The sequence below is a fragment of the Sorex araneus genome, chromosome 2, assembly GCF_027595985.1.
Source record: "Sorex araneus isolate mSorAra2 chromosome 2, mSorAra2.pri, whole genome shotgun sequence".
Classification (NCBI taxonomy): Eukaryota; Metazoa; Chordata; class Mammalia; order Eulipotyphla; family Soricidae; genus Sorex; species Sorex araneus.
Genome location: NC_073303.1, coordinates 224,937,110 through 224,998,057, shown reverse-complemented (window position 1 = coordinate 224,998,057; position 60,948 = coordinate 224,937,110). Strand labels below are relative to the sequence as shown.

General features: G+C 57.8%; 3 protein-coding genes across 4 annotated transcripts; all 3 read right to left on the bottom strand.

The window, feature by feature from the left end:
* Positions 1-5,327: 5,327 nt before the first annotated feature.
* On the bottom strand, positions 5,328-13,087 carry LOC101544649 (keratin, type II cytoskeletal 71). Its single transcript, XM_004601502.2, has 9 exons — positions 12,647-13,087; positions 10,299-10,513; positions 9,608-9,668; positions 9,126-9,221; positions 8,704-8,868; positions 8,453-8,578; positions 6,817-7,037; positions 6,193-6,227; positions 5,328-5,539 (listed from the first exon to the last, which is right to left on the bottom strand). The coding sequence occupies exons 1-9, from the start codon at positions 13,085-13,087 to the stop codon at positions 5,328-5,330; spliced, it is 1,572 nt and encodes a 523-aa protein (XP_004601559.2).
* Positions 13,088-25,164: 12,077 nt separating this feature from the next.
* On the bottom strand, positions 25,165-32,218 carry KRT74 (keratin 74). Of its 2 annotated transcripts, XM_004601503.2 has the most exons (9): positions 31,754-32,218; positions 31,128-31,342; positions 30,703-30,763; positions 29,999-30,094; positions 29,418-29,582; positions 27,525-27,650; positions 26,221-26,441; positions 25,793-25,827; positions 25,165-25,361 (listed from the first exon to the last, which is right to left on the bottom strand). In XM_004601503.2, exons 1-9 carry the CDS (start codon positions 32,216-32,218, stop codon positions 25,165-25,167), a joined length of 1,581 nt encoding a protein of 526 aa, XP_004601560.2. The 2 variants fall into 2 exon arrangements, with proteins under 2 accessions (XP_004601560.2, XP_054983202.1); XM_055127227.1 differs by lacking the exon at positions 27,525-27,650.
* Positions 32,219-42,353: 10,135 nt separating this feature from the next.
* On the bottom strand, positions 42,354-53,518 carry LOC101545185 (keratin, type II cytoskeletal 72). The gene is made up of 9 exons (XM_004601504.2): positions 53,054-53,518; positions 50,962-51,176; positions 46,668-46,728; positions 46,241-46,336; positions 45,752-45,916; positions 44,976-45,101; positions 44,114-44,334; positions 43,498-43,532; positions 42,354-42,877 (listed from the first exon to the last, which is right to left on the bottom strand). The coding sequence occupies exons 1-9, from the start codon at positions 53,516-53,518 to the stop codon at positions 42,681-42,683; spliced, it is 1,581 nt and encodes a 526-aa protein (XP_004601561.1). The 3' UTR covers positions 42,354-42,680.
* Positions 53,519-60,948: the final 7,430 nt, after the last annotated feature.

The window sequence follows — 60,948 nt, the reverse complement described above, 5'->3', positions numbered from 1 at the left end:
CCCACTCACTCCCCCAGGTGGGAAACTGGGTTTCAAGGGGAACAGAGGTGACGCTCGGTCTCGGTGCTGCCTGTGACTCCCTGCCATCGAGGAGACCCGCCTCTGTGGGAGCCGAGATGCTGACGCGGCAGCCAGGAGGGGACAAAGGAGCCTGGCACAGTGCCCAGGACCCAGAGACACCGAGCGTTGGAAGGAGGCTGCGAGCAGTTCCCACAAGAAATGGGCAGGGAGCCCGCGGGACACCGGGGCAGCGTGGGGACGGCCCTGCTGGGTGGGCAGAGGCTGCTCCCATGCCTGGCTGATGGGCGGCAACGTGGAAAGAGTGTGAGCTTGGGAGAGACAGGCCGCCCAGGACCTTGGCTCCAACCACTGGCGTGGTGACCCGGGAGTGAGCTTGTCTCTGAGAGGTGACAGGGTGAGATTTTGCAGGGGGAGAAAGGACGGGAGCAGAGGTCAAGGTCAGCAGACGCATGAGTGAAGTCCAACAAAACCCAGGTAATGCGGAACTTTGGGACCTTGGACTCTGGGCTCAACGGGACTGGGAGCGGAGATCCTCTGCCCGTTTCCCCCCAGACTCCGGAGACCCAGGGGTCATGCCCATAAGCCACCTCCTGCCGGTGCCAGATGATCTCCACATGGGCCACCACCCAGATCATCATTTTTCTCCCAGAAGGGAGCAACATGACGCCTGCCATAGCCATGCCACCAGACTCCGTGCCAGGCTGCTTTACTCGGGGCGCCCCAGGGAGGGGCCTGAGAGCTTCCCCGCCCCAAGGGACTTAGCCCCGGCAGCCAAAAACCTCCAGAACCCAACCGCTGCCATGCTCAAGGCTGTTCCCCACATGCTCGGCCCGAGCCTCTCATACAAATGAATGTATCCCTGGATTGTGCGGCCGCATTTGCAGCCACGTGACACATCATGAGGTGTTTTTCCATAACTGACAATGCAAAATATATTATTTCGGTTGTGCTTTGGGGCAGGGATTGGGGCTTGGGATGGAATCATCCCAAGTTTGGTGGTGGGAAAGTATAATGGTGGTGGAATTGGTGTTTGAATATTAACTGAAATAAAATACTGTGAACCACCTTCTAAAATAAAAATGTTAAAAACAAATAAAGGTCAGCAGACTGTGGTCTCCTCCGTGAGACTGCCAGGGGCCTGGTTGGGCCCCTTTTACTCCTGCCCTGAAGTATCCTGAATGTCCCCAGTTCCACGTCTCTGGCCTGTCCACTGTCCTGCAAGTCTGAGGACAGTGAGCCATGTCCTCGCTACACTGAGCCATGCTGTGGCTGGCGGGCTTGCTCTGGGCAGGGGCCCACCGGCTGGGGGTCTCAAGGTGAGAAGCCCCCATGGCAGCCTGGAGGCTGAGCCCAATAGGGTAGAGGGCCAGGTGGGATGACAACCCACTAGTGGGTGTGGGCAGATGTGGGCCACAAAGGTCCATCCCTGGACCTTGGGGTGGGCAGTGATGGGAGCAGGGAGTGGGCTGAGACACAGTGAAGGGGCCTCAGATTGTGCGGGGCACTGGCGAAGTTTCCCCACCCTCAGTACCAGCACTCGTGTGAAGGAAGCTATCACGGTCCTCCTCTTTTCCCACAGTCAAGTTCAACTAGGACCCCCTGGGCCTGGCGTGCCCTACTTGGCCCTCTGTCCCCACCAGGCTCTATCTGGCACAAGCTTTTCCGTCCAGCGGATGCTGCTAGGTCATCCCTGTCCCAGCATCTCCCAGGCCGCAGACACGTCCCCTCCTCTTTGAGGTCTGAGCAACTGTCAGGATGGTGTCAAGAGGGCCCCAAGTAGCACCCCCCATCTCACTGCAAAGCCCACTGAAGGTATGGGGACCCTGGCACTGGCCCTTTAGTCACAGTGGGACCAGCTCTCTGCCCGTTGGATTTGGTGCATCCCGTATTTATTCGTTTGCACTAGTTTGTCCTCTACCCGCACCTTCCTGAGTGCCTCCTCTCCTCTCCCTGCCACTACACTGCAGAGCGCCCCTTAGCTGCAGGCCCAGGAGCGTGCCCAGTGGGGCAGGCAGCGAGGCAAATTTGCACCTTATCTTAACGCTCCTGCACTCGGCCACCGGCTCCCTCTCCTGCTCCCCAGATCCCTCTCCTCCCACCCTGGCGTGCCTTTCCTTTGGCACCACAGCACCAGGTGACCCAGGTGACGAGGCACGAGCTCTCTCAGGACCCTCCCCTGGGTCTCTTCCAGAGCGCATTCTGCCATCTGTGAGCTTTAGGTTCTCCTCCCTTATTCTAAGACCTTGCTGCATTTGCTCCCGTTTTCAGCCTCTTTCTCCACTGGCGATGCTCCCAGAGACATGGGAATACACTCAATGCACATGGCTCCTGGGGGACTTTCCGCAGTCAGGGTGTTTGCAGGAGGTGGGGCTTTGGGCCTCAGCTGTTTGTTTGCTTGTTTCATCTGTGAAATAGGAAGAGCAACATGCTCTCACTCCAGTACTTTTCACACTGGGGAAAATACTGGATAAAGATCCCTGGGTATCCTGGAAAGCCACCCATAGGCACAGTGAGGGCAGATCAGCTCTGGGTCTGAATCAACTACAACATTTAGGATTACGCTCTAGGCAAGTGGTACTCAGCCCTGGTTACTTGCTGAAGTCCTTCTGCTCACTACAGCGGGTGCCGGTGATTACTGAGGCCCTACCCCTTCCCTTGCCCCCTCTAACTCTCTTTAATTAGTTTGGGGTAGAGTCTTCACCAGGAGAATTTTTAAAACTTCAGTTATTTTTCAGTCTATGCAGAGAACCACTGCCTCTGGCAACCTCAATAAATGACCCTGTCAGTGCCTTGCATAGTGCCAGCCAAGCTAGTAATCACCGCTATCACTGCCTCTTCACAGAGCCACCTCTTACTGTCAAAGTTGTCCATCCATTCCAGCCTGGTCTGTAATTCACGCCCAGCTGAGGACTGTCACTCGGAAACCTGCCACCAGACAGCTGAGGACTGTACCTGGGGCTGGACGTTCGCACAGCCTCAAGTAGGGCCCTTGCTTCCACCCCCTGCCCCATCCCCCACCTTCTGGACACCTTCACTCTCTCTGGCACCTTGAGCTGCTGCTTTAGAGACAGGATCATTCCTCCCCGCCGGAGACTCCACAGTCTTTGGACATGGAGGAAGTAGGAGAGTTTGTCACAGCCATCCCCAAGCCAGGAGACGGCCAGCTACGACCTCGACTCCCAACCTGAGAGTCTGGCCGTTCCCTCTAACCCGCCCCAGTGGAGAGTCCTTTCTGCTGCCCCCTTCCACCTTTGCCACTGCAGAGGGAGAGGAGGCAGGGACACCAGGTGTGCGCGAATTTTAGCAGGGAAAAGGGTGATGTCTCCAGCTGTTGTGAAAACATACAGACACACATGCACACAGGCACATGCACGTATTGCATACAAACATGCACCCGTGAAAGCACATACAGATTCACAATACAGTCACACTCACACACATGCAACATGGTCACCCATACAATTGCACATGCATGTACCTGCATACACAAGGCACACCTATGGACACACAAGGCACACCCATGCATATATGCAGGCAGGCACACAACACACACAGACTCACATACACATGTGCTTTGTCTTACTGTCCTGAAAGCAAATTGCTGCTGTGTCGACTCCCTTTCTTTCACTCACACGGGGCAAACAGACCAGAACAGCCAAGAAGCTGAGTTGAGGGTTGGGGGCTCGAGTCCAGCTCTGGGAGCTTGCCCTGAGCTCCCGCCCCACTCTGGGCATTCTCTCCTCCAGTCCGGCCATGCACCCCTCCCCCTGGCCTTGAACCTCCATCCTCAGGAGACCCAGAAGACTCTTGGCTGAGGTCAGCCTGCTCGCTCTAGTCCCTGGTGAATCTTTCTGTCCTCCTCACGCATGCTCGCCACAGAGCAGAACTGGCCCCACCGTGGTGGTCTCAGAGGGGACAGGTGCACAGGGAGTACAGCCTTGGGGTTTCCTGCTTCACCTCAGGTTCCGGAATCATCCCTTGCCATAGCTTCTCAGCAGAGAGGCCCAGGGTGCAGGGCAGCCCAGTCTCTCTCGGCTGGGGAGACACCCCCGCCCTCCACTGGGCAGAGAGGAAAGAATGAGGAGGAAAAGGGTTAGAGCCTCACTTGCCAGTGGGGAGGCGCCAGTGCTCAGGAAGGGCTGGGGCTCCCCACAGGCTGCACATGCTCCTCTGCCTCCTCTCTTCCTCCCTCCTCTACTTGGCACGTGCTCCACCAGCTGTGCTCCCCTAAGTATTCTGGAACTGCCTCCCTATCCTGAGAACACAGGCTCACAGCACCTGCTGTGCTCCCGAGTCTGTGGTGCCTGCTGTGCTCCCAAGTCTGTGGTGCTTGCTGTGCTCCCTGAGTCTGTGTGGTGCCTGCTGTTCCCCCTGAGTCTGTGGTGCCTGCTGTGCCCCCTGAGTCTGTGGTGCCTGCTGTGCTCCCGAGTCTGTGGTGCCTGCTGTGCTCCCTGAGTCTGTGTGGTGCCTGCTGTGCTCCCTGTGTCTGTGTGGTGCCTGCTGTGCTCCCCGAGTCTGTGGTGCCTGCTGTGCTCCCTGAGTCTGTGGTGCCTGCTGTGCTCCCTGTGTCTGTGTGGTGCCTGCTGTGCTCCCCGAGTCTGTGGTGCCTGCTGTGCTCCCCGAGTCTGTGGTGCCTGCTGTGCTCCCCGAGTCTGTGGTGCCTGCTGTGCTTCCAAGTCTGTGGTGTCTGCTGTGTTCCCTGAGACTCCGGTTCGTCGCGAGCCCCTGACCCCTCAGAGACCAGCCAGGAGAGTTTGCTGTTTGGTGCTGTTTATTGGTGATGCAGCAGGGCGGGACTCTGAGGAGGGGGTGGGTGAGGGTGGGCTGCCTCCTCCTCGCCTGCCTCTGCGTGTAGGAGGGTGAGAGAGGCCTGAGCAGAACTTGTCCGGCTCAGCACGGGGCGAGGTGGGCCAGGCCGAGCAGTGACGGGGTGCTCTGGCAGTTTGCCCTTCAGTCCTTCCCTAGAACCCAGAGCCAGCTCTAAGCACGGGCAGACGGCCCTGAGTGCCAGGCGCCCCCAGTCAGAGGGCCGGGGGCCGGGTGGAGCAGTGAGGACTGGGCAGAGCTGGGGAGGCAGGAACTGGGGGCGGGGCTGAGCGGGGCGGGGAGGAACTGCAGCGGGCGTGGAGGCGCCCTCCTGTCCAGGCTCAGGCGGACAGGCGAGGGGGCAGCGGGTTGCCCGGGCAGTGCCTGAGGTTCAGAGCGGGCCTGGCAGGGTAGGGTAGGGGTGGGGTGGGCAGTGGGCAGGGGGGAGCACGGGGGAGGCAGAGTGGGCCGTGGGGGGGGGGTGGAGGGCGCAGGCCTCTCTACCGACTGGCCTTCTTGGGGGTGGCGCTCAGGCTGGCGCCCTTGCCCAGGGCCTCCTTGTAGTCGCTGGCGCCGGCCCTGCCCCGGCCCTCGGCACCGCGGACGCTGCACACGCCCGAGATGCAGCTGGTGCTGTTGGCCACGTAGCCGCCGCTGACCGTGCTGGGCCGGAAGCCGTAGCTGCCGCTGCCGCTGGTGCTGCTGATGATGGCTGTGGAGGGCAGGGGCGCCTCAGGCAGGGCGGGGGGCACCCGTCTCCACCACGTGGGCTCCTCTAAGAGCAGTGAGTTGGACGGAGCCCCTCAGGGACAGCTGCCCCTCACGGCCCCCCCCTCGCCCTGCCTCCCTCACCGCTTTTGCCCAACCTGGCCGGCTCCTAACGAGCCCCCGGGGCCCATCTGTGGGGACCAGGCACCCAGACGCCCACCTGTTGTTCTGGATGCCCCCCCCCCACTGGACCTTTCAGTGCCTTTGTGCTGGACTTCTGGTCTCTGACCCTCCTCCCGGCTAACTGTCCCCAGCTCAGCCCTGCTGAGAACCCAAAGCCCCGGGCCTCCCGTCCCTCCAGCTCCTGCACGCCCAGCTCATTCTCAGAGGCCCTGGTTCGACCCTTCCACCACCCCCTCTCCACCCATGTCCCTAGCCCAGATCTGACGGAAACTTGCAAACCTGCACGGTCCCTCTCCCCCTCCCCACCTCAACCAGGTTTGTTTTCTCAGCCCAGAATTAAGCCTCAGCCCCCTGGCTGTGTGACCTCAGGCAGAGCTCGTCTCTCTCTGGTTTCTCATTGCTCATCTACTGCACATAGGAGGTGGCCCACACCCCTGGGTCTATGATTTGGGGCCCAAACATAGGGATACTTACAGATGCTGACAGGGGAGGGGAATTCTCCTGACATCCTGTGAGGGAAAGGAATGAAAAAGAAGCAACCGTCACCCACTCCTCCAACCTCCCCGCCTCACAGCCAGCCCCCTCCTGCCCGGGAGGGCACCCGCTGGGAATACTGGAGTTCCTTTAGCACGAACAGAGACTGATGCTCTCGGGGGTCACCAGGCAACAGCCCGAGTCACTCAGCAGTTGGCATGAGGCGTACATTGGGGGCGGGGGGGCACGCCCACTTTCCAAGGGCCAGGCTGGAGCACGGAGCTTTAACACTGGGGGCACTAGAGCATGGGCCTGGGGCCCATCTCATGCCCTGACAGGCCGGGAGATGCAATCAGAAGGCGCGAGGTCTGGGGCCTTGGAGGGGCCGTGTCGGAATGTGGCCAGCTACAGCGAAAAGAATTGAGAGGGCTAGAGGAGTTTGTCCACACAGCAGGGCCCGGTGCCAGGAAAGAGCCGGGGCCAGGTGGGCATCACTGATGGCTGTCACTCATCCTCTCATCACCACCTCTGCACACTCCGGACCTCCCCTTCCATAGGCTGGGGGTGTGGCGTGCTCCTCGGGTGCTCCCCACACGCCCAGAGGCAGCCCTCGCCCCCCCTCACCGGCACTCCTCGCCCTCCAGCAGCTTCCGGTAGGTGGCGATCTCCATGTCCAGCGCCAGCTTGGTGCTCATCAGCTCCTGGTACTCCCGCAGCATGCGGGCCAGCTCATCCTTGGCCTGGTGCAGGGCACCCTCCAGCTCGTCCAGCTTGGCCCGGGCGTCCTTGAGGGCGTTGTCACCCCGCTGCTCTGCATCGGCGATGGCCGTCTCCAGGTTGGAAGCCTAAACCGGGGATTGGAGAGGAGGGAGAAAGCGGAGTGGGTCACAGGAGCCTTCCACATGCAGCTTGTCCTTGGAGACGCGGAGTAGAGATGGGTGCTTGCCTCCCCTGTCTCCTGGCTCACGGCCCCTCCCGGAGCCCACAGGCCTTTCCTTAGCTCCGTCTCCATTCCCCTGTGTTTATTTATTTATTTATTTATTTTTAGATAGAGTTTATTTATTTATTTATTTATTTTTACATTTTGGGCCATACCCTGCATGCACAGGGGTTACTTACTCCTGGCTCTGCACTCAGGAATTACTCCTGGCGGTGCTCAGGGGACCCTAAGGGATGCTGGGATTCGAACCCGGGTCGACCGCGTGCAAGGCAAACGCCCTCCCCGCTGTGCTATGGCTCCAGCCCCTCCCCTGTGTTTAGACACTGGCGATGAGGAAAAAGAAGGTGGTCTGGCCTCCCGAGATGCAAACCGATCCTGCAGTGTCTCTTTCGCACCGTGCAAAGGCACTTACTTAGCCGCCCTGTGCTAGCATGTAAGGTGGGCGGCTGCTCTAGCTGCCCGACATCTGTGGGAGAGAGCACTGGAATATGGAGCGACAGGTGTGCCGGTGGCTGCCCAGCCACAGGGTCCCACAGGCAAGGGTGCAGGGAGGAGGGTCCCTGGCACTGTCCTCCAGTTCCCAGCTCTTGCCACTGCCACACACGTGCTCCCACACATGTCTGTAGCAACTGTGTGTCTCTGGCCTGTCCGGCATCCCAAGCAGTGGGGACCAGGCAGCTCCCTAATGTCCACAGCTTCTAGGGGCTGTGGGTCACTGGCCCCGACCCCAGCTCTGCCAACGCCCAGCCCCCGGCCTCCGTTTCCTCATCTGTAGCGTTGGGTAATGTTCCTGCCTCAGGTTCCATGTAAGGGTTCGGGGCACAATGCTGTGGAGACTGCAGCCATTGTTATTCCGCATGCCCCTTGGGGCCCACCTTCGGGGCCGAGACTGCACCCCACTCCTGCAAGCAGCTCTGGTGACCATCTGCAGGAGGGCCCTAAGACGGTCGCCTTCCCCCCATCACTGCCTCAATCACTCTGCACTCGGGTACGGACCAAGCACCTGGGCACTGAGCAAGTCCTCAGGCCCTCCCGCCTCCCAGCTGGCGGGACAGGCAGGGCACACAGAACCCAGGAGAGCCCGCTGACCAGGCCAGGGGACACCAGGGCTGTGGTCCCAGTGCAGACGGGGATGGGGGAAGGCTTCCTGGGGAGGGGGCTTCGGAGCAGGTGTCTTGGGGTTAAGCAGGAGAGGGGTTGTCTGGGGTGTCTCTCTGAGGCTTGTTCTTGGGACCCCCCTTTCCCCTCGCACCCGCAGCCCCAGCCCCCAGCCTCGCCACCGCTCTTCTGTCACCTGCCCACCGGTGCCCGACCCCTCACCTGCTTCTTCACGTTCTCGATCTCGGAGCGGATTCTCTGGATGAGCCGGGTCAACTCTGAGATCTCACTCTTGGTGTTTTTGAGGTCGTCGCCGTGCCTGCCGGCCGCCAGCTGCAGCTCCTGGAACTGGGGGGACCCCAGACAGAGCACAGGGCCTTCGCGTGAGCTCAGAGTGTGTGGCGGGAGGACGGCTCTCCGCTCGGGAAGGCCGCAGCCCTGCTCCAGTGCCTGCCCTCGGCCCTGCTGCTCACCTTGGTCTGGTAGAGCGCCTCGGCCTCGGCCTTGCTCTTCAGGGCGATGTCCTCGTACTGGGCGCGCACCTCGTTGATGATGCTGTCCAGGTCCAGGTCCCGGTTGTTGTCCATGGACAGGATGACGGACATGTCGCTGATGTGGGACTGGATCTGCGCGATTTCCTGTGGGGGCGCACAGGGGTGGCCGGGAGCGTGACTGCGGGGGGCGGGACATGCCCCTCGGCCAGGCGGCCAGGCCCCGGGCGGGTGCTCCCTGACCAAGGGGGCTGCCTGGGGGTCCCCTGGAGCCGCACAATGAGAGGGCGCAGAGGGAGTAGCGCCTGGGGGCTGAGACAGGAGATGGGGGGAGGTGGGGGGGTCTGCTCTTCTCCCAGTGCCTCTCGCTGCCCTCAGGGAGCCCCACGGGAAGACTGACTCACGGCTTCAAAGAGACACTTCAGGAACTTGATCTCGTGGTCCATGGAGTCCACCTTGGCCTGTAGCTCCACTTTATTGGCATACGCTGCATCCACATCCTGCAAGACGGCCCTCAGCCCTCAGTGCCAGGCCGCCCGCCCACCCAGCCCCCCGCCCAGGGAAGAGCAGCCCTTCCTCTCCGGGGGACTCAGAGAAGGAGGGAGGGCAAGCAGCCAGGCTTGGCCTGCCTGAGAATCTGCTTCCGGGGCAGAGGGTGACCGAGGGGTGCCCCTCCGAGGAGGGGCCCGGCCCGGTGACCCCCTTAGCTCAGAGACAGGCCCCACCCACAGAAACGTGCAGAACCCCCAGAATAGTGACGCCTCGCTTTGGGGGCGCCTTTCCCAGTGCCCTCCCCAGCCATCCCCTGGCTGTTTCGGAGCCAGAGCCCCTCCTCTGAGGGCACAGCCCACAGGCCAGCTCCCCGGCTCCCGCCGCCAGCTCACACCTTCTTAAGCAGCACGAACTCGTTTTCAGCAGCTGTCCGCCTGTTGATCTCCTCCTCATACCTGTGGAACACACCGGGTCGCCATCAGTAACACGTCTCCCTGAGAGCCCCAAGAGAGCAGCCTGCCCGCCATCAGGCCGAGGCCGTGAGAGGCTGGGTGGGCCTCCAAAACTAGCTGGCCAGGAAGGCTTCCTGGAGGAGGGGGCATGGTTGGTTGGAAGAAAATGATTGAAAATCTAGCTTCAAACATGGAAAAGGAGGTTGTGGATGTCTCCTGGGCCGTCACCGAGGGAGCGGGCAGTGAGCCTCCTCCCTGAAGGCCAACAACGCTCCAGCCACGACTGGGAGCAAGTTCTCCATTTCTTCTTGCTGTGGCTCTGGGGAGCTGATGGATCTAGCCCCCTTTGACCACACACGATGCAAGAGCTCTGACAGAACCCAGGGTTCCCCCGAGACGTCCCTCAGCCAGGGCCAGAGAACCCTCTGGCTGGTGTCAGAGCCCACCCAAGGCTAGAGAAGCAGGGGCATGTCCAGCCTCGCAGGGGCAGACCGACTTGGCACCACTCAGGTCACTACCACCCACTGCCCCAGACTCTAAGTGGGGGAGGTTCGGGGGCCTGGAGGGTCCTGCCCCCTCCTGGATGAGGTCAGGAGGAGAAGGGCCTTGGCCAGCCAGCGGGGAGCCGCTCACCTCTTCTTGTAGTCCTCCACCACGTCCCGCACGTTCCTGAGCTCCGAGTCCAGCCTGACCCTGTCCCCCGACAGCCCCTCCAGCTGCTTCCGCAGGCTGCTGATGAAGCCCTCCAGGATGGGCTCCAGGTTGTTCTTGCAGTTGCTCAGGTCCAGCTGCTGCAGCAGCTCCCACTTGGTCTCCAGCACCTGGTTCTGCTGCTCCAGGAAGCGCACCTGGGAACACAGCCCCGAAAATGATGAGCCCAGGGTAGACGCCCCCGCCATGACCCCCGCTGCAGGGGCCAGGGCCCCCCTGCCCTCACAGGTTTCCCTCACCACAGCTCCAGGCGGCCAGGCTAAGCCTTGGCCCCATCTAACAGGCAGGACACGGGGCCAGAGGTCAGCCTCTGCCCAGGAGCCCAGCTCGGAGCCAGACCGGGTTCACTGTCACCCGTGCCGGCTGCCTTCCCCCTCACCAGGCCACAGCAGCGCAGTGTGTTCCTGGAAAGGGACTGTCCTGGGAAAGGGGGCGTGCTCTGGGCTGGGGTCACCTCCAGCTCAAGGGGGCACAGTGGACCAAGCACTTCTCCAGCTCTGAACTCAGGGGAAGCCACGTGTCCCAGCGTTTGCAAGGGGCCTCGCCCCAGCCCTGCTTCTCGGCACTGTCTTCCCTGCCCCAGCCTGGCACCCGGGGGTGCAGGGCAGTCGGGGAATGGATCTCACCGTGCCCTCCCGGGGCCAGAACACTGGCCCAAAGAGGAGGCTCTGTGAGCCCCTTTCTGGTTTTATCGGGGGGGGGGGGAGGCCCCTAGTTTAGAACGTGATGTCCCTTCAGCCACACAAACACGGCTCCTGTCTACAAACAGGGTGTCAGAGACGCCGAGGGTTAGTGTCGGTGGGATCAGCCCCCAAACGCCTCCCTGTAGCCAGACCCCCAGCGTTTGGCTGGCCGTGGCCAATCCCGAGCTTTCCGTGGCTGAGAGCACTTTCAGCACAGGACCCCTCTAGATGGCCTTAGGTGTGGCTCAGCGTGGTGCTAGACCCCTCTTCTCTGGGTGCCTGGCGAGCTGGAGCACTGTCTCAGAGCCCTTGGGCCTCTGAACCTCTGAGCCTGCCTCTGCTCTTCCCAGCAGCCCACCGCTGTCCAGGGAGCAGGGGGAAAGGTGAGGTTGATGCTCCTCTTTCCACGTCTCCAGGCTTGGCCCCTTCCCGGGCTCGGATCAGCCATACCCTCCCGATGACACCTCAGAACGCTTTGCTTTTCTGCATGGGAAGCAGCTTGGAAGAACGAGTGCTGGCCCCCGCGCTGAGCTTCCCTCCCCGCCGGGGTTCAAACTTGGGGTGGCTGGGCTATGGCTGCCAACCACAGAGCCTGGGCCCCCGCTGGTGTCAGTCCCCCCCCCCCGCCCCCGGCACAGACTCGGTGGAGTCGGCCTGTGCCGTGACGGGGACTGGGAGCAAGAAGCTGAGCCGCCTGCCTTGCCCAGAAGGCCGGGGCCTTTCCCGCCTGTTCCCGCTGACTCACCGCCTGGGAGCCATCATTTCTTATCTCCAGAGAGTCAAGCTGGGGCCTATCTGGACCGGATGATCGCTGGGGGCCTCCTCCACACCTTTGATTCCTCTCCTCCTCAGCACCCTGCCCCTCACTCCCCAGCGATAAGCATCATTCAGGGAAAGACTTAGTGTGCGTCGGGCGAGCCGCCAGGACCTCTCCGAGCCTTGCTTCTCTGCTCGACCAGGCAGCCGCCCCCAAGACTTGGGCTCACTGCGCAGACGAGGAAGCAGAGGCACTGACCAGGCAAATCAGTGGCACAGCCACGGCCACGCAGCTGCCCGTGAAGGGGTCAGGCCAGGTCTGACTGTGGGCCCCGGGGGACGCCTTCCCTAAGTGCTACCTGCCTCTAGAGCCCAGTCCTCAGCCTATGGCAGAAATAAATATCAAGCCCAAGGCCCTGCCCTGGGACAAGCCACACGTGGCTGCTCAGGCTCCTTCGGGTCTCTGGAGTGTGGATGAGCTCAGCACGGATGGGCAAGGGAAGATTAGCTTCCCAGGACGCTCGGGGCAGTTGCCCTGCTCTGTCCTGTGCTGGCGTAGGCCTTGCGTGGTGGAAGCAAAGAGCGGGTCTCCCAGAGGAAGAAGCTAGAATGACTCTGCAGGGCCTGCCGGGAGTGCTCAGGAGCCCAGCGGCAAAGACCTCACAAGGAATCTCACGCCTTAGTCGCCCGTGTACCCTCAGAAAGTCCTGCCCCGCACTCAGTGGCTCCTCACGCCCGCTGCCCTGTCCCCGCGGCCACAGACGCTCATGTTCTGAGGGGACATGGGACAGAACAGGCTCCCGAAAGCCTCCCAGGTCCCGGCAGACCCACCTTGTCGATGAAGGAGGCGAACTTGTTGTTCAGGGCCTTGATCTGCTCCCGCTCCTGGGCGCGCACTTTCTGGATCTCGGGGTCCAGCTCCACGTTGAGGGGGGCCAGGAGGCTCTCATTGACGGTGACCTGGTGGATGCCCCCCGGGGGGCACACGGTCGGGCAGGAGGGCCCCAGGTTCACGCTGCCGAACATGCTGCCGGCAAATCCGCTGGCCCGGCCCCGGCCAAACCCGAACCCTCCGTTCTTCCCACTGGCCATGTTGAGGGAGATGGTGCGGACGCCGCCCAGGCTGTAGAGGCTCCGGCTGCCAAAGCCCCCGCTGAGGGCCTTGGCCCCTGACCGGTAGGAGGACGAGCTGGCCCCCGAGAGCACGGCCGAGCAGCCACTGAAGCCCGCCTTGGAGGTAGCTCCCGGCTTGCAGGTGAACTGGCGGCTCATGATGCTGGTGGAAACGGAGAGGAGATGCGGAAGGAGCGAAGGTCCAGTCGGTCCCACACGGGTTCTGCAGGCTGTGCTGAGCTCCCGGCAGGTGCCCATCCTTATATGCGCTTGGCATCAGGACCCACGTTGGGCAGTCAAGAGCCTAATTCGTGGGTTTGGCCTGCCTGGGAGCAAGAAGTCATTTTCTCTGTGCTGAGCTAGAGACCCAGCCCTCCCCATCTCTGAAACAACACGAAACCTTCAAATTGCCGGGCTTGCAAGCCTTGCTCATGTAATTTGGTCTTATCTAATTAACCGCTGTTAGAGGGCAATTTGCCCGCTCCCCCCACCCCCCCCCCCCACCCGGCAGCTCCCCGGGGGCCGGCAATGTGCTTCACCTCCCCTTCCTGATGACTTTTGTCTGGGTCATGTCTCAGGGACTCAGGGGTACGCTGGCAAGAGGAAAGTTCCCCTGGACAGGGTGGGTGTCTGGGGGCCCCAACCACAGCCGTGTCCTCTTCCTTCCTAGAAAGGGGCCATCATTTGTCTCACCCCTGACTCCCAGTCCTTCCAGACTAATGCCGGGAAACAAGGGTTTCTGTGGGCGGGGGGTCTCTGGGGAGCCTTATCTCGCCCCTGAAGCAGGAAGTGCCCAGTTTGGAGCCAGCTGTGGGCACACAGGGTCACTAGCGTGTGCAAGGAGGGATGCCCACACCTCTCTGTAAGAAGGGACCCCCTGCAGTGACAGGAGAAGGGTGGAGCTGGGAGATGGTTGGGGGTGCTGAGGGGCTGGGTGCCTCGTTGCTGGGATAAGGGGTTCACTCAGACTCAAGGGAAGAAGTGGGGTCCTTTCTCCCAGGGACCTTGCTGGTAGACAGGGGCAGCTGAGGGTGAGGACCCCTCTACGTAGAGAGTGAGTGGAGAGGAGGCCACGCTCTCGGGGGTCTCCCCAGACCCACAGCAGCGGGTGAGGGAGGGCGGGATGGAAGTTTCCGGAGGGCTGCCTGTTCCAAGCCCACTCTAACCCCAGGGGCCTGCCTGGATTCCACCCACTGTCCTGCCGCCAGGGCCACTGGCTCCTGCATGGGCCCGATCCTGCCCCGTAACTGTCCTTCTGCCTGTCCCTGGCTCTCGTGGTCCACGGAGGAAGCTGGTCTTGCCCGGCTGCTCCCCGCCAGGCACAGACTCAGCAGGGTGCGGACTCCGGACCAGGCTGGGCTCAGCCCCGGCTCCGGGTGTGAATTGTCCCGTGTATGCTTCCCCCTCCCCTTCTCTCTCACCGTTTCATCTTCTTGGGTCACTAGAATCCTCTTGCTTCCCATCCCTGGTCCCCGCATTCTCTCCATCCCTCCTCCTCCTGCTACCCATCTCCACCCCTCCCTACCCTCCCTGGGGTACACGTTGTGGGGCCTGGACCTCCCCTCCCCTGGGCTCTCACTGTGTGCTCGACTTGTGTTGGGGGACAGTGACTGTGCGGCCCCCACGTGCCTCCTCTGCAGGCCACACCCGGCCTGTGTCCCTCTAGCTGAGAGCCCCGGAACTCTCAGGGTCCCTCCCTCCTCCCCCCTGCAGTAACCTCTACCAGGCACTGTGAGTGCCAGGCTCGGTGCCCCAGGAGCCTGTGGGTGAATGATGCCCACGGCTCTTATGTGGGGCCTTTGCCTGGTGTCCCCCCACCCCTTCAAAGGCCGCCTCACACTGGCCTATCCTCAGCACCTCCAGAATGTGGCAAGTGATTCCTGCTGGACCCCCAGCACACCCTCCCCACCATCTCGTTTCATCCCTGGGGGTCTAATGCTTCCGTTTCTGACCCTGTGCTAACGTGGTATCCCAGGGCCTGTGTGCCCGGTCAGCTCCTCCTCCTGTCCTTCCTCTGAAGGCGGCGCCAGGGTAGACACCCACTGTCCCAGGCGACGACTCTAAACAACGAAGCTACAGCTCGGGCACAGACAAAGGGGACTTCTGCAACCCCCTCCGTCCAAGCTCAGGGGGTCTGAGCTTCACTCTGCCGCCCACCAGAGCTTAGCTCGAGGCCTCCGTTTCTCTGTCTGTAAATGGGATGGGAACTTTGTGGGCCACGCCCAATCCCCATGCCAGCCCTCGAATGCATGCAGGAGGGCCAGGACACTGAGTGAGGGTGCTAGATTTCAAGAACTCACCCATCTCTCCCCCTTCCTCCCCACTGGGGAGACATGGGGGGAGCCCACTTCCTTACACCATTTGCTCCTAGAAGGGCCCCCCCAACCCGTACTCCCAGGCCAGCTCTGATCACGGGGAGTCCTCCATCATCAGTGCTCATGGTGATTAACAGGATTAGCACCTGCCACAGCTTCATGAGCACTGCTGCATATAAGAAGACCCCAGAGGAGGCCACTTTCAGACACCCATCAGAATGGATCAAGTATTGGTCAACTTGTCAAATATTTACTGAGAACCACCAAGTGCTGAGTCGGGCAAAACCCAGGGCCCTCAACCAACTTGGTTTCTAGAACTCTCCAAAGGCACATTCCTCCGGGGAAGAGCAACGTGTGCGGTCATTAATGAGCCATTAAACCTTCTCGTCGGACACTGGCCATTAGGAGGGAACATGAACGCCCAAGGTTGCTGCTGCTGATGGGGGGGGGGACTGAAGGGCTGGCCGCCACCCCCCAGGGAAGGGAGGGCCAGGTGGGGCTCTTCTGCTGACCTTTGGGGCTGGAGGGAGGCAGGGTGGAGGCCAGGCCAGGGCATAGTTCACTCAGGTCAGGTCAGAAAGGCCTTCACTGACACCTGGGGAGACCCAGGGCTGCGGGGCCAGGGTGGGGGGGGGCGCAGAATCCCATCAGGGCTGTCAAGCTGGTGGGAAACAGGAAATGATGTGTCTTGTCCCAGATTCATCTGCCCTCACTCCCTTGAGTGGGATCTGGGTGTGACAGGAGAGAATGGAATTCTGAGGGCTCCTGGGCCAGGCAGGGCCATATGAGAGCCCGATCCACCTCCCTGAAATGGAGGGAGGGGTCAGCTGAGACAGTCGGGCCCCCAAGGTACAGGCACATCTATTAAAGGGATATTTAAACTGCTTGTTAAGTAGATTGCATGCTCATGGCTCTCGATGAACAGTCAAAATGTTGTATTTGGACCGGAGAGATAGCCCAGGGCTTAAGGCACTTACCTTTCACACAACCCACCCAAGTGGGACCCCCAGAACCACATGTGGTCCCCGGAGCCTTTCCAGGTGTGATCCCTAAAGCAGAGACAGGAATAAACATGGAGCACCCTTGGGTGTGGCCCCCAAACCAAAACTCTCCCCCTACCCCCAAAAGTTTTACTTGGCTCACACAATAAATGAATGCCTAGCTTTTTCTTTGTCCTTTTGTTTCCCTGTCTGAGGTGTTGTCACCCCACGATCCCGGTCAGGAGCCCCTGACTCCCCACTCTCAGCTTTCTGGGGTCTGAGGTCCTCCAGGGGCCGCTTCCAAGGAAGAAGGGTGAGAAGACCGAGTGCAGCTCAGGAGGGGAGAGCAGACCGGAGTGAACGCGGAGCCGGCCTGCCCGGGGCCGTCTGGAGTGGACCTGGATTCTGGGGATGGGAAGAAGGCTTGGTGGGCAGGGGGTGAAATGGCCAGAGAGACCCAGGCAGGCCGTTGTGGGGAAGGACCCTCAGGCTGGAGCGTTCATGAGAGATGACCACGGGTGGGGATACTGAGACCCCACGCTGCGCACGTGACAGGGTGAGTAACAGGAAGCCAGGGGAAGCCTGAGCAGGGTGTAAGTAAGGAGCTGGCGTGGGTGCCCTGGTGGGGGCAGGGGAGAGCTGGGGCAGGAGGCTCCCGGCAAGTAATTAGAGCGAATAGGCTGGGCTATTTGCTGACCTCAGCTCAGGTCCCGCCAGTCACTTCAGCAGAGAGACCAAGGAAATGGACAACTGTTGGTGAATGGGCCCCCCAGCCCCTCTTCCGTGCACGCCTATATCCTCCTGCTACGCGGGGCAGGCAGGGCACTGGGTTTCAATCCAGCTAGATGCAGGACTGTCCGGGTGGACCTGGCCACAGCCAGCGCTGCCCCCCAGGTGCCTGGCCAGCAGCTTAGCAGGTTTGCAGAAGGCAGGGCTGACGGTGAGGTCACCAGAAGGACCTCGGGTATAAAAGCCGGGGGAAGGCAGCTCACATTCACGGCACGGAGACTTCCCTGGCTTCCCTGGTTCCCTCTGTGGGAGCATCTGCCAGGATTCGCTGCCATCTTTCTGCCTCTGGGGGTGTTTGCCCCTGGGGCTCTAAGGATTCAGATCCTGGTGCTGCCGTGTGACCACAGGCAGGTGTCCCAATATCCTAAGCCTCAGTTTCCACATCTCTGAAATGGGACTGCCGACTGCCGGAAGCCGCTCCACCTCCTCCCCGCGGTGGACAGGACGGGAGGCGGCTTGTAAATAGTAATGAAGGTGATGGCAGTGCTGATAGCAGCTCCCAGTGCTGAGACGTGAGCTGGGAGCAGTTCCCGTATGAACTCATCATCCCTCCAGCAGCCTTGAGAGCCTGCTGTTTCCTGAGCCCATTCCACTGACGAAGATGTGGAGGCACAGGACGTGAAGCGCCTTCCTTAAGACCCAACGGCCCGGCAAGTGACTGAGGCAGGATTTGCTCCAGGGTTTAAACTCGGGCAGCTGGGCATCGGTCTGTGCTCTCGGCCTCCACCCAGCCCCCTGCCCAGCCCCGCCACACCCAGGCACGGAAAGCACAGGCAGGAAGACCGAACCCACAGCTCTAACCACTCCTGGCACACACCCTCCAGATCTGACTTCCTGATCAGCTTTTCAGCCTTCTCTGTGTCTTTGGGGAGACCCCACGGGGGGAAGATGGGCTGGGAGCGAAGTGGAAAATCTCCTTCCCAGTTTGTTGCTACGTGGACAGATACGGAGGGTATCCTCAGGAGCGAAGTTAGCTGGAGGGACAGGAACCAGCTCCGAACGCTCCATCTCATTTGTGGGGTAGAGAGAACTTGTGTCAGGGAATATCAAATACCCAAAGGCAACAGAAGCAAAGAGCGGGAGGAGTGGTCTTCAGTAGGCGGCTTGATGTTGGGGGGCTCGGGGGAGGACAGGATAGGGAATGGAGGACTAGGACAGTGGGAGGGGGGCGGTGCCTGCCACAGAGGGAAACTGGGAGCGTTAGTGCAGAGAAGTGGACGCCAGTGAAGGGGTTGGTGGTGGAACATTGGACACCTGAAATTTAATAATGTAACTGTGATTCGTAGTGATTCCATTTTAAAATATTAAACTGGAAAAAAATCTTCTTCCCAAATGAAGTGTGGACCACCCAAAGGTTTGGGACGGCACTTGAACATTTTTAAAAATTGTATTCAAGCATAACTGGGTGAGGGAATCCAGTGGTTTAAAGGAAAGGCACTTTTACTACACATGGACCCCGGTGACTGAGGTCTTGCAAGAACTGGGCACCTGCTTACTCGTGACACAGCCAAGGCGGGAAGATGGAACAAAGGCAGGCAGGTGAATCACAAGCCCCTAGAATTCCGGGTAAGTGACTTCCGAACACACAGACCTCTAGGGCCTTAGGGTTAAAGGCAAGTGAGGAGGCAACAGTGACCCAGGCCGGGTTAAAGGTGGCGGGGGAACAGAGGGATGAAAAGGATATTGCCTTTAGGGTGTTGGGTAAGCAGCAGGTAAGTGGCAAGGCAGGAAGCTGGGACTGGCGGGAGCTAAGGTGCCAGGAACTAAGCAGGAGACTCAGTACAGCAGGTTTTTGAAAAATGAGTAAAAACGAGATGCAAATTTCCTAAGAGGTTCTACCTTTTCATTTCAGGCTTCACACCTGACTCAGGTGTTTCACATTTTCCTGACATCTTTCCCTGTATCGGAAGGTGCTGTGGACGGATTCCGCATTTCTCACACGCTTCATTCTCCTCGAGGTCGTGCTCTGTGCAATGCTCCTGTCCTGTCCACCGGGACAGGCATGGGTGACTGCCCCCTTCGCTAAATACTTGGGCCTCTTCTGCCGGCCTGGGCCTGTGAGCACAGGTGTCCACACATGTGGTTCAGGTTTCCCAGGACAGTGCACCTGACCCGTTTGGGACCCGTCTGGAATTAGCTCTAGCCTCCAGACTCCGTGTCTCCATTGCTTTCCCTTCACGGTTCCATGATCACGTGGTGGGAAGGGCAGGGAGCCTTGTGTCTACTATGGTTGCGAGTCTACTAACTCACAACCATCACGATGAGATAGTTTGCCGAGAGGGGACTGTCCACTCTGTCCACTGTGGACAGTGGCATTCTGTCCACTCCCTAGCTGAGGACTTCCAATCTTTCAGAGAGATGGATTCACAAACTGGAATGGAATGTGGACCTAGAGAGGCTAAATGAGTGGGTGTCACATCAGTGGAAAGCATATGCGTAAGAAAAACAAAACTTTCAGAAGTTTTCTAGCCATTTGCTAGAATACTGAGCCCACTCATGAGGGCTCCACCTCTGAAAGACCTGCCAGGCTAAGACCAGCCTCTCTGAGGATGGTTAGGATTTCAACATATGGATCTGGGGAAGACACACACATTCAAACATTGGCGGGCTGCAAAAAAAAATATTTCCCTCTAATATTGGTTGCCTCCTACTTCGAACCCCATCAGATGTAGTGTGGTATTCTTGGAGTATCATAGAACACAGGGTAAGATGTGTTCTATGATGTGTTGCGCTGCCTAATGGCCCCTGGGTGAAATACAACAATCTTCACACTCTTTCCTCTAAGGATACTTTTTTTGTAGTGTCTTCAGGGTTTTTTTTTCAAAAACAAACAATACTGTCACTGTCACTGTCATCCCATTGCTCATCGATTTGCTCAAGCGGACACCAGTAACATCTCCATGTGAGACTTGTCTTGGCATATCGAATACGCCACAGGTAGCTTGCCAGGCTCTGCCATGTGGGCGAGATACTCTCAGTAGCTTGCCAGGCTCTCTGAGAGGGGCGGAGGAATCGAACCTGGGTCGGTCGCATGCAAGACAAATGCCCTACCCACTGTGCTATTGCTCCAGCCCCAAACAAACAATGCAAAATATATTATTTGATTTTGCTTTGGGGCAGGGGATTGGGGATGGGGATGGAAACACCTGGGATATGGTGATGGGAAAGTGTAATGGTGGCGGGATTAGTGTTTGAATATTAAATCTAATCAAATATTGTAAACCACTCTATAAAATAAAAAATTAAAAGCAAAAAGAAAATGACAACAACAAAAACATTGGTGGGCTGTGTCTACCTTTGGCTATTGAGCACAGTTCTGCTACTAATAGGAACATACACATGTGTGTGTTTCAGCCCCAGCTTCAGTGGCCTTGGGCATCCATGCCCAAGAATGGACTGAGCTGCCACACGGCTGTTCTGTGTTAACTGAATGAGGAAGTGTGGCCTTCTCCATGGTGGCTGAACCATTGAACACTCCCGTTGGCAAGGAACAAAGGCTCCAGTGTCTCTACTTCCTTGCCAGTGCTATATTTTCCTTTTTATTTTTTATTTACTTTTTATTAGAGCCATCCTAGTGGGTGTGAAATTTTTCCTTGTTATGGTTTCAGTGTGCATTTGGTTGATGATTGATAATGGTGAACACCTTTTCATGTACTTCTTGGTCATTTGTACATACATTCTTTGTGGAGAGGCTGTTAAAATCCTTTACTCATTTTACAATTTGATTGGCTGCCCGTGGCGTGTTTGATATGCCAAAAAACAGTAACAACAAGTCTCACAATGGAGACTTTACTGGTGCCTGCTCGAGCAAATCGATGAGCAATGGGAAGACTGACATGTTAATTGTTGAGTGGTGGTGGTTCTTTATATATTGTGCTTTTGAGACCCTTTTCAGTTTCATAATTTTCTATCAATCTGCAAATTATCTTTTCACTGTCTTGATCCTGATAACAGAAGTGTGTCATTTTGTTGAAGTCCAAGTTATTTCTTTTGTCTTTTCTTTCTTGGGCTTTTGGTGTCATTTTGTCTAAGATTCCTTTGACAAATCCAAGGTCAGGAAGATAGACCCCTATATTTCTTGTAAGAGTTTTATTCCCTCTGGATAAGGTCAGGATATTGAAAAAAAGACAGAGATGTGCATGAAGTGCTATCAGTAACAGCATTGTAGAAGTGCCTAAAAGTGACTAAAAGTGCCACAGAGGCAGGGGGTAGGGGCATGAGGGAAACTGGGGACACTGATGGGGGGTAAGAGGACACTGATAAAAGGATGGGTGTTGGAATATTGTATGCCTGAAACTCAGTCACGAATACCTTTTTTAAATTGAATCACCATGGGATACAGTTACAGAGCTTTCATGTTTGAGCTTCTTCATACCATGATTGATCACCCATCCCCCGACCAGTGCACATTCTCCACCACCGATGTCCCCAGTATCCCACCCTCCTTCCCAACCTCTTCCTGCCTCTATGGTAGACAATTCCCCCCCCCCTATTTTCTCCTTACTTTTGGGCATTATGATTTGCAATACAGATACTGAGAGGCCGTCACATTTGGTCCTTTAACTGTTTTCAGCACATATCTCCCTCCCATCCTGAACGATCCCTCCAACCGTCATTGACTTAGTGACCCTTTCTCTGTTCCAGCTGCCTTCTCCCCCAGCTCATGAGGCAGGCTTCCAACTATGGAGGTGAATAGCTTTTTAACTATTTTATTTATTTTAAAAGAGCTGAATGACTCTGGCTTTATATTTAGTTTGTTGAACCTCTTTAATTTTTCTCTATGGAGAGATGGCAGAACCCAGCAGCATTCTTCTGCATGTGAATAGCCAGTTGTCTGCACAACGTCTCTTAAAGAAGAAATCATCTCTGAGTGCCCGTTAGACAAAATTTCTCTATGCGTTCCTTGCTGAAAAGCTCAGCAAAGACCAAGGCCATGCCAACCCCTGGAGACCCAACGTTGGCGGGTAATGGAATCAATCATGTGGGGAGGTCATCATGCTAGAGGGGACCACCGGGTTCTCCGCCCAGCCTGGAGATTCAGGAGGGCTTCTGAGGGGCATGGTACTGGGGAGAATCTCTTCACTACAGGGAGTTATGACGGTGTGACAGGCTGTACATGCACAGGGACTCTGCCAGCCTGGGCACCCCCAACCAAGTGGCTTAATGGACATCTCTGGAGCTCTGGACAGGCTGAGTGATTAGGTCCTCTGCCCAGCCCATGTGCTTCATGCCCCGGGTTCTTGTCAGCCAAGGCACACTGCTCGCCCTTCTATCTTTGGCCTCTGTACTGGGATCTGACCCAGAGCACTGACATTGGCCAGGACTGGTCCTGTGTCCCCAGTATCAGGAGCTTCATGAATCCCGGATGACCAAGAATCCCCTCTGTATCTGATGGATAATCAGTCTGTCCTAGCACACTGTAGCTGACAGGTTGCTTCCGCACCCCAAGATCATAGGCCCCAGAGTGGGGTGCTGGGCTGTGGCGGCTGGGGTGCACCTGCCCTGTGGTCCGGATGTGGCCACATGTGCAGATTCCCTTAAAGACCATTTCCACTGGCGGGCTCCATCCAAACCCTCCCCAGCCCCTGTGACTGGGTCCCTAAGAATGAGTTACTGGGCGGTAGGGCGGGGGGATGGGTAGAGCAGAGCATCGGTGCTGGAAAAGTCGTAGGGGGTCCTGGAATTGGCCAGGGCTGCACGGAGGGGCTGGGCTGGGCACTGTGGAACGTGCCCTGTGGTTTCGCACATCTCGGAGGGAAGTGAGTCACCTTCACTGGTCTCAGCTGGCTCCGGGCACACAAGACTAATGACCACGGACTGGGCCGAGTGCCACAGGTGGCTGGTTAGTGAATGAGCTGGAGCAGAGGCCCCAGGGCACCATCCTCAGAGCCCACAAAAATCTTGGAAATAGCCTTATGGCTGAAGACGCCTAACTCTCGGCCTTGGGTTCCCCACAGTAGACTGCACTGGACTCCACTGGGTCCAACCTGAGGAGAGGCCCCGAGCAGTCTGCAGGGACCCTGGCCTCACACAGCCCCGCCCTACTGCCTGGAACAGCCAGCAGACCTGTGACAAAGTCACAGCGGAGGGCTAAGGCCATGGGAACATCCAGCCTCACCGTGGACCCCAGAAAACCAGAAACCACCCAGGCCCCCAAGATGGGGCCACAAGCCTGTGTCAAACCCACCATGCCGGTGAGCTCATGCCCACTCCCTAGCATCTGCTTGGTTGTCAGCCTCCAGCACTCGTCTTCCCAATGCCTGCCTCACTTCCTCCTTCACGGGCCGCAGGCACGCAGGCACAAAGGCACACAGACACGCAGACATGCGTGACACACAGGCACGTACAATACACAGGCACACACTGGCACGCAGACACGCAGGCACACATGACACACAGGGATGCAGGGATGCAGGCACACAGGCATGCAGGCATTCCGACATGGATGACACATAGGCACACAGTCATGCAGTCATGCAGACACGCAGGCACACAGGCAGCCAGACATGCAGGCATGCACTCAGGCACACAGGCATGCACGACACACAGGTACAGAGGCACAGAGGCATGCAAGCATGCAGACATGCATGACACACAGGCACATAGGCACAGAGGCATGCATGACACAGGCATGCACAGCACACAAGCACAGAGGCATGCAGGCATGCAGACACACATGATGCATAGGCACACAGGCACACAGGCATGCAGGCATACAGACATGCATGACACATAGGCACACAGGCATGCAGGCATGCAGGTATGCAGAAACACACAGGCATGCAGAAATACAGGCATGCATGGCACATAGGCACACGGAAACACACAGGCATGCAGACACACAAGATGCAGGCGTGCACAGCAACCACTGCAAGCATGACACCCACAACATGAACAGCACACACAGGCACATAGGCATGCATGACACACAGGCACACATGGCACGCAATCATGTAGGCACACACACACACACACACACATACACCCCACAGGCATGCACGGCTCACCATGCTGCACAGATCAGTCCTGATTTGTATGCATCTGCCTTTGTGTGTATATCTCTTTTCTGGCATCAGCCTGAGCATCCTGCTTTGCTTGCCCCTGGCTTCTGCCAGCTGTGCACACGTGCAGGGCGGTCACTTATCAAATTGGGGGGCTTGGGGGGATTGACATGCTGGCCGGAGGGCACCTCTGGCATTCTTCAATTGCAGTTTATTGAATGTGCAGCAGAAGTTACAGTCCTTAGTGCAGGCGAAGGAGGGACTGGGTGTCACCGCTGGGAGAGGTGTTTACACCAAGAGCCACAGTGCGGGCAGCGCCTCGGAGACACGTCAGGCGCACTCACCGGGCTTGCTCAGGACAGTGGCATCAGAGTCGAAGCTACAGCAGGACCCAGCCCTGGAGAAAAGACCAGACTGACCCAGACACCCGCCATACCCACAGCCCCAGGCCAAAGCCTCAGAATTCTACTCTATCCTCGTGCAAAGAACTTGAGCTTCCCCAGGTGAGAGGAACGGGTAGCATGCGGGGAAAGCGTGCAGCCCTGGGCTCGGCCAGGTGGGGGTCACCCCACTCCGCCCGACACTGGAGGATGATTTCAGGGTGTGTTCTCTGCCACCCACGGGCGCTGACTGCGTCTCTCGGAGGGCTGGAGGGCCACTCAAGGCACTGCACCCAGGGAGTCCAGGGCCTGGGGACGCTGGCTGTCCCTAGGGAGTAGGGACACGCGGGGCCAGAAAACCCCACTTCTCTTCCTCACAGCTGGGGTTCAGAGAGTACCTACAGCTTCTCAGTGGTCGAGTTCCTGGACAGACCACCTTTGAGGGGGGCCGGCAAAGCTCAGTTCTCATCAGCTGGCTGCGGTGTCCCCCACTGCCCAGTCACTGTGGAGGAGAGCCCAGTGCAGGACAAACTGATCCCCTTACCTTCCCCACCTCTCCTCTCTCTAGGGATGATCAAAGTTTCCCAGAACCAAGAAGGGGAGTTAGAGTTGGACCCAAAGTCCCATGCGCTGAAGAGAGAGATGCAGGCGGGAAGCCTCCAGCGACCCTGGGAGGGGAGAGAGGCTGGCGGGGAAGAGGCCCGGGCCAGGTGCCGGGGTCTTGGGGTGCGACAAGGCCGTCTCTCTCCCAGGTGCCGAGGCGACTGGGGCTCATCGGGTGGCTTTCCGAGCGGGGGCGCTGGCCGGGGTGGTCCTGTCCTGGGAGTCCTTGAGGCCCCCCACTTCTTTCCCTTTGGTCTTGCTCTGTCCACTTCGGGCACCGCTGGCGTTGCCGGCCGTGAGCTCGGTGCCCACCGAGGAGGCCGGGTGGTAGCCATAGCTGCCCCCGGTGCTGCTGCTGATGACGGCTGCGGAGAAGGGGCCAGAGCAGGGGCGGGGGTCAGCGAGTGTCAGCTCCCCAGAGACACCCAGCCGCCCTCAGCCATCCAGAGACGCCCTGGAAGAACGAGCATCACACTGTTCCACACCCACACGGGGTGAGGGGGGTTGTGAGAGTGAGGACCGCAGGGGACAGACAGTCCCTGGGGGTTTCAGTCCTGCCTCCCTCTGATGGCAGGACCCTGCGGGAGGGGCCTGGTGGGCGCCTTCCAGAGGACAAAAGGGACAAAAGGGAACAGATAGGGACAAAGGGGACAAAAGCTCCCTTGAAGCTAGAAAAGCTTCCCAGGGCAGAAGCTCCCATGAATTCGGGTGACACGTTCTTTTCCTGGGGTCCCTGGCTTCCGTGTGCAGTCAGAATCCGCCCCCCCCAAGCCAGATCGTCTCAGGGGACACTCACAGATGCTCACGGAGGAAGGGTTCTCGCCCGACATCCTGCAAGACAGACGTGAGAGGAGAGAGCAAGAGTCAGACGCCCCGAGGGGCCCAAGTCACTGAAATCCGTCCTGACCAGAGATGGTCCCCATTTCCCAGAGAAGCCGGGACGTCACATGTGTCACAGAGACTGTGCGGTGAGTTCCATCATCGTCAAAGCCCGGCATCAACCCCAGGGCGGTCTCACCCCCCGCCACCCGCCCCGTCCCCACCCCGGCGTCCTGGCTCAGGCTGAGCTCTGGGTCGGGGGTGTCACTGAGCTCGCCACCCCCACTGTGTCCCCCGTGTCCGTCCACCCTCCATGCCCATCCATGTGGGTGTCATCTGTGCAGCTGTCCGTCTCCCATCTCCCGATGACTCCAGCCTGGCCGGAGCCCCCGCGCCCCCCCTCACCGGCACTCCTCGCCCTCCAGCAGCTTCCGGTAGGTGGCGATCTCCATGTCCAGCGCCAGCTTCAGGCTCATCAGCTCCTGGTACTCCCGCAGCATGCGGGCCAGCTCCTCCTTGGCCTGGTGCAGGGCGCCCTCCAGCTCGTCCAGCTTGGTGCGGGCGTCCTTGAGGGCATTGTCCCCCCGCTGCTCCGCGTCGGCGATGGCCGTCTCCAGGTTGGTGCACTGCGAGGGAAAGAACAGGGAGCTTAGGGGGCCCCGAGGACCTCCAGATCGTGCAGGTGAGAGAGGCAGGGCCAGCCCCGGTGCCCGGCGCTCCTCCCTGCCTGTGTTTGCTTCCAGGTGGACATTCAAGGGAGCCAGGCCAAGCGTCAGAGCAGCCGCATCTCAGAAATGCAGGTGAACCTGATGCTTGCAATGCTCCTGGGTGGAAGGCTATCGGTGGATCCAGGTTCTAGGGATGTTGTGTCTGGGAGAATCGCAACGAGACAGCAGCCAGGACTGGGCAGCGGACTGAGGGGGGACAGCAGGGCCGGTTTCTGCCTGTGAACACCGTACGGTGTGGACTCTTCCTGCCTAGACATGTCGCACACTCTTGCTAATACAGGACTGACGGGCAGGGTGGCCTCAGGGGGCCTGGGAGGGAGGACCCTGTGCTGCTCCTGTCTCCGAGGCTGACCGTTGTACCCTGAGCAGCGCTGGCCTGGCTCTTTGGAGAGGACACGTCCTCCCCCACGGACATGCAGCTGAGATCTGCTGATTTCCGGTCAGACAGACCCCGCCCCCGGTAACAAGGATGAGGCTGGGGGCTTCATCAGGGCTGCCCCCTGAGGAGTACACTGAGTGGGGGCTGGTTTGCTGCCCAGGAGGTGTGAGAGAAAGAGGGGCTGGAGGGAGTGTGGTCATCCCTAGGCCACTCTGCCAGGAAGAGGCCGGCTGGGGCAAGGGCACCCCTGTCCAGCCAGCCCCGTTGTCTAAATGAGGGGCGATGACACCTGGGAAAAGCACCAGGCCCCTCCCATTTCTGAGCAGGATGCCAGCTACGACCCCAGTCTAACTGAGGCAGGAGAAAGTGGCCATCCGTGGCCAAGAGCATCCGAGATGGGGAGGGAGGTGGGGAGTTTGAGCCTTTTTCCTAGGACCCCCTTTTGGGGCCTGGCTGGGCCAAGGATTAGCGAGGTGCTGCTGTCTCAGGTCTAGGGGTGACTGTGGGCCTCCAGGACTATACCCAGCGGTGCTTGGAGCCGGGGCCGCGTGGAGCCAGGGGTCCCCAGGAACCCAGCCCTCTCCCGCAGGGGGGCCACCCACCTGCTTCTTCACATTCGTGATCTCACAGCGGATCCGCTGGATGAGCCGGTTGAGCTCCGACATCTCGCTCTTGGTGTGCTTGAGGTCATCGCCGTGCCGGCTGGCTGCCAGCTGCAGCTCCTGGATCTGCATTCCCCAAAGACAGGGGCTTGCTGGGAGTCGGGAGCCACTGACCCTGACCTCCAGCAGGGAGGGCCGGGGCCCGGGCTGTGCTCCAGCCCAGGGGGTGGCCCAGACGGGAGTGACCGAGACTTCGCTCTGGAGCCTCCCCGAGCCGTGCGTGCAGGCCAGACCCATTCCCTGTCTCCCAGCTCCCTTCCCTCGTTCCGTCCTGCTGTGCTCAGGGGACCAGGCAGAGCAGAGATGCAGTGGGACTGTTGGAAACAACCCGGCCTGTGAGCAGAGCTCTGTCTGTCTCCACTCAGCACCTTTCCAGAGGTGTTTTTGTGCAGGGTGGTTCCGCTCAGGACTGGGGGCACAGAAGAAAACAGACAAGCTCAGGCCCTGCTCCCTGGATTGGTGATGGGCAGAGAACCAGGTGTACCCTGGGGCAGTGGGACTCTTGACCCAGAACGGGGAGCACAGGCCTCCCTCCTCCCCTGGGCTGGTGTCCAAGAAGGGGAACGCTGTGGTCATGGACAGGGGAGCAGGACTCGGGCTCCTTCCCCAGGGCAGGTTTAGTAAAGGCAGAGAGTGAGCGAGGGTAGGGCAGGAGGGAATGGGTCAGCGGTGAGCCGAGCAAGGAGGGACCACTAGGTTTACTGGGCAGGTGTGCGAGCTGGGCAGGCAGGAGTTGGGGAGATATGAAGGGGCCCAGAGGGAGTAGGACAGGTGTGAAAAGAGCAGGTGTGAAGAGGGCCAGTGGGAGTAGGGCAGGGGTAGCTGTGACCAGGATAGGTGTGAACAGAGCAGGTGTGAATAGAGACAGTGTGAGCAGGGCAGGTGTGGGCAGGGCAGGTGTGGGCAGGGAAGGTATGAATGGAGACAGCATGAACAGAGCAGGTGTGAATAAAGACAGTGTGAGCAAGGCAGGTGTGAACAGAGCAGGTGTGAATAGACAGTGTGAGCAGGGCAGGTGTGAATAGAGCAGGACAGGTATGAACAGAGCAGGTGTGAATGGAGACAGCGTGAGCAGAGAAGGTGTGAACAGAGCAGGTGTGAATAGAGACAGCGTGAGCAGAGAAGGTGTGAACAGAGCAGGTGTGAATAGTGACAGTGTGAGCAGGGCAGGTGTGAACAGAGCAGGTATAAATAGAGACAGTGTGAGCAGAGCAGGTGTGAACAGAGCAGGTGTGAATAGAGACAGCGTGAGCAGAGCAGGTGTGAACAGAGCAGGTGTAAATAGAGACAGCTTGAGCAGGGCAGGTGTGGGTGTGACAAAACCAGGACTGAGCTGGGCAGAGACATTAGCAAGACAGGTGTGAGCAGGGCAGGTCGTGAGCACTGGAGAGTAATCAGGTAAAGAATTCCTCAGCATGAATTTTACATGAAGGCACGACTCCCCATACCCAAGAGAATGAATGTCCCTCTTCCTCCTGGAGGCCCTTCCCCACTGGTCAGGACGGAACGGACAGTCCTGCCCACCCCAGGCCACCCACAGCTACTCCCCTCCACGCGTGCTGCTCCCTCTGCTCCTGGCGACACACTGCAGTGCCTAGAAGTGTCTTAGCTGTCCATGCGAGGACACCTCCCTTCTCTCCGTCCTCAGAGGCTGCCTGGCCTCTCGGCAGCTAAAGTCCATCTAGACCCTCCTCATGGCCATGCTTTGACCCGAGTCTCCGCCAGGACACCCCTGGGAGAGAAGGCTCCTGAGGCTCCACCCACCCTTTCCTCAGCCCCACTGTGTGCGGGAGGGGCTGTGCCTGCGCGTGGGGGCCCAGGAGAGGGGCCCACCTTGCTCTGGTACAGCGCCTCGGCCTCGGCCTTGCTCTTCAGGGCGATGTCCTCGTAGTGCCCGCGCACCTCGGCGATGATGCTGTCCAGGTCCAGGTCCCGGTTGTTGTCCATGGACAGGATGACCGAGGTCTCACTGGCGTGAGTCTGGATCTGGGCCAGCTCCTGGGTGCAGAGGTGAGGACAAAGTGAGTGTCCCCCGGCTGCCTGCTCTGCCCATCAGCCCCCGAGCCTGTGACTCTGGGCAAAATGCCCCTGCTGGAAGAGCGTGGGCAGGAGACAGGAGGACAGGGCTGCCCAACGGCGGGACGTGTGCCTGGGGGCAGCCAGCAGGAGGCAGGGCTGCAGGGCTCTGGGTGGACAGTTACCTGCATTCACAGAACCTCACAGACCTATTCCCCTGCCGTGGGCCCCAGAGGGCCCCAGCTCCAGTGCCTGGCCTCGGGGCCATGGGACCCCGGGCAAGCTTCGGCAGCTTTCATCGACATGCCCTTCAGTGCTTTGGACTGAGTCCCTAGATTCAGTTCCTGGGGAGACCTCAGCAGGGAGAGAGGCGGTGGGGACAGGCCGGGGGTCCTCACCGCATCGTACAGGCACTTGAGGAACTTGATGTCCTTGTCCAGAGAGTCCACCTTGGCCTGCAGCTCCACCTTCACCGCATAGGCCGCATCCGCATCCTGCCAGGGGCCACGGCGTTCCAGGTCAGACCCTGCTCCTGCCCGGCCCCCCTGCTGCCTGTGGTCCTACTCCCCAAGCCCCCTTCTCCCCCACAAGGAGAAGATTGAATCAGTAAAAGTTCTTGCTCATTGAATTTTCTTCTCTACCCACAGAACATCTGGAATGGAAGAGGAGAAGGAGGCCTGAGTTTGTTCTGGGTGGCCGGAGCCAGCAAGCCAGAGAGACCATGGGACTTTGCTCAAGACCAGGATGGACCAGAGACTCTCCCGCCTTCTCTCCTCTCCCTGGTGTGTAGTCTCCCCCATAACCAAGCCTCCGGCTTCGACTGCTTCCCTGTCCAACCATCAGGGGGCCTGGACTGAAGTTCTGAGTGAGTTGGGGGAGGAGGGTCCGAAGGCCCGTCTCCCCCTTACATTCTTCTTTTTTTTCTTTTTGGGTCATACCCGGCGATGCACAGGGTTTACTCCTGGCTCATCTCATGCACTCAGGAATTACTCCTGGAGGTGCTTGGGGGACCCTATGGGATGCTGGGAATCGAACCTGGGTTGGCCGCATGCAAGGCAAACACCCTCCCCGCTGCGCTATTGCTCCAGCCCCGCCCCCTTACCTTCTTGAGCACTACAAAGTCATTCTCAGCGGCTGTGCGCCGGTTAATTTCCACCTCGTACCTGAGGGCAGAAGGCAAGCTCAGAGAGGCCTGGGGAGCCCTTGTCCCTCTAGCCAGGCAGGGGCGAGGGGTGCAGAGCCCCGGGAAGCAGCAGCAGATGGAGTGTGCCTGATCCATCCCCGTCACCTCCCTGGCATTCCACCTGCTGGGCTCTGGGAAATTCCTGGAGTCTATTAGATGCCCCCTTGGCCCCCCGAACTTGGGGGCTCAGCAGCTTCTTCTGGCAATGGAGTCGGAAGTTCTCATCAAACAGGTCGGTGTGATGCCTTGGTCCTGTTGCTCCCCCACCCCTTCTGTACAGCGGCACAGAGAGGGCACCCCGGGAGCCCCCGGGAATAGCACCCACAGCTGTTGGTGGCGCTCACCTCTTCTTGTAGTCCTCCACCACGTCCCGCATGTTCCTGAGCTCCGAGTCCAGCCTCACCCTGTCCCCCGACAGCCCCTCCAGCTGCTTCCGCAGGCTGCTGATGAAGCCCTCCAGGATGGGCTCCAGGTTCTTCTTGCAGTTGCTCAGGTCCAGCTGCTGCAGCAGCTCCCACTTGGTCTCCAGCACCTGGTTCTGCTGCTCCAGGAAGCGCACCTGGGAGGAGAGCACTGACCGTGAGGGTCCCTGGACACGCGTCCGACTCCCCCACCACACCGGGGAGGTTTTCCTTATGCCCTCGGACTCGGCATCCGTGGGCCCCACTCAGAGGCGCCCTCCCCTGCCGACTCCACGACAGATGCTCTCTCCAGGGCCTTCTGGGGCCACATCAGAGCTCGCTGAGTCTGGAGCTCCGGCAGCCCCGAGGGGCTCGTCCGGCCTGGACTGCGTCTGCCTGGGGGAGCAGGAGCCCTCCAGGGTCGGGGAGCTCGCTCAGTCGATGGAGTGCACCCAGCGGTCCCACAGACGCCCCCTCAGGCCCCAAAGCACCTCGCCCCCCTGACCCTCCGTACCCCAGCCTGCGCGCCCCACGACACCACCGGCCTGGCCCTCCCGCCTCCCACCCACCTTGTCGATGAAGGAGGCGAACTTGTTGTTCAGGGCCTTGATCTGCTCCCGCTCCTGGGTGCGCACTTTCTGGATCTCGGGGTCCAGCTCCACATTGAGGGGCGCCAGGAGGCTCTTGTTGACGGTGACCTGGTGGATGCCGCCAGGGGGGCACACCGCGGGGCAGGTGGGCCCCAGGGCCACGCTGCCGAACATGCTGCCGGCAAAGCCCGTGGGCCGGCCTCCCCCGTAGCCAGAGCAGGACCCGAAGCCGTAGCCCGCGCGGCCACCGCCAGCCGCATTCAGGGGGACGCACCGAGTCCCTCCGAGGCTGTACAGGCTCCGGCTGCTGAAGCCTGCCCCAGCCCCTTGGCCGGCTGCCCGGTATGAGGCGGCGCTGCCCACGGGCTTCCTGAGAACCACGGCGGAGTGCCCGCTGAAGCTGGCCCTGTCAGAGCAGGGCTTGAGGCTCAGCTGCCGACTCATGGCGAGCAACGGGGGTCTGTGGGGTGAGGCGGGCAGGCGCGAGGGACCGCAGAGTCGCCGGCACTGATGGGCACCCAGAGGGCCGCCGGCTTTTATCCTGCCGAGCCCAAACACCCACCGGAAAAGGGCGGCTCTCCCCTATCTCTGGGCCTCGAGGCGGGCCTGGAGGCGCGGGGCCGTTTGTCGAGGGCGCTCTCTGGGCCCGTGGCAGCAGCAAAGGCCCCGGAGAGGGAGCGAATATGCTGCCCTTGCAGACTGAGGCCGCTAATCGCCGTTTATCTGGGCTCCTAATTAGGGACCCGGGCTATCCCCTTCCCCGATCTCCTGGCAGCCTCCGCGCTCCCCCTGTCACCCGCAGCCAGGACTCGCCTGGCTCTCCCGGAGCACCGGCTCCTGCCCACGGAGTGCCTCTCCCGGCTCGCCAGTCTCCCGGGGAGGCCAGCTGGCGAGGGGAGGCCCGGGAAGGCCAGGGCGGACTTCTCAGGCATCCGGGCCCGGGCAGGAAGTGCTGGGGGTCGCTGGAGGACCAACAGTGGTTCAGCAAGGGGACGCGAGCTGGGAAGACCCCGAGCACGCACGGCCTCCTGGAGCCTGCAGGACCCCGGCAGGGCTGCTCGGGGGCCTTCTGGGGCTGGGGGGCCTGAGACCGCCTCCCGACCTTGAGAGTTATCGGGCAGCTGTCAGGCCCTGGGCATCCTCCCTCCTGAGGGAGCTTCTGCCTTGGTCTGGGCGGGGCCACCAGGGGTCTCTGCAATGTCCATATCTGCTCTTCTCACCCTGGGGACCACATTGCCCCCCCCAGTGGCCATGATCGGGGACCCCTGAGTTTCACCCTTGGATTCGGGATGGGCTGTCCTGTTGCTGAGTGCTTTGGGGACACTGGGGGTGGGGGGCAGGAAAGACCAGGCCTACCCTTTCGTCTCAACCACGGGTGTGTGTGTGTGTGTGTGTGTGTGTGTGTGTGTGTGTGTGTGTGTGTGTGTGTGTGTGTGTGTAGGGGATATTGGAAAGGATCTTCAAGCCCAACATTCTGGGGTGACTGCTCTAATCAAATTCAGGACTATGGCCGTGTTCTGTCACCGACATGCGGTGCCCGGCCCCAGGTAGATGGGTCCGAGGCAGGAGACACCGGCCAGCTAGAGGGCAGGCCAGGGGGAGCTGGGCAGGGCCGGAGCAGGGTCCGGGTGACCTCAGCAGGGACGTCCCTGCCCTTCCTCCAGGGCTCCCATTGCTGTTGTCTCTCTGAGGCAGCCCTGGAAACGCCACCTCTGGGCCCCGTGTGCCCAGCTCCTAGCAGGGCCCACCCCGGGGCACGGGCGGGCATAATTGAAGGGGTTCCTTGTGGGTTTCTAAATCGGATTGCAAGTGCGGGTTGTGGGCGGGTGTCAACAGTGCTTAACCCCTTCGGGGGGGATGTGACCGGCGCATGGTCCCCGCCGCCCAGGAACCTGCAGACCCAAGAGGAGAACTCGGCGAAGAGTGTCCGTGGTGGCAGAGTGCGGAGCAGAGGGGCCTCGCGCTCGGGGTCAGGGGAGCACAGAGCAGCTGAGCTGAGGGCCGGGGCGGGAGGGGTGGGCGGCAGCCCCACAGTGCTCCGAGGGGAAGTAGGCTAGGCTGTGCCCTCGCTTGAGGCCCAGTGGCAGGGAGAATGGAAACTGAGGCAGAGCGACTCTCAGCGCTGAGGGTTCCTCTGCCTGTGCCATGCCACAGTCAAAGTCCTGACCTCACCCCCTCCCGCGGCTAACTTTGCAGCTGGAGAAACTGAGGCATGGAGGCCTGCAGGGACGTGCTGAGGGTCACTGGGCTAGAACACAGAGCTGGTGGCAGCTCGGCAGGTCTGGCCTCCGCCTGTTCCTCGCCGGCAGGGTCTGTGACAGGCCGACCAGCAGGCAAAGGCCAGGGGCGGGGTCTCGTGGCTGATGGCAGGGCGTGGGGGTGCACGGGCTTATCTGGAGCAGCTGGCTTTCTCAAATGCTGTTGAGATGAGGAGGGCACAGTGGGGGTTAGTCCCAGGTTAGACTCGCTGAGCTTCGGAGAGCCGCCCAGAGCAGGGACAGGCCGAGGGCCGGGAAGCCTGGTAGTCGGGGTCACTTCTTCATTCTAGACTCCCCAGCGCTTCATCCAGGGCCTCCACATGGGCAGTAAATGTGGCTCTGGTGAGTGAGCCCTGCCCAGGGACCAGCCCCGTGCTCCCTCACTGGCCCCGCGGGGGCCCAGCTGTGGGGGACCTGGAGGTCGACCAGAGACGGGGGTCTAGCAGGAAGGGCTCAGGCTGGAGAGACTCTGAGAAACAGCGAAGTGGGCCTTCAGGTGGGAGGCGAGAGCCCTCGGGAGTGGTGGGCAGGGCAGAGCCAGCCTGGAGGCTGGGGCCGTCCCGGAGACCTGTGGGGGTTCAGGAGGGGTCAGTGGGGAAGGGGGTGCCCAGCGGGTCAGAGCTATGGGTCTCGGTCTCCACTGAGAAGTGAGAGGAGGAGGTCTGGGGTGTGTGTGTGTGTGTGTGTGTGTGTGTGTGTGTGTGTGTGTGTGTGTGTAAGGGGGTTCCCCTCATCAGTGTGGAGATCTCGGCCACCCACGGGGCCCCTCCTGGCTGGTTCCTAGAGGATTTAATTGCAGGGAGCCAGTCGTCTTTGTTCTCCCAGTAGGATTTCTGACGGTTCCCATCTCTGCGTGCCGACCGCCCTCTAATTAGTCATCGCCCTCCACACCCCGGTCCTGGAGTTCACCACGGTGGCTTCACCAGACCCTGAGACACCTGGCCCAGGTCTTCTCCCCCCGCCTGGTACAGAGATGGACGTGGCGGAGAAACCCAGGAATGTTGGTTGCTGGTGGCTGTGGCTCTGTGGCTCTCACACCCGGCGCTGGGTTACGTGTGAGGTGCGGGATTCGGTTGTCTGCATTTGAAGTTCTCCTCAAACATTCTGAATACAATGTGTGGGGAAGGAACCGGGCACAGTGGCCCCGTGTGTGGCGGGCGAAGCAGAGGCCAGCAAGGGAATGGGCGGGAGGACCAGGCCACTTTCCTTCTCCCGAGGAAGCCTGTGAGGGTCCACAGAAAGGCCGGGTGGGGACAAGTATCACACAGCTGGTGCTGAGTCTCTGTGCACCAGACTCCTGTTCTTTCTTGCCTAAGGGTGTGCCTGGAAGATCCTGGAAGGTTCTGGAACATCCTTCCAGGATGCAGAACACCGCCAGAGAGGGGATAAAAAGGCAGAACGCCGAGTGATCCTGAATGGCTCAGACCCAGTCACATCTGCCGGGCGGTGCTGAAGGTCATGCCTGCTCCTTTGGCCCCTGACCGCCAGCATAGACGAGTGGACTGGGCATTCTCTTGACTGTAGCTTGAGCCATTCTTGGAGAAAGAAAGAGACTGGAGGGTTTTGGAGGGGCGATGAGTCTTGTGGACAAAAACACTTAGAAGGGGGGCTGGGACAAGGGTATCCGTGCCTCTTTGCAAACCTCGGGGCAGACCCCGAATGTCCTGGGCCTTGGGGCCGCTGTGGAGGGGACCCACTCCTCCTTCCTCTCCCGTATCAGCCAGCCTTGGACGGCTGCAGCTGGTGCCCGCCCGCACTCTCCCCGCGCCTTTCCTACATGCCTGGCCATGACATCCTCTGGGCTCCACCAGGCCTCACGTCCAAGGGGCGACAGAACCCCTGAGGGGGGTAGGTGGCATAGGGGGGTAGTAAGAGGCTGCAGAGAGGGGCTGGAGCGACAGTACAGTGAGGGAGGTGTTTGCACACAGCCACCTGGATTTGATCCTCAGCATCCCATGTGGTCCCCCTGAGCACCGCCAGGAGTGATTCCCGAGCACAGAGTCAGGAGTCATCCCCGAGCACTGCCACGGGTGGCCCCCAAACAAAACAAAAAAACAAACATAAACCCCCAAAGGGTGTGGAGAGAAGCCACACAGCTCCCTGGACGGGCCGGAAGGGGAGCTGTCAGTCAAGACTCTTCAGGGGTCCACTCTGCCCCGGCTTGCTGGGGCCAAGGGGCTCTCCAAGGCACGTGCCTTCCCTGTCCTGAGCAGCAGTGGCTCAGAGGGCAGAGAACTGATCCCAGGAGGCCCCTCTGCCAAGGCTGAAAACAGAAACTCTCAAATCCCGCGCTGGTCTCCCTGCCTCTGCCCTGCAGACGGCGAACACGAATTCGGCAAGAACACAGGCCAGGGAGGCGCTGGGCTCTGCCCGCCCCACCCCTGCTCTGCTGCGGGCTCCCAGCCCAAAGGCTTCCTGGGCAGGCCGCGGCACGGGCCACATGCCCGTTTCTTGGGGCCATGTTCCTTCGTTGCGTGCAGGCAGACTCCGTAGGGATCGGAACTCGGCCCAGGAAGCACGACCCCTCCTGTGCTCGTCCCACCGCCCCACGCTCCTGGTCTCCCTCCGAGGCGGCGTCACCCCCAGACTCTGTCTCTGCTGCTGCCAGCGTAGGGCGGGGGGGCAGACCTCCCCCGCTGCCCTAGAGGGGTACCTCAGTGCTCCCAGGGGGAGGCAGGGCTCACGGGGGCCTTCTGCCACTTAGAGAAGACTCACCCCTGTAGCTGCGGCCTGTGCTGGGGCCCCTGCTGCCCACGCCGGCCCCTGCACAACGCACAGCCCAAGAGGGCAGCCAGGCTCCACGTGGGCGAGGACGGGGGGTGGGGATTCTCCCCCTTCTGCCAGAGGGCCCGGGCCCCCAGCCCAGCCCCCGCGCCCTTCCCCAGGGACTCTCTTCTCTGAGTCCCGGGCCGGGGGAACTGATGGGCCCTTGGCGTCCACTGCAGAGTCCCCCAGATTCCCTCCCCAGGACACTGCCCTGCCCTCAGCTCCAGAGCACGCAGGTGATGGCGGCTGCTGCTGTGTGCTTCCTGGGAGCACTGTGGCCCCGAGCAGCCCAGAGGGGCCCCGTCTTGCGCCTTCCTCCTGCTCCTGCTCTGCCTCGGAAGGCTTTGGAGTCTGGGCAGGCCCCTGCCCTGCCGTGGGGCTCCTGCCCCCTCTAACTCTCCGTCCTCCTCCTCCTCCTCCTTCCCTCCCTTCTGTTTTCTTTCCTGAAAGCTCCCCAGGGACCGGCACCCCCACACTCCTGAGCGCTCCCGAGCCTCTCCCTGGGGCCAGCGCCGACAAGCACCGTCTTGCCCAGTGGGCACGCTCGCCTCCATTGGCCCAGCCCCGAGCACCACCAGGGCCCCATTCCTGCGCGATTCACTCATCCCCCTGCCTGGGAACCCCGCCCCCAGCCCCCACCCCCTTCTGGGCCTCTGGGGTCCGTGCTGGCTCCCCTCCCCGCCCCCCCTCTGCCCTGCCCCACCCTGCCACTGCGGGTTCTCTTTGAAGGACAGCTGAGCACAGGGCAGGCGCTGCTGCGTCGTTTGATCATGACTCTCGAGTTTGCTTCTCCATCCGCCTCTGCCTTTACCCATTTCCAAAGCAAACAAGCGCGCAATTAACTCCCTGGTCGTCATAGCTAATGACCCGCTCTCAGCTCCCGGCAGCAGGGAGGTGGGCCTGGCGGCTGCCTCCAGAGGGGGCATGGCCAGCTCCTAACTCAGCCTGAGGGGCCCTGTGGAAAGGCATTAGGATGGGGACAGGAAACCTTTGGGGAGGGCGGTCCCCAGGAAGGCAGGAGCGCTCAGGGCCCTGGGGAAGGGGACAGGTGGGGAAAGATGCAAGTCAGACACCCAGAAGGAACTATAGGGAGGAAGTGGGGCAGGGGGGCGAAGGTCCTAGAAGATACTGGGTGGGGGGATGGAGAGGGGGTGGGCAGCCTCCTGGGTGAGGCGCGTCCGAGCTTGTGGAGAGCGGCCTTGAGCATGGCTGCGGTTGGGTCCTGGAGGTGCAGACGGGGAGTCCCAGCTGCGGTCAGAGCCTCCATCCATCATGCCATGAAAGGCATCGCCCCCTCCGGGCAGGTGGGGGAAGGGGCGAGGGTCCCCTGGCAGCACTACAAGGGGCTCCAGGCTCCCGAGCATGGTTGGGAAGGGCCCTGGGGGTTGGAGAGGGAGGAGAATAAAATTAAAAAATAAGATTTCTCTGGGGCCAGCCTGTGAGGAGGGGCCAGCTGGCTGCCGGGCACCCGGAGCCGGATCCTCAGAGTTCTGCGGGGCCCCCCACAGCCGGTGGGAGACAAGCAAGGCCCCAGACGAAAGGCTGCTGGGGCTTAGGGGTGCTCGGAGCTGGGCCCCGAGGTGGGGGTCAGGTCTCCCCCCACTGAGAGCACAGCCCAGGCCGTGGCAAAGTTCTACCCTGCACCCCTGTAGAGGAGGGGCCTGGCCCTGGGCCGTGGGCCCACACAGAGCTGAGCCGGCCCCTAGGGTGGGCTCCCAGGGTGGCCGGCAGCCGCAGGCCCCTGAGATAAGCAGGTTCACAGGGAGAGCTGCACCCTGAGGTCAGGAGACGTGCGTGGGGGGTGCTCTCGAGGGGGCCGAGTCCCAGCGAGAGTCAGGCTGGGGCCGAGGCCCCCGCAGACAGGAAGGGAAACTTCTGGAAACGCCTGTGCTCTGGGAGGGTGGCGGCAACCGTCCCGGCGGGTTGCTGGCCGCTGCTGGTGCGCCTCCCTCCGGAAGGTGCCGGAAGGTTCTCGGTGGAGGATCTGCTGCAAGCCTGGACTCAGCTCCATCCTGTGAGCCCGACACTCTTATAGTCCCACTTTACACACAAGGAACAAAAGGCGCAGGGACCCTGACTGTCCTGGGCTGGCAGCGGGGTCTTTCCCTGCCCTGGCGACAGCCCATGCACACATCCCTGACCCCGCGCCCTGGATCTCCCCAGCCCGGGTCAGCTCCTGGGCAGCTCTGTCTGGAGCCACCTATGAAGGACTCAGTTTCCCCAGAGCTGGCCAGCATGGACAAGACGGAAGTGAGAAGTAGGGCCCCACGACAAGACTCAGAGAAGCCGGCTGGAGGGGGTTGGGGAGGCACTGGGAGGGGTTTGACACATTGCACCTGATCTTCTCCGGGGGCTTGGGAAGTATTTGCCCAAATGGAAAAATTTAGGGGCAGGGTCACAAGCACGGTGTCCTATCAGAACTTATCACCCACGGGTGGGACGGGGATGGGGTGAGGAGAGATTGAGGGTGAGAGCATCTGCCAAACACGACACAGAGAGTCTAAGACACTCCCTGGCTCTGAAAGCTAAGTGTCTTTCACCTCCTCCAGGAAGTCTTCCTAGATAGTCCATTTAGCTCTAATCTCTTCCTCTGCCGTGCCTTGGACTGTTTGCCTATGCCTTGAACCTGCATCACTCACTGGAAAACAAAACAACGACGCAGAGAGACAGAGGGCAGAGAGCACGCCCAGAGCCCCCGCCCTCACACTCAGCCCAGGGGTCTGGCACACCTCAGGGGTGCGGGCCTGGGCCAGGAATCCCAGGGGCCGAGCAGGGGCTGAGTTCTCTGTCAGGAGGTAAAGAGGTTCAGGTGGGGGCTGCCCCAGCTCCCCCTGACTCCAGAGAGAAAGAGGGGAGGGGAGCCAGGAGTCAGAGCCTGGGGGCTTGGGAGCCAGCCCGAACTTGCCAGGGCGAGAAACAGCATCTCCCCGGCTGGCAGCTCTAGGCTAGCCCACATCCTACCCTCTCCCTGCTCCGGCTGCCAACCCTCAGCCCTGCACCAGGGAAGGTGCAGTACCCGGAGATGCTGGTAGGGGGCAGCAGATGCCCAGAATACAGGAACCCTGAATGTTGGACACCAGCTGCGGCTGGGGAGTGAACATGGGAAGGTGTTCGGGAAAGGGACCCAGTGCTCTGCCCCATGCCCAGTCCTTTCTGCCAGGGCTCTGCCGCTGCGGGGCAGCTGCGAGGCCCACGAGCACAGGGGCATCACCGCTGTCTCCCGAGCTGGGGTTCAAGGTGGCAGGAAGCACAGTCTCCCCACACGGCTGACATCTGGGTACTTTCGTATTCCAAATACTCTTCCTTCGTGACACTTCTGACAATATGTCTGAGGGCTGACGCCCGAGATGTAAGCCTCAGCCTCCCTCTCCTGTCACTCGGTCTTCCTGAGTGGGCCTCACTCACTGTCACTGTCATCCTGTTGCTCGTCGATTTGCTCGAGCGGGCACCAGTCACGTCTCCATTGTGAGACTTGTTGTTACTGTTTTTGGCATGTTGAATACGCCACAGGGAGCTTACCAGGCTCTGCTGTGCAGGCGAGATACTCTCGGTAGCTTTCCAGGCTCTCCGAGAGGACGGAGGAATTGAACCTGGGTCGGCCGTGTGCCAGGCGAACGCCCTACCAGTTGAGCTATTGCTTCTCATCTTAGGTATTCTTAGTTCTGACTCCGTCCACATCACAGGCGCTCCATTTGTAACATGCTCAACAATCACCCTGGGACTAGTTAAAAAGGGAGCGTCTGGGCCTGCTGACCCTCCGTCTGGCGGAGACTTCAGAAGTGCAGGTTACAGAGCTCCCCCGGGCGACAGGAAGGCCTGGGGCTCTTGAAAGCCCCACCTGGACTCCCTTCTTTTGGCTGAGCTGTTCTATCCCTCCACGCCCCGATATCCTTCCCTGCAAAGTGTGTCTATTGGACGGCACCTCAAGCGTTGGCCGCGGGGGGAATGAGGTGAGTCCCAGCACAAACGCTCGAAGGGCACGCAGAGCGCCAGGGGAAATCGCTTGGCAGCAACCGTGTGTCACAAGTACTGCATCGGCCTGTAGGGCTGCACCTCGGGGGCCGCTTGCCCCAGACAGTCGGGACTTCCTCCAGGTGTCTGCGAGTCCCATTCAACATGTGTCCACAAGTGTCACAGCGAGGCTGACAAGTTATTTGAACCGCAGACAGGTAGTGCATATGACACACACATGGATTGACATATGCTCTGTCATTGCATGGATGCCCCTCATCGGGACAAGTGTGTGTGTGTGTGTGTGTGTGTGTGTGTGTGTGAGTGCATGTGTGTATATGAGTGCATGTGTGTATATGTGTATACATACGTGTGTGCTTGTGCGTGTGTGTGTGCACGTGTGTGCATGTGCACGTGTGCATATATGTGTGTGTGTGTGCATGCATGCACTGCGTGCATGTGCACGTGGGGCTCTCCTCCCCGTGTAGGCTGGCTGAGGCTAAGTCAAACACTCCTGCATCAAATGGATACGGGGTTCTCACTCTGAGTCACCCTGGGGGACCCCGAGCCAGGGAAGATGTGGGGCAGTGTGAGGAGACAGACAGCAAGGCTAACAGTCATAGGGGTTGGGCATGAGGGCAGTGGCTTGCAGGCCTGCAAAGGGGGGTCACAGCCGGCTTGCAGGCTGTGAAATGGGGGACAGTGGGGTGCTTGGGCGGCAGTGCTAGAGCCCTCCTCACGGAGAGATTCGTGGCTTGATGGCATCTGTCTCCCTGGAGGACCGGAAAGTGCAAGCACCTGTGAGGTGGCGTTTAGTAGGGACCTTCAGGGAGATGGGGCCTGGGAACCCAACTGGCAAAGATCTTTGGGTGTGCAAAGACAGGGGCTGCTCCGAGGGAAACCAGCATGCAGGGATGAAGGAGGTGGGGCACCTTGAGCTAGACTTAGCCTCCTCATCCACGGGGACTCGGCCGCAGTGCCTTGCTGGCCCACACACGCCCACACACGCCAGCTTCCTCCCGTGAGCAACTTTTCCCGGCTGCACTCAGGACCCGACAGCCCTGGTCCAGCTTGAGTTCCTTGTTTCTCTGGAATCCTATCCCAGCCCCAACACAGTGGGCCCAGTGAGTGTCCACGTCCCTTGGTCACCCCAGCTCCTGAACAGAAAGCCTGGACAGCGGTCTTGCTCAGAGCGCTGCCACCTGAGCATAGAGGGACCGTCGTAAAAACAGGCCAGGTCCCGGGTGGAGGGGGACGGGGACCCGCCGGAGCAGTGTGGGGTGGCAGGCAGGGCCTCCTGGCTGGCGGAGTGTCGGGGTCCATGAAAGGGGGCCACACTGCCAGCCAGGATGCTGGGGTGCCCGGCGGAGCTCCAAAGCCTTTGGACCAGGCTGGACTCTGCTACTGCGCCAGCTTCAGGGCCCAGGGCCCGAGGGTCATGAGCCTGTCCTGGGCATGTCCGCAGTATCTCGGCAGTTTCTGGCAGTCAGCTCTCCCCTGAGCCTGCCTGGGTCTGGGGGAGGCCGGAGGAGGCAGCGCAGAGGCCAAGGGTCCACAGGGAGACACAGAGACTCGAGTGACAGCCATCATTTATTGCAGGGGAAGCCGAGACCCGGGCAGGACCCCGGGCGGACGGCACAGAGACAGAGAGGCCCTTAGCCACAGAGACCCAGGAGGGGTGCGGGGACCAGAGGCTTGCCTGGGGGGGGAGGGGGTGGGCGGAGTGTCCTGCGCGTGGGTGCGACCACAGGCCCTGGGGACCCGTGGACGCTGGCCCGGGGGAGGTCAGCGCCAGGGCTCAGAGCACCGGCCGGCAGACAGCGACAGTGGGGGCACCAACAGCTGGGGGGACTTTGAAAGGGCCTGGGGGGTGCGGGGCTGGGGGCTCCACAGCGCTCTGCCCGCCCGCAGAGCCGCCCCGCGTCCACCGCTCATCTGGAGCCCTTCTTGGCCGCGCAGCTGGGGCCCGAGGGCTTGGCCAGCGGGTCCTTGAACTCGCTGCTGCCACAGCTGCCCTTGGTCTTCACTTCCGCCGCTGCCGCCGGCTTGTAGCTGTAGCTGCTGGAGGCGCCGAAGCCCACGCTGAAGCCGGCCCCTGCCGGCCCGGCGTTGGTGTTGCTGATGACAGCTGCGGGCAGAGACGGAGACCCAGCGCCCGTCAGCCAGCCCGGGGGCTCCCGGCCCCTCCTCCAGTCGCTCCCGCAGCGGGACCTCGCTGGGACTCAGCCTCCCTTCTGCAGTTTCCCCGTACGAGGGCCTGGGCGCCTGCTCTGAGCCCGGCAGGGCGAGTGCTCAGGGCCGATCTAGCCCCCGGGCCTTAGCAAGTTGGTGAATGACCTTCACCTCCTCCAGCGTGGCACCTCCCTGCGCCCCACGCGAGTCTTCACATGGGAGAAGAGGACTTTTCAGCCTTTTCAGCCCTTACCCTGCGCCCCCCAGCCCCTGCAGCCCAGGGCCCTGATTCTGGCCCAGTCTGTACAGAGATACAGAAATAGATCTCACAGCACGTCAGCCTGAGCCATGGCCTTCCACCTCACTTGGGCTCTCGCCCGACCTTCCCATTGGTCCGGGACACGGTCCTCTCTCAACTGCTCCCCTCGGTGACTGAAGCCAGCCTGGTGCCCCCGAGCCCCCCCTGAGGGCACACTAGGGTTATTCAAGGATTCTGACTTCTCAGCATCCTGGGGTCAGAGGGCCTGAGATGTCTGGGAGGCAGCTCAGGGCACAGCGGGGCCTGGAGATACTCACAGATGCTCACGGAGTTGGGGTATTCACCGGACATCCTGCAGGGGGGAGACAGCGGGCGAGCCCTCCGTAAGCCACCACTCCTCTCGGGGTGTCCCGCCCTCTCCTCTCCCCGTGACTCAGCTTCCCCTCCCGGGATGCGCCCCCTTCTGCTTCAGCCCCGTCCTGGCTTCCTCTCCCCATCCGCCCAGGGTGTCTCCCGAGCGGAGACCAGGGTGAGCGATCTGCTTCGAGGACTCGGTTCCCGTCCAAGTGGTGTGGGCGTCATCTGCTGTGTGGGATAATGGCCTTCGCGGCCCCAAGTCATGCCCCGGTCTGTGGCCATTAAAGGCATGAGCTCACTTCCTCCCTGGCTCACTGCCTCACTTGAACTCAGATGACTCCTGGCGGCCATTCATGTCCCCCCCCATAACCCCCGACCCAAGGTGCCGCCGTGCCCAGCGCTGCTGTTGTCTGGCTTCCTCTCCTCCAGCTTTAAGGCGCTCACCCTCGTTCCTCCCTCGTCTCTAAGTTGGATCTCCACTCCCGCACCCCGTCAGGTCTACTCTCTCAGAAGGACTCCAGCAGGAACAAATCATTCATCCTGGGGACAAACCCCAACGGTGCCCGCGCCCCTCACCGGCACTCCTCGCCCTCCAGCAGCTTCCGGTAGGTGGCGATCTCCATGTCCAGCGCCAGCTTGGTGCTCATCAGCTCCTGGTACTCCCGCAGCATCCGGGCCAGCTCCTCCTTGGCCTGCTGCAGGGCGCCCTCCAGCTCGTCCAGCTTGGCGCGGGCGTCCTTGAGGGCACAGTCGCCCCGCTGCTCTGCGTCGGCAATGGCCGTCTCCAGGTTGGAGCACTGGAGGCAGGAAAGGGTTCCTCACCCTGAGCCAGCCGGGCATCTGCTCAGGGCACATGCCCCTGCAGCATCACCAGCAGTGACTGTACCACCCCGACTCCTGCTCGGGGCTCCGGCAAGAAGGGGGCAGTTAGTGGGGGAACACACGTGGGCCCTCCGCCCTCTGCCATCACCTCTAAAAGTCTAATGCCAACCCTGAGAAAGCCTTTGTTTTGTGCAATCCTGTACAATATTTTTGTAAATGGGAACTAATAGCTGTTAACAAAACACCTGCCCCACGAGTGTCTGGCCTCCTGAGCCACAGAGGCCCAGCTTGCTCTGGCAGACAGAAGCAGACCCTTGCAGGGGTCCCTCAGTGGGTCCTGAGCACGGCCACACGGCTTTCCTGAGCCCCTGCCCTCGGGTGTGTGTGCAGGCTAAGGTCCAGGGGATCTAGGCATCCAGCGCCTGTTCCTGGCGTGTCCCTTTGGTCTGGGGATAAACTGGCTTCAATTCAACAGGAACCTCTGCTCCTGTGGCTGGATAGGCCACTGTCCAGCCGGCACCACCCTCCTCCCTCGGCAGGCCGGGACTGGGGAGGTGGGGTGGCTGGCGGCTGTCTCCATGGAGACCACGAGGTTCCCTTCCTCGATCAAACCCACCTGCTTCTTCACATTCCCGATCTCGGAGCGGATCCGCTGGATCAGCCGGTTGATCTCGGAGATCTCGGCCCGGGTGAGCTTGAGGTCGTCACCGTGCCGGCCGGCTGTGAGCTGCAGCTCCTGGATCTGTGGTGAGAAGGAGAGAGGGGGAGCACCGGACCCGAGCATGTGCCCTGTGGGGTGTCCCAGGAGTGGGCAGAGGGCCCCGGGCCTCCTCCGAGCTCTCAGTGTCTGAGAGGTGCAGGCAGAACCCAGAGCTAGCGGGGGGAATCCTTTCCTTCTCAGAGCACACCCCCCCGCCACCACCAGCTTCACAGGACCCCGTTGTCTAGAGTGAGACCCCAGGGGAGTCCGAGTGTCCTGTCTTCACTATGACAAAGACAGAGACAAGACTGAAAAACAGGATCACCCAGAAAAACTTGTGTGTGTGTGTGTGTGTGCATATGTGTGTGTGTGCATATGTGTGTGTGTGTTGGGGGGGTCATTATCGGGCTTCTGGGTGTGGCCTTGCTACAGAGCCCTGGCAGGGGACAGGACCCAATGGAAACCCCTCGCATGGTTCAAGATAGTGGTGGCCAGTCCTGGCCCCCTGGAGGCAGTTCCACGAGGCCCGTCTTCAGGACACAGGAGGCATCTCCACGCAGACATTGGGTGTGCACAGCCTACCCCGTGCAGCTCCCGGCACACTCCCAGGCAAGCACACTCGCTCACATGTGAACATACATGCTGGGAGAAGAGGGGGCAGCCGGTTCTCGGCACCCGTGTCCCCTGCCCACCTTGGTCTGGTAGAGCGCCTCGGCCTCGGCCTTGCTCTTCAGGGCGATGTCCTCGTACTGGGCGCGCACCTCGGCGATGATGCTGTCCAGGTCCAGGTCCCGGTTGTTGTCCATGGACAGGACCACGGACGTGTCGCTGATGTGGGACTGGAGCTGCGCGATCTCCTGGGGACATTTTGGGGAGCAGGGCCAGTGAGAGGGGGTCCGTGCAGACTCCGTTGCTCCTGATCCCGCCAACGAGTCTCCAGCTCTCCCACTCCTGCCCTGCATGGGGGTCCTGGCCGCCTGCAGCAGCAGTGACCGGGCCCATCTTCCCCTGCAGTTCCCCTCGGGCCTCCCCGTTCTCCTCACAGCCCCTGTTGACCAGCTTCCTGCTGTGCTGAGGGGAGTCCAGCTCTGGACCCCTCGGCCCAAACCACGGCCCTGCTTGGGACGAGTGCCCCACAGGCCGCACCGACCATGCTCACGAGAGAGCCGCGAGCTTCTCACCTCGTCATAGAGGTACTTGGAGAACTTGATCTCGTCCGCCAAGGAGTCCACCTTGGCCTGGAGCTCCACCTTGTTCATGTAGGCCGCGTCCACGTCCTGGGGACAGAGAAAGAAGAGGGACAGCTGCCCTGTCTCCACACTCCCTCATTGCACAGCAGACTCGGGGGGCCCACCCTGGCCCTGTTGTCCCACAGGAGGGCTCCAGCCCGAGAGCAAACCAAGTCGGCGTTCACGTGAGGGCTATTTCGGGGGTGCAGAAGTGACTCTGGTCGGCCCGGGGAGCAGCGTGTGACCCAGGCTGGACTTAGAGACGGGAGCTGGGACCTTCAACTCTCAGGTGTCTGAGTGACCCATGGGGGGTCTCCCAACCTCCAGACATCACGGAGCATGTGCCCCGGAACCCACCACCTGCCTCCAGCCCCCTCACCTTCTTGAGCACCACAAACTCATTCTCAGCAGCTGTGCGTCTGTTGATCTCCACCTCGTACCTGTGGGAGAGATGGGACAGCGTGTCCATGGGGCTGGTTCAGCTCTGCCCACGCTTCCTGGGCAAGTTATGGTCACTTCCTATGCCAAGAGCTCCCTGACAGGGGTCTATAGCTGGGACCGGCACCCTGTGGGCAGACACAGCCCTCCTGACAGATTGTAGCAGGACACATGGAATAACAGATATATTGCTCAAGGCATGTGCTGCCTCCTGCATCCATCTGAACATGCCTCTGGGGCAGAGGGTCCCTGGCTCACCCCTTCAGCATCACCTCCTCCATCACAGGCACAGGACCTCTGCCAGCTGGGACCCCAGGGAGGGGCATTTGCCTAGGGTACAAACACTTCCCACGCCCTGGACAAAATCCCATTCCCGCTGCAGACTGTTAACCCTGTACCCTGTTTCTTACACAAATTTTGGTTCCAGGTGAAGTACAAGGTCTTGAAAAGAAGGGGTGCGTGTGTGTGTGTGTGTGTGTGTGTGTGTGTGTGTGGTAGACGCAGGGCTGGGGTGTTACCACAGAGTTTGCACACAAGGGGCTGGTAAGTGTGTGAATCCTTTCATTGAAGGCTGCATTATTCCATCCTTACTATGCCAAAGAGCTGATTTGGGGATATTTGGAATTTTTCGAGCATAGGAAATGCTAGAAAATGCCTTTTTAAAATTTTTCATTTAGTTTAACACAAGCAATTCTTGGGAACTTTTTCTTTTCCTCTTTCATCCATCACTGATTTTTCCACACATGTGCACACACACACACACACACACACACACACACACACACACACACACACACACAGAGCTCAGGCCCTGTTGAGTGTTTGAAGTAGTATGGGTTAGTGAAAAGGGTTATTTAAAATGAGACTGGAACAGTTCCCAAAACTTCCGTATTTTTCTCCTAAACTGCATAAAACATACTGAAAACGGTTTTTAAAAATTATCTCGGATTCTATGTATTCAAAGGTAATTGAAATCTCTTTATCTAACTATATTATAGTTTCTATTACTAACAATCTCTCTCATGTAAAATGTTCAGTCTTATCTTTCTATGAACAGAAATAAAAGCAAAGATGCAAGTTACAGACCAGTGAATTTTCAGTCATTTATCTTTCTATCTAACAAATACATGAAAAGCTTAATCACGATGATTATCAAAATTGGCATTCATTTGTTACAAATAGCTTTTCAAATAAAAACAGCTTCACTATTTATCTCTTATTTATCTCTTCATAAATGAGTGATCATGGTACCTCATAATGCATTATTCAATAATGCACTCTCCAAAATGTATTCCTTAATTGATTGCAGAATAAAATTTTACAGTAGTCCCCAAAGAACAGGTTGAGATTTTTATTTGAATTTAGAAATAAAGCCAGGCTTTCTAAACAATGAAATCTCTTATTTCTCTAATTTTACAACAAAAGTTGACTTTTCCAATTAAGATAGATGGTCATTATTTTCTATAAAATAAATCTGCACTAAAAGTGTGAAAACATTTATTTATGTACATTTATTAAAATGTTGGGAGGGGGAGCATACTTTTTAAGAAGTTGCCCCATTCCCAGTGCTGTCTGGTCTGCTGAATTAAACTCAATGCCCGAAGCAAAGGAACAGCATCTGAACAGTCATTTGATTAGTCTGGGAAAAGCTATTTTGCAAACTTCCCAGAAACCTGGAAGGTAAATGATTTTACTGAGTAGGAAACTAATCCCCATTTTTCAAGTCAAATGACAACTTCTGAGTTTTACTTTCAACAAAGAAAAAGATAGAAACTGAGTTGTCAGCAGAAACTCTGTTAGATCCTTAGCAATAAGTTATGACTCTGACATGCAATATTTCATCTACGAAAGAATGTCAAATGTGGGGAACTTCAGAGGCACCTGGGGTAAGTCAGTGAACAAGGAAAATAGCCCTTCATAGATCAGAGAGAAGTAACAGACATGGTTAAAAAGTGAATTACATAGAACATAAGGAAGTGGAAAGGTCTATTGAAGGAAGAAAATGCAGAAAATTTGGAAAGAACCCAAAGAACCGGGTGATCCTGTCCTTGCAAAACTCCTCTCAGTAAAACCTCTGCGCATGCTCTGAGGAGCATGAAAAACACAGAGGACCACACTCAGTCACTCACACAGAAAACTGCCCCTCCAACTCTTTAAGAAAGGTATTTCCAAATACAGTTTTCACATTTCATTATTTGACAAAACAGTGGTCCATATTTTATACAGCTCAAAACAGATGGGAGGGGAAATTAGTACAGTGGGTAAGGCGTTTGCCTTGAACATGGCTGACCCAGATTTGATTCCTCCGTCCCTCTCAGAGAGCCCGGCAAGCTACCGAGAGTATCCCACCTGCATGGCAGAGCTGGGCAAGTTACCCGTGGCATATTCGATATGCCAAAAATAGTAACAACAAGTCTCACAATGGAGATATGGCCCACTTGAGCAAATCGATGAACAACGGGATGACAGTGATACAGTGGTACAGAACAGATATCTAGGTATTGAAAAACTTAGATTCAGGGGCCACAGCAATAGTATAGCAGGTAGGACACTTGCCTTGACCCAAGTTTGACTCCCAGAATCCTGTATGGTCCCCTGAGCCCTGCCAGGCATGGCCCCTGAGCACAGAGCAAGGAGTAAGCCCTGAGAAGTGACAGGTGTGACCCAAAAACAAACAAACAAAAAGAAAAGAAAGAAGGAAAGAAGGAAGAAAATAGGAAGGAAGGAAGGAAGGAAGGAAGGAAGGAAGGAAGGAAGGAAGGAAGGAAGGAAGGAAGGAAGGAAGGAAGGAAGACCTAGACTAACAAGAAACAAACTCCTTGATACTTTCAAGTTTAGAATTCTGCACTTTTATACAGATTAGGAAGATCCATGTACCAATATAGGCATTAAATATATCAATGATAAAATTAGTGGTAGATCCTATGACTCTCAGTATGGTGAATGATTCATCCAGACAGTAAACAGTGAAGTTAGAACCCAGATCCCATACCCTTGACAGCAGGGATGTGGCATTTTCCATCTGCAGCACTTTGTCACTCAGAAGAGTTTCTCAGACCTTCCTGGCTATCATTACCCTCTCAACAGCTGTTTAGAGTATCCAGAGAGGGACCAGTACCTGGCATAATTATTAAATTTGTGTTGGATTTGCATAAATATTAAAGCTAAAGCTCACAGAGGCTTGAGACCCACTGGACTAGCAAGTGGAGATTCTAGATCACCTGTCTAGAAGGTGACTTCTTTGTTACCAGGGTCCTGTTCAAATTTCTACTGGATTCCATCTGCTATTTAGCTATCCCCCATTTCAACCCATATTCAGTCCCATGCACTGGGCACTTTCTGAGTGTAACTGAAGCCTGGCACCATAGCCGTGTGCTTTCCGAGGAATGTGGTCCAGATCCCGGGAGCAGGGGATGTTAAGAGTGGGACACAGAGAGACTGAACGTGGTACTAGAGAAATTGCTCACCCTGACCGTCTCCACTGCTCTGAATTATCGGTCAAGGCTTTTCTCCCCAGGATTCCTTAGAATTCCTGGCACCTGGAAACAAGCTTCCAAAACAGCAGGTCACAAGCCTAAATATTCTCCTCCCTCCTTGCTGGCTCTACCAAGGAGAGAAAGGATGGTTGGTCCCAAGCCTAATCGCCAAGATTCTCCATCAAGGGGATTCAGCAGCAGCGTGGAAGTGCCTCGACAGGACAGAAGGCTTGAAAACTGATTTCAGCTTAGCTTCAAGAACTGTTGCGGGAGAGGGTGTGCAGGCTCTCTTGCTCCCAAATGGAAAATCTCACTCAGGAGCCATCAGATCCTTTACATTTGTCTATGGGGCTTCAAGGAGAGTCTCCCCATACCTGCCTCTTGCTGTTCCTCCATTTCTTTTTTTTTTGGTTTTTGGGTCACACCCCACGATGCACAGGGGTTACTCCTGGCTCTGCACTCAGAAATTACCCCTGGCGGTGCTCAGGGGACAATATGGGATGCTGGGAATAGAACCTGGGTTGGCCTCATGCAAGGCAAACGCCCTACCCGCTGTGCTATTGCTCCAGCTAATTATTCCTCCATTTCCAGGGTGAAAGATGAAGCACTTGGAGCACCCTTTGCACCTGGATCTTCCCTTATCCTGAGCCTTACGAGAGGCTTATGGCAGCTGTGTGGGCAAACGAGCTAGGACATTCTCAAGAGCAACCATGTGTGAGGTGTGATCTCAGGGGGCGGCTTCTTGGCCCCATCACTCACCTCTTCTTGGACTCCTCCACCAGGTCCTGCATGTTCCTCAGCTCCGAGTCCAGCCTCACCCTGTCCCCCGACAGTGCCTCCAGCTGCTTCCGCAGGGTGCTGATGTAGCCCTCAAAAAAGGGCTCCAGGTTCTTCTTGCAGTTGTTCAGTTCCAGCTGCTGCAGAAGGTTCCACTTGGTCTCCAGCACCTGGTTCTGCTGCTCCAGGAAGCGCACCTGGAAGACAAGCATGGCCCTAGCCTAGAATCTCTCCACTGGCCCTCTCATGAGTAGGGAGGGGGCCCCAGAGCTGAGAGGCGGTCATCCCGGGGAGGGACAGGGCAGGAAAAACCAAGGTGGACTCAGTTAGGGATACATGCCCAACTGAGGGTCCAGGTCAAGAGAAAAGAGGGGAAGATGGGTTGGGGTGCAGCCTTGAGCTGGTGCCAGGAGCTCTCATGGGATGATGTTTTTAGAGAGAAGGGAATGGGAGGGAGGCAAGGGAGGAATGCGGGTGGGGATTGGTCCTGGAATGTCACTTCCTGGAGCTCACTCTTCCTCACATGCTTTTACTATGTATAGCTGTGCCTCAGTTTCCAAAGCGGACTATCATGTCTTCACAAGCTTCCTTTGGTTAAGCAACCAAAGATGTCACATCAAGGGACTAGATCACTGCAAGCTCTGTGGCAACTCAGCAGTGTTTTCCTTCACACAGCTGTGAGAAAGACCAGGGCTAGAGCGAGAGTGAGGAAGGTAGGGCGCTTGTCTTGCAGGCCACCTACCCAGGTTCGATCCCTGGCACCTTAAATGGTCCCCTGAGCACCAGCAAGAGTAATTCCAGGAGTAAACCCTGAGTATCGCTGGGTGTGACCCGAAAGTGAACAGGGAGGAAGGGGGAGAAAAGGAGAGTGAGAGAGAATGAGAGAGGAGAGAGAGGGGAGAAAGAGAGAGGGAGGGAGGAAGAGGAGGAAGGGAGGAAGAGAGAGAGGGAGGGAGAGAGGGAAGGAGAGAGGGAGGGAGAGAGAGAGAGTGCGCCTGGGGAAGACCAGACTGAGAGGGAGAAGGCATCCTTTCCCTCTGGGATCAGAACTGTGCTACCGTTCCTGTCCACCCCCATCCCACCCTCACATCATCTGCCCGAGCACGCCGCTGCCTGCCCGCCACCATATCTCAACCTCTCTCATCTCCATTCCTCATCTTCACAGCAGAATGATGGGAGTCGTGGGCTGTGGGTTGCTAAATGAGAACCACCAGGCACCAAGGAAGGCACATGGCCTGTGCTCCCTGTTACTCAGGGTCCAGCCCCTCAGCCCCTCTGCCAGGCAGAGACCAGGCAGGTGCGTTTCTGGTCTCCCAGAACTCCCCAGGTGCGTTGCTGCCTCCACCCCAACTCCCACACATACATGACCCCGAAGCTCTCCCTCCGGGTCTTCCTCCCAGGCGATGGCTCGGGGCCCTGGTCCTTTTCTCTCTCCTCAAATACCCTCCCGACGAGCAACCCCATGCTGGCCCCTATCCTCCAGTACCTTCCAGTTCATTCTCCTTCCCCTAAGAATCAGGCCCTATGACTCGCATTGGGTTACTCTCGGAGCTGGGTTACGCGGAGACCCCAGCTCTGAGTCTGATTCAAAGAGCTGATTCCACACTGCCCTGCCCCTGACTTCCACCCACCTACTCCCTTGCAAGGATCTCCGTGTGCAGTGGAAGGAATCAAACTCCAAACAGCAGGCTGGAGCAATAGTACAGCAGTAAGGGCATTTGCCTTACAGGCGGCCAACCGGGGTTCGATCCCCAGCATCCCATATGGTCCCCCAGCACCTCCAGGAGTGATTCCTGAGTGCAGAGCCAGGAGCAATCCCCTAACATCGCTGAGTGTGGCCCAAAAAACAAAAAGCAAACAAAAAAAAAATCCCATCATTGGGAGAGCGTGCCAGCTCTGTGCCAAACGCTTTAAAACACCTGCGTATTCTCTGTCCAACCCTCAGGGTGAGCCCTTCCTCGCCCACTGACAGATGGGGGAAGGGACTCAGAGATGCCCAGCAGCCCAGGTCCCCGCAGAGCTGCCCCCGCGAAACAAGTCCCACCCCACGAAAAGGAGGATGCCCGGGACCCACCTTGTCGATGAAGGAGGCGAACTTGTTGTTCAGAGCCTTGATCTGCTCCCGCTCCTGGGCGCGCACCTTCTGGATCTCGGGGTCCAGCTCCATGTTGAGGGGCGCCAGGAGGCTCTTGTTGACGGTGACCTGCGGGATGCCGCCGGGCGGGCACACGGAGGGGCACGCGGGCCCCAGCCCGGCGCTGCCGAAGACGGTGCCCACGAAGCCGGCCACGCGCCCGCCGCCCGCGCCCCCCGCGCAGTGGCCGAGCGCGTAGGCGGCGCCGCGGCCCGCGCCCGCGCTCAGGGCCAGCCGGCGGCCGCCCCCCGCGCTGAAGAGGCTGCGGCTGCCGAAGGCCGCGGTGCTCTTGACGCCGGCGCGGAAGGAGGCCGAGCTGCTGCTCACGCGGCCCGAGATCACCGCCGAGCAGCCGCTGAAGCCCAGGCGCTCCCCGCCGGGGTAGTGGTGCATCTGGCGGCTCATGCTTCGAGGAGGACCAGGGGGGCGGCGGCGGCGCAGGAGAGGGGTGCGGAGTGGCTGCCCTGGCCCGCTCCGCTCGCCCCTTAAATAGCCCGGCCCGGGGGCCCGGCCGGCCGCCTAATTTGCAGGTCCGGGACATCTTTTAGGCCACACTGGGGCCTCTTGCGGTTCCGTTTCAGTAAATTACCATTCCCGAACCCAGATTTTTGTCTCCTCCGCCCTGAACTCCCCCTGAGTCCCCTATAAAGTGGCCAGAACCCTGCATTTGCTTTGCTTCCCTCCTGCATTATAATAATTTGGCGACCTTATCTCCGCTCGCTGCTCTCCAATTACCGAGGTTATATCGCTGTCAGGATCTTCGGTGGAAGCTGCCAGTGGGCCTGGGCTTGCTGGAAGGAACAGCCAGAGAGGGAGAAGAAGGGATGGGTAGGGAAGGGTAGGGGGGAAGCAGCGAGGGGGCAGATGACCAGGCCGATCCTTCTCTGGGAGTATACCAATGAGGTCAAGAATATGCCAGATAATAGTTTCCTGGTTGTTCCCTGCTGCTTCCCTGGGCCTCCCCGTAAGGAGGCTCTGTCTGTTTCCAGAGCACAAACATTCCGAGGACAGACTTGTGACCGGTCACTGGGGTCTACCCCTTGCATCTGCACAGCAGCAGGAAGAATAAGGCCAATGAGGGGATGGTGGAGTAGACCCAAAGTTCCCCTGGTAGAACAGTTCTGGAATTAAAGGGGGGGGGTGTTCTGGCTTGGAAGGAGGGAAGGAGACTGGGGAGGTGGGGGCTTAGGTCCCTTGCCTTGCAAGGGGACAAGCCCAGCTCAATCCTCAGTATTGCACCTGCTGGTCTGAGAGTCACAGAATAGCCCTTGAGCAGTGTCGGTTGTAGCCCAGTCCTCCGCGTCCCCCACCAAACACCAACAAACCCTGGCAGATAGCGCAGAAAAGCTTTAGGAAGATGTCTATCCCCGGGTTTTGTGGTGTTCATCCAGTTGAAGGCACATCTAACCAGGACGTCTGCTGCCCTGGCGTCTCATTCTGTATGAAACTGTGAAGAGTCAAGAAGACTCCTTTGGAGTATCATGCTCAGTGAAATGAGTCAGAAAGAGAGGGACAGACATAGAAGGACTGCACTCATTTGTGGAGTATAGAATAACATCACATGAGGCTGACACCCAAGGACAGTAGATACAAGGGCCAGGGGGATTGCCCCATAGCTGGAAGCCTGCTTCATGAGCGGAGGAGGAGAAGGCAGATAGAATAGAGAAGGGATCACTAAGAAAATGATGGCTGGAGGAACCAGTTGGAATGGGAGATGCATGCCGAAAGTAGATAATGTACCAAACATGATGACCTCTCAGTGTCTGTGTTGCAAGTCATATGCCCAAAAGTAGAGAGAGAGTATGGGGAATATTGTCTGCCATGGAGGCAGGGAGAGGGTGGGAAAGGGGGGTAAACCCGGGATATTGGTGGTGGGGAATGTGCACTGGTGGAGGGATGGGTGTTTGATCATTGTGAGATTGTAACCCAAACATGAAAGATTGTAACTATCTCATGGTGATTCAAGAAAATAAAATTTTTTAAAAAGATGAAAAAAAAAAGAAGACTCCTTTGATAGGCTAAAAGAAGGCCCTAGAATTTCATTTTATATAAGTCTAGAGTATCTTTCTTCACTCTAATCCATTTTCCTGCTTTCCAACCCGAGTCCCTTTCCTTCTTCTCTTCCCTGACACGCAGCCCTTCCTCATGTGCTCCTCTGGGCCCCAGGTGGGTTCTGTGTTGTCACTGATTTCTCAGTCTGCCCATGAGTGTCTTAGGAATGCATTTCCTTCCTCCCGCCAGATTGACGGGACCCTCTGACCTAACCCCCATACCCAGCCCAGGCCTTGGCCGCGCCCAGACAGTGAGGATGAAACTAGACCTTCAGTTATATCCTGGAGTCTGAGTGTCCCTTAGGTTTTGTGGTGGGGGGGGTGGCCTGAGGGTGACTGATGGACACAGTCTCCCCAGAACCAATCACAGAGCTTAATGACAGCCATGCTGTTTACCCCACGGGGAACAGGGCCATGGGGACTGGGGTGAATAATGGGGCTGGCGCCACCACAGATGAACAGATAGAAGAGTCTCGGGTGTCCTGAGAGGGGCCGAGGATGGACTTTCTGTGCTAAAAGGTGGGGCTGTGGTCCACTCCCTCCGGAGAAGGAAGTCAGTGATGGTCATTGAAGAAACTCAAGATTATTCTTTTCATTAGTTCACAATATTTCTCCCTCTGTTCCATAATTGCTTCTCATTTTGTGGCCCTGCACACACAAGAAAGGAATTCTTTAAATTCTGGCCTTTGAGGATAAAAATGGTCCCGAGTTTAAGTTGAAATGTGTGAGATTGGCATAGGCTAGACTTTTCAAGAGAGACTTTGAAGTTGTCCTTTTCTTTATTTTCCGAGCACCTTTAAAAAAGCCAAACCACCCATCCTCTGGGACCAAGCCTCTGCTGCCAGGTAAGAGAACAGGTAAAATGACCTTTTCTTATCTGCCCAGGAAGGCTGACTAGCTAGGATGAATCAGGAATTCCTCAATCCCCAGGGTCCCCTTTCTTCAGATGATGAGACAAGGTGACACAGCAGGTTGCAGAGACATCAGCTGTGTGGGTGTGTGGGTAGATCAAAAGGTGACAGAGGTCCCGAAGAAGGGGTTCTCATGACCCCTGCTCTCTGCCAGCAGCTTCCCGTCATCTAAGGTCTAGGGGTCAGCACGGCCACCCACTCTGGGTGAGAGCAACTCCTGTACTGGCAAACTCGCCAGAGCTTCTCTCTTTGGAACCAGAGATCCACAGCAAAAGGAACCACTGTCAGCAGAGATGGCGAATGTGTTGCTGGTCAAACAGAATCTTTTGCCCTGGACTCTAGTGGTTAAGAAACGAACAGGCTTCAGGTAGAAGGTGTGTGCCTGGAAGAACCCATGACAGTTTTTTCACTACAAAACTAAAGAGACATCTTTCGAGTCATAGTTTGTTCAGTGATTCCTATACACCCAAGAGTGACTCAGAGCTCTCTGGCAGCAAAGAGGTTGACCTTTCATTTTTCAATTTTTTTCTTTTTGAATTTTCTACTAGGATGAGTCCTCTAATACTTTTTGTGAATGAATAATTGTTTTAAAACTAGTGGAGAGGCTAGAGAAATAGTCGTGCACTTGTCTTACATGCGGCCAACCTGGGTTTGGTTCCAGGCATCCCATATGGTCCCTGAGCACCACCAGGAATAATACCCTCTGAGCATCGCTGGGTGTGACACACACACACACACACACACACAAAGTAACTAAGAGGAAGGAGGGTCAGTGCCTTCAGGAAAATAGGTACAGACATTGGGACAGGAAGAATCCTTGTAGCACCTGAATTAAGGGCACCTCCAGGGCACCTGGCAGGAGAGAGGAGGGAAGGCTGTGATTTGGGGCTGAGTCTGAGACTGAGTCATTCCCATCATATCAGGACTCTGATTCTTGGGGACAGCGTCAAAGAGGGGAGCACTTGTGACCAGGAGTGAACATGGAGCAAGGATCCAGGATTAAATGCTGGGCTGGGAGAGCAGAGAAAAACGGCAAAGTTGGAATTTGCCAAGGAGCTGGGCTGAAGGAGAAGCAGCCACACCTCTGCTGGAAGACGGTTCTCGCGGCTGCCTGCCTGCACACTGCCTCTGCAGGCTGGGGGACCAACAGCCTGAGCCAGCAAGCTGGCGGCAGAAGGTCCAGCCTGGGCATCACTCTTTGGGAGCCTCAGCGTGGCTTCTCTAGAGCTAGTTTCTATTTTTGGCAAATTACCCTACAGAGCCATCCCTGACAAATTCTCCTAAAGGTGCTTCTGCCTCCTACTTGGAACCCAGAGCCCCCCAAACTGGAAGGGGCCTGGTCAAGAGGCTGTCCTGAGCTCAGAGAGGTAGTAAGAGAGGCTATCTTTAACTGAGCCCCCGAGACAGAGAACCACCACCCACACCTGCTGTGGCTGTCTGGGCAACACAATCACAGAGCCCACGTCTCTCGGGTCCCCTCCTGCTGTCTGCGCGCTGTGAAAGATTTGAGTTGCAGAACCCACAGGTAAGGGTGGACCCCAGCCAAGGGATACGTGACCACCCAGCTGTGGCTGGGAGAACCTGATGGGGATCAGTCTAGGACAGAGGGCGACTCTAGCCCCCCTGCTCCAACTCTGGCTGGCTCTAGTGGAACTCACATCTGTGAGACTTCCTAAAACTAACACCCTTACTTCCTGCTGCCTCCGCTTCTACCCTGTACTGGCACCAGAGCTCCAACCACTTTAACCAAGGCAGAAAGATCAGTCTATAAATCCATACCACAGTGGCCTGAGTGAGGAATCCGGGACTCTATTCTCCCACCAATAATCCAAATACAAAGCAACACAGCAACCTAATGGAAGATAGCTGTATTCTCCACACAGAATACTATTTATTCACAAAAAGTATTCTCAATAAAGAGTAAAGAATAAAGTGTAAAAACAAATTTGTTAGAACTTATGTAGAAAAGCAAGACCCCTAGGGAAATATCAATGAGTTGGAACTGGGTAGCATTACTGAAGACGCATTAAAAGCAACATTTATAACAACATTAAGGGAAAGAAAAAAGACTATTAAAAAACAAAATGTGGGGCCATGGCAATAATACAGCGGGTAGGGCATTTGCCTTGCACGCGGCCGACCTGGGTTCGATCCCCAGCATCCCATATGGTCCCCCGAGCACCACAAGGGGTAATTCCTGAGTGCAGAGCCAGGAGTAATCCCTGAGTATCACTGGGTGTGACCAAAAAGCAAAAAAATTTAAAAAATGACACTGATACTAAGAACTGAGAATAATTTTAAAAAAGCTTCAAACACAATAAACTTCAAAAGTGCAATCATTGAGTCAAAGAATACTTTAGAGGGGCTTAAGAGTAAGAAATAGCTGAGAGCGTTGGTGAGTTAGAAGCCAGGGCAGTGAGAGAACACTGGAAAAGGAATTATGAAATGGGAAGAGTTTTAGGGTTTTTAGGAACTTCATTCAGAGCAGAATTATCTACATGATAAGGGTCTCAATAGAAGGGAGAAAAAAGAAACCACCTTGAAGAAATGATAGCTGAGAACTCCCCTCATTGGGGGGAAAACTAAATATGCAACTGCAAAAGCTTCAGAAAGCCCCAAGTGAAATAAAGCCAAACAAATATGCCTCGGGACATATTACAATTAGAGCATTCAAGACTAAAGATAAGAGCGTGTTACACAAGCATCTAAGGGAAATGAATCACATATAAGGGAACTCCTCATTTCAGTAAATTTTTCAGCCAAAATCATGTAGGCGATGGGTGGAAATACACATTGCAATCAAAGTCCTAAAGAAACAGGATGTTCACCAACAATATCTACAGTGAAAGACTGTCATTTTGAATGGAAGAAGGGATAAGAAACTTTGCAAACACTAAACAATTCATCACCACCAAACTCACCCTACAAGAAACATTAAAGAGAGGTATAAAATGAAAGACAACATTTACCTAGAAGTAGTAAGACACCACAATCATACAACATATGGTGAAGGGAAAGTAAACATGAGACCCATAAATATGAGTGGAAGACCAATTGGCCATTGGCCACGATATAAATTTTATATATAGACCTCAAGACAATCTTTTTAAAAAATCTATGGAGGAAAAAAATATCACTTGTATCACTTGTCATTCCGTTGTTCGTCGATTTGTTAGAACGGGTGTCAATAACATCTTCATTCATCCCTGTTGCATGCTAGTGTAGCCCAATGGTGTCTGCTCACTGCAGAAACATGAAGAGCCTCAAACCGTTCATTCAGAAGTCTGACCATCTTGTAGGTGGGCAGCCACGCAGTCTTTTGACGTCCTGTGGAATCCAATTGGTTACAGCTCTAGTCCAGCGGTCATATCTTAATTGTATTATGTGTCTGGCCCACCTGTTTTTTGATGCCTTGGCAAAAGAGACAGCGTCCCTGATTCTTGATAGTCGACTGAGGTTGGAACTCCAGATTCCTTCACTCACTTGAGTGAAATGTGATACTCCAAGCATAGCTCTTTCTTTGGGATACCCGAATAGCGTTCTTATCCTGTTTTCATAGGGCCCAGGTCTCTGAGGCGTATGTTAGTGCAGGAAGAATGGTGGAGTCGAAAAGATGTGCCCAGAGCCGGAGGTTCTTCATCCTCTTAACCACTTCTTCGATGCTCTTGAAGGCGTTCCATGCCGCTCTTTTCCTCCTGTGCAGTTCAGGTGCCAGGTTGTTTGTCATGTTGAGTTCTCAATCTAGGTACACATAACTGCTGCATTCGGGGAAAAAAATAAGAAAATGGAAAAGGTACTCAAAACATAACATAGAAGGATGGTGTTCAATTGCAAGAGAAGAAGGAATACTGACAGATCAAAAAATCACCCCCAAATGAATGTAAAATGGTAACTAAAACATATTTTAATAATTGCCCTAAATGTTAATGATCTGAATTTACCAATTAAAAGGCACAGTATGCCTGAATGAATAAAAAAAAACCCCGAAGATAATTATCAAGAGTGCTTAATCCCAGCAGACAGACATGTCCTCTATCAGTCCTTGTCTGATAGAACCACACCCTCCAGACAGAAAGCACCTCGTTGACCTCCCAAAGAATAATCAGTTACAGGGAGGCCCCACCGTCTGCTGTGCACCCGGTCTGGCCCTTGGCCAGCCAGACTCTGCTCCCTGCCAGTCCCAGGGTGACATTCTCTGTCACCACCTGAGACAGAGGCCCCAAGCTCCTCTTACACCCACTCCTGCACTGGTTTTCTACCACACCCCATGACTGAGACAGTCCAGTGACTGCCTCTAACTGGGCTACTTCACCCACCTGTGGCTTCTCAGTTCAAGTTCAGTGCCACAACGGAGGCCAGTCTCTCAGACTGAATACCTGGGTTGCCACACACACACACACACACACACACACACACACACACACACACACACAATCTCAGTTCAAACTCCTGATTACTATCTCGGTCACAGGCCAGACACTTGGGCTAAATTCTCCAGTTGCCACCCTGATCCACTTCAACATAAGCCCCAACCCCATCCTCATAAAGCACCGGACATAATAGGGAAAGAAAAGAAATTGTCTACACAATTTGTGTAGATGTCTTATAGATCGAAACAGTAGCCCGGAAAGAACCACTAATAGAACAAAGCTATTCAAGTTACCTAAGGAAGAATGCCAAACCACAGTCTTCATGAAATTCACTGAAATGAGGAAATTAATGAAAGAGAACTGCATCACCACTGATAGAAAACTTTCAAAAGAAAGTTTGAAGAGTCCAAAAAGAAATCATAAAGATTAAAAATATAGCAACTGAGTTTTTTTTTTTCAAAAGCAAGGGAGTAAAATCTTTTCAATGTATTCCAAAGTACTTT

Coding starts and splice junctions, on each gene's coding strand:
- LOC101545185 (XM_004601504.2), bottom strand. CDS start 53,518: ATGAGCCGCCAGATGCACCACTACCCCGGCGGGGAGCGCCTGGGCTTC. Junction 45,917..46,240: donor CCAAGTACCTCTATGACGAG/GTGAGAAGCTCG, acceptor AAATGTCCCCAG/GAGATCGCGCAGCTCCAGTC. Junction 42,878..43,497: donor CCCCAACTCCGTGAGCATCT/GTGAGTATCTCC, acceptor CTCTGCCCGCAG/CTGTCATCAGCAACACCAAC.
- LOC101544649 (XM_004601502.2), bottom strand. CDS start 13,087: ATGAGCCGCCAGTTCACCTGCAAGCCGGGAGCTACCTCCAAGGCGGGC. Junction 8,869..9,125: donor TGAAGTGTCTCTTTGAAGCC/GTGAGTCAGTCT, acceptor GCGCCCCCACAG/GAAATCGCGCAGATCCAGTC. Junction 8,579..8,703: donor AGGCGCTCTACCAGACCAAG/GTGAGCAGCAGG, acceptor GGGTCCCCCCAG/TTCCAGGAGCTGCAGCTGGC.
- KRT74 (XM_004601503.2), bottom strand. CDS start 32,218: ATGAGTCGGCAGCTGAGCCTCAAGCCCTGCTCTGACAGGGCCAGCTTC. Junction 31,343..31,753: donor TCGCCTCCTTCATCGACAAG/GTGGGTGGGAGG, acceptor CTCTCCTCCCAG/GTGCGCTTCCTGGAGCAGCA. Junction 26,442..27,524: donor TCACGAATGTGAAGAAGCAG/GTGGGTGGCCCC, acceptor TTTCCCTCGCAG/TGCACCAACCTGGAGACGGC.